The sequence below is a fragment of the Eleutherodactylus coqui genome, chromosome 4 (genome assembly GCF_035609145.1).
Source record: "Eleutherodactylus coqui strain aEleCoq1 chromosome 4, aEleCoq1.hap1, whole genome shotgun sequence".
Lineage (NCBI taxonomy): Eukaryota > Metazoa > Chordata > Amphibia > Anura > Eleutherodactylidae > Eleutherodactylus > Eleutherodactylus coqui.
Genome location: NC_089840.1, coordinates 72,471,492 through 72,543,580, shown reverse-complemented (window position 1 = coordinate 72,543,580; position 72,089 = coordinate 72,471,492). Strand labels below are relative to the sequence as shown.

At 45.6% G+C, this 72,089-nt stretch overlaps 1 protein-coding gene across 1 annotated transcript; it reads left to right on the top strand.

Moving 5' to 3' along the window:
* The first annotated feature begins 40,905 nt into the window (after positions 1-40,905).
* On the top strand, positions 40,906-56,342 carry IFT22 (intraflagellar transport 22). The gene is made up of 5 exons (XM_066598608.1): positions 40,906-41,075; positions 42,573-42,655; positions 43,086-43,172; positions 50,553-50,755; positions 55,883-56,342. Exons 1-5 carry the CDS (start codon positions 41,037-41,039, stop codon positions 56,029-56,031), a joined length of 561 nt encoding a protein of 186 aa, XP_066454705.1. The 5' UTR covers positions 40,906-41,036; the 3' UTR covers positions 56,032-56,342.
* The last annotated feature ends 15,747 nt before the right edge of the window (positions 56,343-72,089 follow it).

Genomic DNA, 72,089 nt, shown 5'->3' with positions numbered 1-72,089 from the left:
TGCAATATACCCATCGCAAAAGACAACAGCAAATTAAAATATGAATTCATTGCTGTGGCATCATCATAATAGTGCAGTCTCTAACTACTGGACACATAGAAAGTAGAGTACAAATGATATATATGCACATTTGAGACATTGTCTCAGTGGAGCTCAGCCCATAATAACTACACATAACTACAAAAGAGCAGTATGGTAGACTATAGGCCATGAGTTCCCATGTACCTGCATTATGAATTTATCTCAGTGGTGCTTCAGCCTCTATTTACTCCAAAACATTAATGTGAGATCATCAGAATAACACTCAGCCTGTAAATAAGCACATCAGTTATCATGACATCACCACAATAGAGCACAGCCAAGAAATAATAAAGACAATATTGTAACACCATGGTGATGGGCACAGACTATGCATATATACATTTATGATTTCATCTCATGGAGCTCAGCCTACAACCACACACTATTGTAGCATCATTATCAGTATAGCCTGTAAATGCTCCACACTTTAAACACAATCCATAAATACACACATTTTCTCCATGGAGCTCATCTGATATATTGCCCCCAAGCCTATAAATACTCCCGCAAACTCAGCTTCACTATTATCACAATAGAGTACACATAATGAATTCACACACAAATACACACATTACTGTGACCTCAAAATAGAGCAAAGCCTATAAATAAGTACATGTATAAGGCAGGGGTGTCAAACTCATTTTCACCGAGGGCCACATCAGGCTTATGGTGACCTTCAAAGGGCCGATTGTAAGACAGTGTAGTAAGGGCTCGTTCACACAAGTGTATTTGCATAGGTAATATACAGTAAATAAAAGCCATTGATTTCAATGAGTTCATTCTCATACATGTATATTTTCACACCAATTACGCACAGCAATAGGGCATTGAAGTGAATGGGCCATGCAAATATTCACTGCATATTTGCACACCATTTCAGTGGGCCCATCTGCGTTTTTTTTTGGGTGCCCAAATATGCAGGCATAAGCGATTTTCGATTGCGCAAATACGCAGCTTATTTGTGCGACCGAAATACAATTATGCCCGTGTGAACGAGCCCTAATAGTGACCCTGATAGTGGTTGCAGTAGTAATAGTGACCCCCTATAGTGGTCGCAGTAGTAATAGGGACCTCTATAATGGCCCCAGTAATAATATTGGCCCCCACAGTGGCCAAAGTAGTAATAGCGACCCCGACAGTGGCCAAATTAGTAATAGCAACCCTGACAGTGGCCAAATTAGTAATAGCGACCCCCACAGTAGCCACATTAGTAATAGCGACCCCCATAGTGGCCCCAGTAGTAATGGCCACTCCCACAGTGACCCCACTAGTAATAGCGACCCCCACAGTGGCCCAGTCGTAATAGCGACCCCCACAATGGCCCCAGTCATAATAGCAACCTCCACAGTGGCCTCAGTAGTAATAACGACCCCCACAGTGGCCCCAGTAGTAATAACGACCCCCACAGTGGCCCCATTAGTAATAACGACCCCCACAGTAATAATATTAACCCCCTCAATAGTAATAACCCCACAGTAAAATTATCCCCCTCTGCAATAATATTATCCCCCTCTGCAATAATACTATCCCCCCATAGTAATATAAACCTCCCTCAGTAAGAATAATATCCCTGTCAGTAATATTAACCCCCCACAGTCATATTAACCCCCCCAGTAATAACCCCTCCTCAGTAATATAAACCCCCCTCAGTAATAATAGTTCCCCCCCCAACCCATATACTTACCTCCTCCTTGCTGTCAGCGCCATAAAAATATGGAGGGGGGATCTAGTATGCATAACATAAGCATAAAGTTGATTGCATATTTCTCTGTTTATTATAAAATTCAATAAAAATTATTGAACAGAAATGATTAGAAACAAATAATAAGAAAACTATATTTATAACATTCCAATAAATACGTCATAAAAGGCACTATACATAAGAAAACCACATTATATAGATACCGGTACATGAATAAATATAAAAGTCCATGGATAAAATGGTAAAAAGTATCCTAGAAATATCAAGCTTTTTCAAGACACCAGAGAGCAGAAATAAAAAGCTCCAGTAAACCTTGATGCATTCCATATCACATATAATGAAAGACTCCAGATAAGTGGATGAAACCCGTTAGAATAGCAGATAAAACTCACAAGTTAAAAAAAATATCAAAATCATATACCATATTCACTCCAGACTTAGTATAAGGGATATCACATTCTTTAAAAAAAACATGATATGAAAAGCAATGTGAATAATAATATACCAGACATTGGTGAGCAGTATATATAGCATTAGCTAGAGGAATGCATCTAAAATCAACCTTTGTACTAATTGTATGATTCACACTATAGCCGGTCTCACACAAATGGATTGGAATTGTGGATTCTATGATCGACGACCGCGCGTATGATACACGGTAATATGCAAGAATTCAAATACATGGACTTTCGCAGTTTCACTTACACTTGCGGGCAGGAATTGTGCAGCCTCTTAGCGAAAGAAAAATCACAGCATGCTCTATTTTGCCACAGAGTCTGTGTGTATGAGCTCTATTGATCTCTATGGATGTTTTTGGAATGCAGTGCATACGCAATGGACGCAGATTCATACGCACATTGCTAGGAGACCTGATAACAAATGGTATAAAGAAAGCAGGAATTTGTGCGCAGACAATGCAGGACAGAGTCTGGGGAGCAACATAACCACGCAGACTGCTGTTTGCAACCTTCGCTAATTCTTCTGGGCTCTTCCTCCAGAAAAAAAGTGTTTTTCTTGTGAAAGCGGTTTATACTACTTTCAAAAAAGGAAGTATACACCAGCCAAGCCAAGAGAGAAGTATCCCGTTCTACAGGCATGGTTCACGGAACAGCTGTTACCATGAGAGTACAAGGGAATGTTGCCTGGGTGGTTGCCTGAGCAATAGAAGGATGTTTCCATGTGGAGTGGCCCACAGTTAACAGGGCCCCTTGATAAGTATGAATGCATTTGTCTTGTGCCTATGTGTTGTCAGTGTCTTCTATGTTGCACTGAATGGTTTACTGTCTGGATTATGTCTGAAAAAGTATCTTGTTGTGTGTCATGTGACTATGTATATATATGTCTATGCAGGGGAGTCTAAGTTAGTCTTTTTGCCAAAGTTGGAGAGATTGGAGACTTTTAGTGATTAGGAGAAATTGTTCCTTGTCTTACAAGGGATCCCAGGATGGTAGAGGCTGAGCGATTGCCTTGTGTGTGCCGTGGAACCAATTCACCTTGGCCTTCCTGCTATTGACCTGGAGGACTGGAGAATGAGAGGAGCCGCCATGCAATGCTAACTGTCCTTCCCTGAGTGTTGACCGTAGAGAGCTGGAGAGAGAGGAGAGTGGCTAGGAACAGAACCCCAGAGATAACTTGGACTGTGGACTCATCTGTCATCCTGTGATTCCTTCCTGTTACACCACTAATTTGTCTGCATTAGTGTCCTGATGGCTTGTATAAATTGTTTGGACTGTTAACCGTTGGTACAAGTAAACAAGCTAAACCAACCGTTCCTGGTTCTACTCTAAAAACATAATCCCAGTGTGTGGACTCCTTATTGACAACATCTGGATTCACCGCAGACGATAGAATGGTGGCGCCATGTGTGACAAAAGGACCTTTAAGGTTAACTGCTACTTGGGTTACGCTGTGAATTTCTCCAGCAGTAACTTGGATGGGTCCCCTGCTATCCCCAGGGGAGGAGATGGTAGAGGCCCGTGACAAGGCCTCAATCTACCCCGCTAGCTCCTCGGCTGTGGACCTGCTTCTCGGACACTGTACAGGGTGTTGGGCAACTTTTTGTTGTCACTCCCATTCACAATTCACTTTGCGGTCATACGTATGTCTTCCGCTGCGGATATACCCTCGCGGAATCTGTCCAGCTCGTGTGAGCCCAGCCTATATCAGACTTGTTGTCTGTTTGTTTTGGTGTATAGATAAGAACTTATCAACTAGTGGGGACAGAGCCTAATACACTTGTGCTCCAATTTTGAGAAGCAAGAGAGAACTTGCCACTGGGAAGGAGACGGATTAAATGGAAGCATTTGAGCAGGATTTTCTGACAGGCATCAGCAAGTTGGATGACGGCGCATGCATGCTGCCCACCTAAGGAGTTAGCTTATCGAGGAGAAGCAGCGCATGCACAATGGATGAGGACCAAATGTGCCAAGCTGTCAACAGCAGCACATGCATGTATAAGACTGCTCTCACAGATGTACACAGCAAAGCGGCGCGTTTTCAAACGCGACGCTTTGCCGCGATTTTACTTTCACTTTTGGCCACAACTCGCTGCGACCAATAGCGTATTTTAGCGCACCCCATCATTGTAATGGGTGATAAGGTGCGCTAAATGGACAAATATAGAACAGCCTCCACTTGAAAATCTCGCTGCTGGAAAGCATTGTCCAGCGCCGTGATTGAGCGCATATTTGTGAGGCCCCATGGATTTCAATTAGGAGCATTGTACCACAAAATAATGCTACGTTCAAAACACCAAATTAATTGCGGCAAAAAGTACCTGAGTGAGAGAGGCCTTAGGCTATATGCAGTGTAGTGGGATAGATATTGACTGCGAGTATAATTCAATGGACTTAGAACTGGCTGTTGAAACAGATAGAGACCGGAATGGAGAGCCATGTTTTCAGTTGGGGAACTAATAGCAATGGGAAAAATAATTAAATTATTGTACTTACCAATTAATAATTGAAAAAGGCTAGTGATTAAAAATGTGTACATAAAATGCATTAGATATGAAGAAATGAGGTGAGAGGAACAAAAAGTATTAGTACTGCTTGATCTGTGCTTATTCATTCTGCTACGTAAACTTTGAGTAGTCCTACCTACATATTGCAGGTGGCCAAGGCATTCACTTAAATAAAATATGCAATCTAACAGACAATTCATAAACTATTTTATATGACGTTTTTCACCTGTGCAGCTGCTCCTAAAACCGGTTTCTCTTATTTTCTTTCTTTTATTGGTAAAGCATTTGCACTTGTTGTTGAATCGTAAACCTCCTGTAACGGTAGAAGGTAACTAGTTCTGAGGGTTTGGTTTTTCCTAATCTGCTAGGAGCTAATGTGTTCTTTAGGCCGGCTGTCCACGGGCGTTGCGAAGTCCCATGGCAGATCTCCGCCGCGGGAGCCACCGCCTGGGAGAAGGAGCTGCACGCGAATCTCCACCGGTAAGCCTAATCTAATAGATAGGCTTACCGCGGAGAATCGGGGCAATTCACAGCATGCTGTGAATTGCCCACCGCGAGTGGAGAATCGCAATGATTCTCCGCTTGTGGACACGGGGCCGGTGCTTTCCATAGCAATGCTATGGAAAGCTTCAGCCTGCGTGATTCGCCAGCAAATTCACGGTCGTGGACAGGGGGCCTTAAGGTGCGAGCTCTCTTGAATGCGATTCTCGGTTTTGGAGGGATCCTTTTTTTTTTTTGCTAAATATGCATCCTTTAATAATAGAATAATACAGTACTTCTCATGTGTATCTGTGATGATCTTAAGAGATGGAAAAAAGTTGCGCCATTGCCCAGCGCTTTTGCATGTAGTCTTTGACTCCATGCCAACCATTGTTTTTATGGGTAGGCAGCACCCCGACAATCTGAGTCTACTTGCAGTATTTCCCTATGGTCAAAGGATAACGCATCTTTATGTAACTCATTCCAGAAAAGTCTGTAGGGGAGCTCCATCATCTTTCTCTTCTGCATTTCATTCACCGGTTTGTAGGAGGGCACCAGGCGGATGTAGGTTGGGGAGATTGCCTCCCTTAGGTTCCACTGGCCAAATAATGTTCTTCCTCCATGCAGCAGTGTGTTGGGGGGGGGAGGGGGGGGGGTACATAAATAATTTTGTTTCCTCCCATCTGATGTTCCAAGTTGTCAGTCCATCAGTGACCCTGGAAAACAATAGATTAGTTCTACTGTATTTATGTCATGAGCTTGGTTTTGGGCTATATTTTATATTATGAGTTTGGTTCTGGTATTGTATCTATGCACTGAGGCTGGTTTGTGCTGTATTTAGCTTTTGAGTTTGGTTGTGGCATCGTATCTATGTATTGATGTTTGTGTTGTAAATATGTCATGAGTGGTTCTGGGTCTGTCATCGCCTTTCCCTTCGTTACCTTCTGCATTTGATCAATGGAAGTGCTATTCTTATGAGCTGCAGTATTGGCACAAGCACAACACATCTGTCTGGCAGACATAGCATGGCAGGCTTGTAGAAGAATAGCACTTTATCAGGACTGATGGATAATTACTGTATAGTACTGAAACAGGAGGTAGAAGAGGTGGTACACTAGTTCACAAGGCATAGAATGTAGCAGCTGAGGACAGTTAGATGAACAGTCTGTATTTATGGCACAGAGCTCCCTTATGTAAGCTAACCCCTGCCTTGCCACACTTCCTACAATGTCCATAACTAGAGATGGGCATCACTTGACAACAGGCAGTGGACAGCAAATTAGAAGGGAGGGAGCCCCCTAGTGGCCAGCACTTAGGAGCAATTTTTCGGGCAGAAAACGTCAGTTTAAGTAAATAAAGTAAATTGCAATTTTCCTAAAATGACAGTGACCATTTAATGATTTACCATTAATAGCATGTACTGTATAGAATCAGAGGCTAGAAGAAATATAGTACTGTCCTGACCACCTTTGCAGCAATCAATATTGTAGTAATATGTCGAATCACATTCAGATAGGCACAAATGGAGCATTTCAGTCTCTCTACGTTATTTCCAAAGGTGGCTATGAAAAATGCAAAACTCTGTACATAAATAAGGATAGTGACCACTTAGTGCCAAGGACCGAAGATCAAAAAAATTATAGAAGACAGGAAAGATCCCAGGACAACTGTGCTTACAGAAATGATAGAAGTAATAGATGTAAGCGAGTCGGAATGCGAGAATGGAAGAAACAAATGCAGAGGCAGATGACTCTCCGCACCGCCAGAAGAATGGAGCCGGTCATGTGTACTTTCTTCCGGCGGTGCGGAGATTTGTCCGCACCTGCAGTGCGGCCGTCTTCTTCGTGCTGTAACACGGGTGCATCGGCGCCCAGATAAGCCCGTGTGACTGAGCCCTGATAAGCATCAGACAGGGCATTGCACTGGAGGGAAGTGAGTGGAATACACATAAGAGACCTTCAGAATGTGACAGATGAGGGGACAAGCATGAGAGAAAAATGTGTTTTTCCTGGAGTGGCCCTTCAACAGGCGAATGGTAAGCTGGTGGTAAGCTTGTGATGTAGCAAACAGCTGTTGACTGGAGGAGACCACACCAGGAGCGACTGTCCAAGCAGGGCTGATGCTAAGCCAATGATGTGGTATGCTTTTGGCATTGCACGCAGGCGTTGGGCCGCAGGCATGGCCCAACTTGCTTAACAATCGGTCCACAGGGAAAGCTTGATTCATTTCCAAATGGGAGAAAGTGCCTTATTTGTGTGAGTTTTCTCAATGTGTTGCTTGTAAATAAAGAAGTGGTTGGTGCCACTAAAATTTGTTTGCCAAAGCATTTGTCTTGTGGTTTTCTTGTGATGTGGTGGTGGGCAGATAGAGTAAAGGAACGATGAGCGCAGCAGGTTTCCCCCTTATGGATTTGACAACTCTTGGAGACTATGATGATATTTAGCAGAAACCATGGCTGGATTCCATTCAAAATCACAGAAAGGGCTAAGATATGTGGAAGAATGTGATGGATACATTAGTATATTGCACAGATACATGCAGGCACATCACAAATAATAATTTCCAGACATGTTTTAGTATCCTTTTTATGTGCCTATCCACAATATTTTTTTTACCTTTTTCATAACTTTTCATAGATATATGACAGATGCAGCAAAGTTTCAGTGGACTGAGTTACAGAGCCGCTAAGAAAAAAACACTTTAGAGTGCAAATATTGATTCAATTTCACCATGCCCAAAAAGTATAATCCATAAACAATATGGAGATGGCTCTGTGGAAGCTCTGGAAGACATTCATCACATTCATAAGTCTGCCTTCTCACATTTGCTCAGAGAAAGTAAAACTGGAAACATACATTAGAATATGGGGATTAAAGGGAACCTGTCACCAGTTTGGATCTGGTGAAAGCAATGGCATCTAGGGAAAGCTAAAATAAAGAGTCTTTTATTACAGCTCATAGTGTCGTCATATCTTGTACAGTTTAGGTATAATCCTTCCTGCGCTCTATGTAAATGAACCGTTAAATGGGCACAGACTATGTTTGATGGCTGTAGTGCCCTCCAAACCCCAGCAAGTCTCTGCATGATTGATGGGTGACTTGGATGAGGTTTCCTATGTCATCCACAGACCTGTCCAAATCTTGTCCATGCACCATAAAACCATGAATGAGAACATGAGCAGAAGAGTCATTCAAATCTGCCCAAAATAGGGCAAGATAATATATTTTAAGCACTGGTCCATAGTTGCACGAGATTTTGAGAAATCTATGGATGACATAGGAGATCTAATCCACATGACCTGTCAATCATACAGAGAATGATCAGGGATTGGAGGAAGCAGAGACAGTCTGGGCATGCTCACCAGACCACTCAGAGCATGGGAAGGATTAAATCTAAAGGTACAAGGTATACTTCGGGCATATCTGCATTGCAACTAAACGCGGGATAGTGCAAACCATTGTTTTCCTCATAGCAATGTATGGACGTGAAATCTGGACTGTGAAAAAAGCTGATGGAAGGAGGATTGATGCGTTTGAGCTGTGGTGCAGGCGAAAGCTGCTGCGTATACCCTGGACAGCGAGAGGAACAAATAGAGAAGTCCTGAATCATTTAAGACCCATATATCACTGGAGGGCAAGTTGACTTGGCTCAGGCTCACAGAGGACAAGATGACCAGACTCAGGCTCACGTATTTTGGTCATGTAATGCGAGCAGAGTTGCTAGAAAAATCCATAATGCTTGAACAGATCAATGGCAAAAAAAGACATGGCCACCAAAAACACGATGGCTGATACTGTCAGAGCTGATACTGGCATGGATATTACACAACTGAAAGAAGCAGAGCAAAACCAAAAAACATGGAGGGAGCTCGTCTTTAGGGACACCAAGGGTTGTATGCGACTAAACGGCTAACAACAACAGCTGCAGTATGGGCTGTAATAAAAGAATCCAGTGACAGGTTTCCTTTAAACTGAGTCCTGGATTTAACTTGTAGGGTGTAAAGTAAAATATTTATTTCTCGTTTACAATTGCCTTATTTCTCACTGGCAGGAGACCTACAGTCAATTTGAGACACAATCTACCATAATAATTTTAAAAATGACTTATTGGTTTTCAGGGGATGGGGGAGGGGAGAAGGGCTTGAAATATAAGCCCTCCCCTGAAAATAAGCCCTAGTTGTCATGTTTGTTCTGGACTGCCAACACGAACAGGGTATTGGGGGGGGGCCAAGATGGACGCGAGAAAGCGCTGGTACAGGTGGCTAGATGCAGAACGGACAGAGAGCACCTCTGTGGTGGAAGTTTAAGGTTGAAGGTGAAGGTTTGTATACCTCAACACTGCAACAAAAATGCAAAATAAACTAAGGGAAATCCTTTCCCTGCAAACCCCTACCCCGGGAGGGAGCCCTGCCTAATTGGCGGACCGATCGCTTCCAACGGGTGTGGACCCACACTCGTACCTAGGCCACTACCAATCCCTACCTGGGAGCCCTAAACTCATGGGGTACAGTGCATGGAAATAAACAGAACAAGTACAGACAAACAATAAACACAAACAGGGAACAAACTAAAACACCAGAGCCAGACACACAGCAGCTCTGAGCAGGCTGACTGCTCAGGGATCACTGGAAATTAATGGCAACTCCCAGGCAGTAAACACTGGATCTTATAGGGAGGAGGGAGAAGCCAATTGGCTGACAGAAATGTCAATCACCAGCCACACCTCTCAGACACTAGCAAGACTAATTAATCTAGACTAGAAAACCCTGGAGCTGTTAACCCTGGCTACTCTGGAGAGAACCTACAGAAACTAGGTGTGCTGGCAAATAATTAACTATGTGCTGACTGAGACGTGACACTACCTACCCTCAAATAAAGGGGCCTCTGGACCCTTAGAGCAAAAAAAAAAAAAAAATTATATATATATATATGTCAACTAGAGATGAGCGAGCACCAAAATGCTCGGGTGCTCGTTACTCGGGACGAAATTTTCGCGATGCTCGAGGGTTCGTTTCGAATAACGAACCCCATTGAAGTCAATGGGCGACTCGAGCATTTTTGTATATCGCCGATGCTCGCTAAGGTTTCCATTTGTGAAAATCGGGGCAATTCAAGAAAGTGATGGGAAAGACACAGCAACGGATAGGGCAGGCGAGGGGCTACATGTTGGGCTGCATCTCAAGTTCCCAGGTCCCACTATTAAGCCACAATAGCGGCAAGAGTGGGCCCCCCCCCTCCCAACAACTTTTACTTCTGAAAAGCCCTCATTAGCAATGCATACCTTAGCTAAGCACCACACTACCTCCAACAAAGCACAATCACTGCCTGCATGACACTCCGCTGCCACTTCTCCTGGGTTACATGCTGCCCAACCCCCCCCCCCCCCCGCACGACGCAGTGTCCACAGCGCACACCAAAGTGTCCCTGCGCAGCCTTCAGCTGCACTCATGCCACACCACCCTCATGTCTATTTATAAGTGTGTCTGCCAGAGGAACCGCAGGCACACACTGCAGAGGGTTCGCACGGCTAGGCAGCGACCCTCTTTAAAAGGGGCGGGGCGATAGCCCACAATGCTGTACAGAAGCAATGAGAAATATAATCCTGTGCCACCGCCATCAGGAGCTGCACACATGGGCATAGCAATGGGGAACCTATGTGCCACACACTATTCATTCTGTCAAGGTGTCTGCATGCCCCAGTCAGACCGCGTTTTTTTTATAACTAGTCACAGGCAGGTACAACTCCGCAATGGGAATTCCGTGTGCACGCACAGCATGGGTGGCTCCCTGGAACCCACCGGCTGTACATAAATGTATTCCATTGCAGTGCCCATCACAGCTGAGGTAACGTCCGATTAAATGCAGGTGGGCTTCGGCCCACACTGCATGCCCCAGTCAGACTGGGGTTCTTTAGAAGTGTACACATGGAGTTACAACTCCGTGTGGACCGACAGCATGGGTGGGTGCCAGGAAGCCACCGGCGGTACATAAATATATCCCATTGCAGTGCCCATCACAGCTGATGTAACGTCAGCTTTAATGCAGGTGGGCAAAAAATTAATTGGATTACACTGTAGGCGAGGGCCCACAAAAATTGGTGTACCAACAGTACTAATGTACCTCAGAAAAATTGCCCATGCCCAACCAAGAGGGCAGGTGAAACCCAATAATCGCTTTGGTTAATGTGGCTTAATTTGTAACTAGGCCTGGAGGCAGCCCAGTTAAAATAAAAATTGGTTCAGGTGAAAGTTTCAACGCTTTAATAAGCATTGAAACGTATAAAAATTGTTTACAAAAATTATATGACTGAGCCTTGTGGGCCTAAGAAAAATTGCCCGTTCGGCGTGATTACGTGAGGTTTCAGGAGGAGGAGCAGGAGGAGGAGGATGAATAGAATACACAGATTGATGAAGCAAAAAGGTCCCCGTTTTTGATGGTGGTGATAGAGAACGATGCTTCCATCCGCGGGTGCAGCCAACGTATTGCTTAGGTATCGCTGCTGTCCGCTGGTGGAGAAGAGAAGTCTGGGGAAATCCAGGCTTTGTTCATCTTGATGAGTGTAAGCCTGTCGGCACTGTCGGTTGACAGGCGGGTACGCTTATCCGTGATGATTCCCCCAGCCGCACTAAACACCCTCTCTGACAAGACGCTAGCCGCAGGACAAGCAAGCACCTCCAGGGCATACAGCGCGAGTTCAGGCCACGTGTCCAGCTTTGACACCCAGTAGTTGTAGGGGGCAGAGGCGTCACCGAGGACACTCCCTCACCATCCTTTTACAGTGCTCCCGGCAACTCAGCCTTGACTGGGGAGCGGTGACACAGTCTTGCTGGGGAGCCATAAAGCTGGCAAAGGCCTTGGAGAATGTTCCCCTGCCTGCGCTGTACATGCTGCCTGATTTCTGCGCCTCCCCTGCTACCTGGCCCTCGGAACTGCACCTTCTGCCACTAGCGCTGTCGGATGGGAATGTTACCATCAGTTTGTCCGCCAGGGTCCTGTGGTATAGCATCACTCTCGAACCCCTTTCCTCTTCGGGTATGAGAGTGGAAAGGTTCTCCTTATACCGTGGGTCGAGCAGTGTGTACACCCAGTAATCCGTAGTGGCCAGAATGCGTGTAACGCGAGGGTCACGAGAAAGGCATCCTAACATGAAGTCAGCCATGTGTGCCAGGGTACCTGTACGCAACACATGGCTGTCCTCACTAGGAAGATCACTTTCAGGATCCTCCTCCTCCTCCTCCGGCCATACACGCTGAAAGGATGACAGGCAAGCAGCATGGGTACCCTCAGCAGTGGGCCAAGCTGTCTCTTCCCCCTCCTCCTCATGCTCCTCCCCCTCCTCCTCAATGCGCTGAGATATAGACATGAGGGTGCTCTGACTATCCAGCGACATACTGTCTTCCCCCGCCTCCGTTTCAAAGCGCAAAGCGTCTGCCTTTATGCTTTTCAGGGAACTTCTCAAGAGGCATAGCAGAGGAATGGTGACGCTAATGATTGCAGCATCCCCGCTCACCACCTGGGTAGACTTCTCAAAGTTTCCAAGGACCTGGCAGATGTCTGCCAACCAGGCCCACTCTTCTGTAAAGAATTGAGGAGGCTGACTCCCACTACGCCGCCCATGTTGGAGTTGGTATTTCACTATAGCTCTACGCTGCTCATAGAGTCTGGCGAACATGTGGAGCGTAGAGTTCCACCGTGTGGGCACGTCGCACAGCAGTCAGTGCACTGGCAGATGAAACCGATGTTGCAGGGTCCGCAGGGTGGCAGCGTCCGCCTTGGACTTGCGGAAATGTGCGCTGACCCGGAGCACCTTTCCGAGCAGGTATGACAAGTGTGGGTAGCTTTTCAGAAAGCACTGAACCACCAAATTAAAGACATGGGCCAGGCATGGCACGTGCGTGAGGCTGCCGAGCTGCAGAGCCGCCACCAGGTTACGGCCGTTGTCACACACGACCATGCCCGGTTGGAGGCTCAGCGGCAAAAGCCAGCGGTCGGTCTGCTCTGTCAGACCCTGCAGCAGTTCGTGGGCCGTGGGCCTCCTATCTCCTAAGCTGAGTAGTTTCAGCACGGCCTGCTGACGCTTGGCCACCGCTGTGCTGCCACGCCGCGCGACACCGACTGCTGGCGACGTGCTGCTGCTGACACATCTTGATTGCGAGACAGAGGTTGCATAGGAGGAGGAGGGTGGTTTAGTGGAGGAAGCATACACCTCCGCAGATACCAGCACCGAGCTGGGGCCCGCAATTCTGGGGGTGGGTAGGACGTGAGCGGTCCCAGGCTCTGACTCTATCCCAGCCTCCACTAAATTCACCCAATGTGCCGTCAGGGAGATATAGTGGCCCTGCCCGCCTGTGCTTGTCCACGTGTCTGTTGTTAAGTGGACCTTGGCAGTACCCGCGTTGGTGAGGGCGCGTACAATGTTGCGGGAGACGTGGTCGTGCAGGGCTGGGACGGCACATCGGGAAAAGTAGTGGCGACTGGGAACCGAGTAGCGCGGGGCCGCCGCCGCCATCATGCTTTTGAAAGCCTCCGTTTCCACAAGCCTATACGGCAGCATCTCCAGGCTGATCAATTTGGCTATGTGCACGTTTAACGCTTGAGCGTGCGGGTGCGTGGCGGCGTACTTGCGCTTGCGCTCAAACAGTTGCGCTAGCGACGTCTGGACGCTGTGCTGAGAGACATTGCTGGATGGGGCCGAGGAGAGCGGAGGTGAGGGTGTGGGTGCATGCCGGTAGGCACTCGTGCCTGTGTCCTCAGAGGGGGGTTGGATCTCAGTGGCAGGTTGGGGCACAGGGGGAGAGGCAGTGGTGCAAACCGGAGGCGGTGAACGGCACCTTGTGGGGTGCTTAGCCATCATATGCCTGCGCATGCTGGTGGTGGTGGCTCCCCAGCTGATCTTGGCGCGACAAAGGTTGCACACCACTGTTCGTCGGTCGTCAGGCGTCTCTGTGAAAAACTGCCACACCTTAGAGCACCTTGGCCTCTGCAGGGTGGCATGGCGCGAGGGGGCGCTTTGGGAAACAGTTGGTGGATTATTCGGTCTGGCCCTGCCTCTACCCCTGGCCACCGCACTGGCTCGGCCTGTGCCCACACCCTGACTTGGGCCTCCGCGTCCTCGCCCGCGTCCACGTTCTCTAGGCCTACCCCTACCCCTCAGAATTCTGTATTACCAGTAGTGCAGAAACAGAACGCTGTAATTAAATGTGCCGCTTATTGGCCTGTGGTTGGAGGCTGACTTCGCTTACGGAACGCACAGCAGAGGCAGGAAAGAATTTTGCGCAAGCCTGCTGTAACACTTAGCTGGCTGCGTATGAATTAGGACAACTACCCCCAGCAGAGACCCAGTACACTGAGGACGGTCACAGGCAGCCCAAATAGATTTTTTTTCCCAAATGTTTTTCGAAAGGCCCACTGCCCATATACACTAAATATGTCTTCTGTCCCTCCCTCACCACTACTGGCCCTGGACAATGTAAAATTACTGCAAGACGCAATGCTCTGCACGGCCGATATACAAAAAAAAAAAAAAAGTGCAACACTGCAAAAAGCAGCCTCCACACTACTGCACACGGTTAGATGTGGCCCTAAGAAGGACCGTTGGGGTTCTTGAAGCCTAAAATAACTCCTAACGCTCTCCCTATAGCAGCTCCGGCACCAGCAGCACTGTCCTTGATCTCTGTCAGAATGCATCTGTGGCGAGCCGCGGGAGGGGCCGATTTATATACTCGGGTTATGAGGGTTAAAATTCTAAGTGCAACACCAATCGGGCCCACCCCACTTGCCCCGTTGCCGGCCGTAAGAAGAGACACCACACACAGGAGTCTGGTCTAGCTCCTCACACGGGAGAAAAAAACTGCGCACTTTATTACAGATTACATGAGATCTTATACCCTCTGCCCTCTCACCACCAAGGGGTGATGGGCTTATAACCATATATGGGCAGTCCGGTTTTCTGGCCTGAGACCGTGAAAATCATATAACAGTCATGTACATTTGAACATCTTGATATGGGCTTCTGGGAAAACAGCCAAGTACATGCGTCCTTGCGTCTGGTTCGGTGGTTTTCTCTGAATTTCTAGGACATCTCTTGCAAAGCCTTGGCATATCTGATGTAAGGCGACGTTTAAGTTTTTTCTCATTTGGAATTGAATAAAACTTGCATATAGGTATAAAAGCATAAAAAACACATATGGCAATATATATATATATATATATATATATACCCTCACAAACCCCCCCTAAAAAAACTTAATATGGAGATCAAGCATCAGACTTTGCACTCTTCCTCGGTCGTCTCTCCCTTGCGTCAGAGTTTCTCCACTGCCCGTAAGTCCCTACTCCTAAAAGGGAGGGATCCCTACCTCACCTCAGAAGGAGGCCATGGATTCCCTGGGCTTATTTCCGGGCCTCCATACCCTCTATCTGTACAAGTTAACACCCCACAGGGTGTGCCCTCGCCGGAACCTAAGGTCTTCTGCACTTTCCCTAGGCAAATGGGAAGTCCACTGACAGTCCATCTTATGAGACTGAGGCAGACACAGTACTAGTCCATCTCTCCAGTCTTCTGGTAACGTATCTGGTTGGCATTATCGGAACTGGCTCTTCATCTTTTTTCAAACAAGGGAAATTTTGGTCACATTAAAGGGATAATACACAAACAGGAAATTACATACCCCACCTCTTTCTGCTAAAATCATATCCACGGCCACTCTATTTTGGAACGCCATGGATGCAGTGGGCCCTAACTGGTCAATTAACCCTTGCAAAAGCATCCCTGGTGTAGTTTACAAACCTCTGCTGATTGTAAAAGATATAATTCATCCAATCTACATTATTATTAACAGTGACAATAGCAAATAAGGACTCAAAACCTGCTTTAACCTGATCTCTAGAATTGAATTAATCTGGCACCCCCCTTGGCACTCCTATTGCATCTACGTATATGTGTGGATCAAAGTTACCACCTGGAGCGTCAACTTCTCTCTTAGCAGGATGCGGTGTTGGATTCTCATCCTCAGTGTAGTCTTCATATTGCACACTTCATTGTATTAATTTGTTCTGAAACAGGGGGCTAGTGTACAGTAGTCAAAGGTGTGTGTTAGAGGAATTGTACCACATTATAGCATTTAAAGGATATGCAGGATCATTAGTTTTTTCAGTGCGAAGTGTGGATCCAAGTGGGTTTTCCCTCAAGCTTGACTGCAGTTGGGGCGGTGAACAACATCTGGTAAGGACCTTTAAACCGGGTTTCTCACTCAACTTTTTCCACATAGACCCTGTCACCTGGTTTTAGATAGTGACACTCATCTGTCGGACCTGGGATAAAAGCAGAGACTGCAGAATGCATTACTAACAGTTCCTTGGAGAGGCTCATGACAAAATTAACAAGAAAATCATTCCCCAAACTCATCTACTGTGGTATGTATCCTCCTAAGGAAAAAAGAAACTAATAGAAAGACACTCAATTCAAAATTTACCCGTTTCCTCTATTGTCTTTTTTATCTACTTTCCCCCTACTCCGCGGACGGTAGGGTGTATGAAAAGCCTGGAATATACCCAAAACAGACATGATGTGTTGCATTATTTCACCTGTGAAGTGTGTACCTTTGTTTGACTCAATCACTTCCGGTACCCCATATCTGCGGATTACTCATTCATGAGCTTCTGTGCGGTTACCTGCTTATTTACTTTGGTAACAGGGTAGGTCTCCAACCTGAAAAACATTAACAACAACAAGCACATATTCATGCTTCCCAACAAGTAGGAGCTGAGTGTAGCCAATTTGCAATCCCTGAAATGGGTAGAGTGGTCTAGGCAAGTGTGATGTGGCAAATTTACTTCTGCCCTGTTGCTTTACGGCAAAGATCATGCAAAACTGGACAAATGATGCAGCAGCTACAGAAAACCAAGGAGCCACCCGTCCTTGTTCAAGCGTCGTCATCATTGTTGCTTTGAGAGGTGCGTCTTTCCGTGCGTCAGCTGGGCCATCATGGGGCACAGGGACTATGGTAAGCAAGTTCTGTTGACTGTTCACCATACGCCGTCCCTTTTTAGTCCATTTGTAGTTTTAGTCAAAGTCCAAAGTTATAATCAAAGTCCAATGTTTTTTATCAAAGTCCAAGTGTAGTCAAAGTCCAAAATTATTGTCAAATTCTTCTTTTCTTTCTTCCACGGCTTGAGGGCCGCTGCTTTTGCTGTGTGGTCTGTGATGGCGTTGCCTCTTGCTTCTCCGGTGTAGGAATTGGTGTGAGCTTTCCACTTTGTCAGGTAGAAGTAGGGTCTCCATGAGACTGCACCGCTGCATCATTCTTAATTGGCTGTCCTGCTGAGGTAAAAAACTGTCTGGCCTTCCATGTTGGGCCTTAATCATGAGCTATGCCAAATGCATACCGGGAGTCAGTGTAAATGTTTGCCGTCTTACCTTCCTCCACTCTACACGCCTCCGTGAGTGCTTTTAATTCTGCTTCTTGTACTGCGACATGCGGAGACATTCTGCTTTTACCGTGTCATGTTGTGTTACGACTGCATATCCAGTGTGGAGTCGTCAATCACCCTGGTACCATCTATAAAAAACAACTCAAAATATGCATTATTAACAAGGGCTTTCAGTAACTTTTTAAAACTTAAATTTTCTTGTTGCATCAATGCTGGACAATCAGGCTGGTATTCTATTTGAAAAAGATCAGAACCTTGTTGCAAAAAATTTAAAAATGGCTGATTTGCAATACCTAAAATGGCTGACTTGCCATACCTAAATCACCTATGCCTTCTCCTCCCCCCCTTTAAACCAGGGTACTCAATTGGAACAATAGTAGCCGGGTTTAAGTTATTATAACATTGTAAAAAGATTTGATGGATGCAGATAAGGCCTGTAAAATGTTAACACCAATAGCAGAAACATGAGTTACATCGGGGAAGAATAATCTACAAAACATCTACTAATATTTGAAATGTGAGATCCCTTTAAGTGAATTCATTATTAGTCTGTTCCTGCCTGCAATTTCTTATCAAAATCTGAGACAGGAGAAAAAACAAAACAAAACAAAAAACTAGCTGCTCAAAATTCTCCCCCCTCCCTTGTGCAGGAGGGATGAAACATTATTACGTACTATTACATCATATAGCTCCACCCCTTCGATATTGGCACATTGCGTCCGTCTTCTCAGCTTAATTTCAGCTTAACCGTCCACATCTCAACCAAGCAAAGTCCCATGCATGGGGAGGACCTCCATCCCTAGTCAATATCCACATCACACATTCCACCACAGCTCAAACACGGGTCACCAACTCCCATCCATCCATGCTCTCAAGTCTGCTCCATCACCCCCCTTTAAAGGTGTACCAGTCCATACAGATGCACGGACAAAAAAAGTTTGGCAAACATACATACATCAGTTGAAAAACATTGAGGTGAGTGCTTTTAATTTTATAAAGTACATAATTCTATTGAGATGAGATTGTGAATGAGCGCTATCTTTGACAAATTATGTGAAAAAGTTTGCTGAGTGACTGAAATATTCTATATTTCTTATCTACTGAAGCTATTATATGCTGTATTAAACGCTGAAGTGTTTTAGAATCTGTGACCCTGAATTTGTAGTGAATTCTGAAAGCCCCCACTTTTTCAAAACAAATCTCTTATCTCTCCGCGACTATGAAACACAGACTGAAATAAGTTTTAGCTTAAACTATTGAAAAAACATTTGAAATCATAATTAACACATATGCTGGGACCTTGCAACATTCATTTTCAACCCCTGTATAAGTAAGAATATATATTAGAAATTACTATATTTCCCTGCCTACTAAGACAGTATAACTAATTAAATTCATTTCAATTCATTGCAAGCAAGCCAAGATATTAACCAAGGATGTTATTGTATTTTCTCTCTCGCTGTTATCTTCCTGACCTTGGAAGGCTACACAGAGACTCGCAGCTATATGTCAACAACCTCTTCTCCCCTAAGAGCAAGCTGTTAACTATTTGCACATACAGTATATATATATATATACACACACACATATACCCACCTAGTATGGATTATACATATTATCTATTATCTATCTTGTATTATACACTTTTTTTCCTTTCTTTGCCAACAAATCACGTGCATTGTACTTCTCTCCCCTACCTAACTGCCAATATAACCTTCAATAGACACTCTCCTGACGCCCTCTTGATCACTTACTGTACTTTTCAACATTTCACTTACGGACACTTTCTTAAACAAATAATGTGTACATACTTAACTTACTCTGACTGTCTCTCTCTCTCTCTAGCAAACCTTGGTCTTCCAAGGCACCTCTCGGTCCTAAAGACCTCCTCCCAGACACCATTTTGTAATCTACCGTGCGGGTCGGTGTCACACATTTTCATTAGATTTTTCTTACATTCTACAAATTCATCCACACGGCGGCAGCCCTTGAGGGGCTCTATCTTCTTTAATAAGATCTTACGCATATTAGAACAACAATAATAATAATAACACGCTCCATAGAGTGAATCCTTCTGACCCGAATTGTCAGCCCCTTATATATGGCAATACAACTGAAGGCATCTTCTTCTTATGGAACCAGTCCCAAAGAGTACATCCCTCTCCTCAGCTAAACCATTAACTACTAAACTAACCGAAAACGGAGGGTTCCTTCGTCAATGGGACCTGTCTTACAGAGTGCTTCCCTCTCCTCTAAACCATTAACGACTAAATAAACTCGAACGGAGGGTTCCTTCATCTGTGAGACCAAATGAAAAGTAAGAGGAAAAAAATTCTGCAGATACAACAAACAATCTCCACTATCGCTAAAACACTACGGACTTCAAAGTACAAATAAACTACAGACTAGTTTCTGGGTGAGCCATTGGTGCGCATATCACGGTCAGTGGTCCATGACGGCAAACCCGGAGCCCACACGAGTTACCGTGTAGAACTCTTAACCCAACCCGTCCGGTCACAAACCACAGATAGTCAGTCCTGCTGCAAGACTCCCAGCGTAAAACACAACATAAATATATGTTTGTCTTACCTGGAGTTCTTGTGAGTTGATCAGGCTCGGTTTGCAGTAGGACGGTTTCTCAGTAGCGTGGATCCGGGTGAATTGCGCTGTAAGCTCCGATTTTACCGCCCCAGTTGGTTGCGCCATTTATGAGGGTTAAAATTCTAAGTGCAACACCAATCGGGCCCACCCCACTTGCCCCGTTGCCGGCCGTAAGAAGAGACACCACACACAGGAGTCTGGTCTAGCTCCTCACACGGGAGAAAAAAACTGCGCACTTTATTACAGATTACATGAGATCTTATACCCTCTGCCCTCTCACCACCAAGGGGTGATGGGCTTATAACCATATATGGGCAGTCCGGTTTTCTGGCCTGAGACCGTGAAAATCATATAACAGTCATGTACATTTGAACATCTTGATATGGGCTTCTGGGAAAACAGCCAAGTACATGCGTCCTTGCGTCTGGTTCGGTGGTTTTCTCTGAATTTCTAGGACATCTCTTGCAAAGCCTTGGCATATCTGATGTAAGGCGACGTTTAAGTTTTTTCTCATTTGGAATTGAATAAAACTTGCATATAGGTATAAAAGCATAAAAAACACATATGGCAATATATATATATATATATATATATATATATACCCTCACAGGGTGACACCTGATCTCGCCAGCCACTCACTGCAGGGGGGTGGTATAGGGCTTGAACGTCGCAGCGGGAAGTTGTAATGCCTTCCCTGTCTTTCTATTGGCCAGAAAAGCGCGCTAACGTCTCAGAGATGAAAGTGAAAGTAACTCGAACATCGCGTGGTACTCGTCACGAGTAACAAGCATCTCGAACACGCTAATACTCAAAAGAGTATCAAGCTCGGACGAGTACGTTCACTCATCTCTAATGTCAACTCCTCCAATGGACGAAAACATCTTACAGGACTTATCCATACGGGCCTGAAATAAACACATAACTGTCACAATAATGAGCAAGAACATACTTGAACAGAACTATTGCGCCTTACACAATTGGCTTCAGTTGCAATAGTCTCTAATGAATGAGTGTACTAAGCCAGAAGGGAACCAAAAAATATGTATATCATGCCAGGTGTTGTGCAAAAAGTAAGAAAAAAAATCATTACTTTTCCCGGAACCGGGATGAGGGGCTAATAGTCCCTAACATGGGGTATTTGCAGGAATACATCTGGTTAGACAATGGGTTCCCCACCCATAAATCTTATTAAAAACCCAGTTTACAAGCGGGTTATGAATCTTAAGCCAGGGTAATCCAAAAATTATATCAGAAGGCAGGCCCTCATATACAAAGATATAGTTTCTACATGAAACTGCCCAACCCTTAAACGTATGTCCAGAACAATGTGTCTCAAACGTAATGCGGACGAGTCTACAGTGGTAACTGAAATTGGTTTAGGGAGAGTCTCTATCTTCAGACCCGCTTTTAGGGCAAACTGAGAATTTATCACAATAATGTTTGACCCGCTATCCAAACACTAGCAGATATGATGTTATTATCTGAAATTACCTCAGCAGAGTCGTTTTGCCTGGACTTAGCCAGCCAAACAACTTGTGGATCCCGCTGAATAAATGGTTGCTTATTCCTGGATCTCCCTGGACAACTGCGAATAAAGTGCCCATTTCACCCACAATAAAAACACAAACCTTTCTGTAGACAAATATCCCTACGTGCTTTATTGATAGAAACTGCCCCTATCTCCATAGGTTCATCCGCAACCTCTTCAGAGAGCATAGACGATGAGGAAGGAGATTTAAACATTGTTTCCCGCAGACGGCGATCAATCCTAATCGCCAAAGCCATGGCATCCTCCAACATGCTACCATAGGTGTAGCATACTGAACCATTGCATTCTTCACCCTGCATGACAGACCAAAACAAAACTGGCTTCTCAAAGCTGGATTCTTCCACTGGGTTTCATTTGCCCAGTGCCAAAATTCCTCATAGTAGTCCTCAACAGGGCGATTGCCTTGTAGTATCATGCGGGTTTTACTTTCAGCGAGGGTCACATGATCCGGATCATAGAGCAAGCCTAGAGCTGAGAAAAAACTGTCAACTAAAGACAGAGCAGGTGAGACAGAAAGGGAAAATGCCCAGGCCTAAGGGTCTCCCTGTAACCGGGAAATGACTATCCCCACACGCTAGGTCTCATTCCCTGAGGAAACTGGCCTTAAACGAAAGTATAATTTGCAAGCTTCACGAAAATAAAATCGCTACATTTACCAAAAAAACGGTCTAGTAGCTCAAGCCTTGGTTCAGATTGTGCAGACAAGTCAGATGCTGCAGGCAAAGACTTAATGGCAGACAGCTGCTGCATAATGTCTGCCATTTGCTGCGATAATGCTAGCACTTGCTGAACCAGAGCTCACGTTGGATCCTGTACAGACATGGCACTAACCTGACTAGTAAGTGCTTGAACTGCATCCATACTGTGTCTAGCACAATGTATATGGTTCGATTAATATGTCACGTTCGTCCTGGACTGCCAACATGAACAGGGTACGGGGGGCAGCCAAGACGGACTCGGGAAAGCACTGGTACAGGTGGCTAAATGCAGAACAGACAGGGAGCATCTCTGCAGGAAGGTGAAGGTCTGTATATCTCGACAGTGCAACGAAAATGCAAAATAAACTAAGGGAAATTCTTTCCCGGCAAACCCCTTCCCCGGGAGGGAGCCCTGCCTAATCGGCGGGCCGATCACTTCCAACAGGTGCGGACCCACACTCGTACCTAGGCCACTACCAATCCCCACCAGAGAGCTCTGAACACATGGGGTACAGTGCACGGAAAGAAATAGAACAAGTACAGACAAACAATAAACAAACAGGGAACAAACCAAAGCACCAGAGCCAGACACACTCAGGCTGACTGCTCAGGGATCACTGGAAATTAATCAGCAACTCCTAGGCAGCAAGAGCTGGATCTTATAGGGAAAAGGAAGAAGCTGATTGGCTGACAGAAATGTCAATCACCAGCCACACCTCTCAGACACTAGCAGGACTAATTAACCTAGACTAGAAAGCACTGGAGCTGTTAACCCTGGCTAGTCTGGATAGAACCTACAGAAACTAGGTGTGCTGGAAAATAATTAACTATGTGCTGACTGAAACGTGACACTAGCTAAGCTACATGTAAAAAAAAGAAAAAACAATACTCACATAGCAGCTGGCGTTCAGGTCCCTCTGCAGGCTGCTGTGTCCTCCTTCACGCTGACAGAGCAGTTCTTCCTGGAAGCGTGGCTAGAATACCCTGCCTCCAGCAAGCTAATGCTCTGATTGGTTAATCAAGCGCCACGTCAGCCAATGAGAGCCGGTGCTCGATTAACCAATCACAGCCATTCAATGATGTTATTATTAGACACTCCCCGAAAATAAGTCACTGTGTCTCTTTTGAGGCAAAAATTAATATAAGAAAGTGTCTTATTTTCAGGGAAACACGGTATTGGTTGGGTTGTTGTCATTTTAAAGTCAGAGTATTCAGATCTCATCTGGAATACTTTGTCCAGTTCTGGGCTCCCCAATTTAAAAAAAGACATAGACAAACTAGAGCAGGTTCAGAGAAGAGTTACCTGGATGTTGAGCGGTCTGCAAACCATGTCCTATGAGGAACGGTTAAAGGATCTGGGAATGCTTAGCTTACAAAAAAGACGGCTGAGAGGAGACTTAATAACTGTCTACAAATATCTGAAGGGCTGTCACAGTGCAGAGGGATCAGCCCTATTCTCACTTGCACAGGGAAAGGCTAGAATCAATGAGAGGAAACTGAAAGGGAGGAGACACAGATTAGATATTAGAGAAAACTTTCTAAAAGTGAGGGTGATGAATGAGTGGAACAGGGTGCCATGGAAGGTTGTGAATTCTCTTTCATAGAAGTCTTCAAACAAAGGCTGGACAGACATCTGTCTAGGATGATTTAGTAAATCCTGCACTGAGCAGGGGGTTGGACCCGATGACCCTGGAGGTCCCTTCCAACTCTACCATTCTATGATTCTAGATAGCTGCTAAAAAGGGTGGTTCCTTTGCTGGCAAACCCCATTCAAAAAGTATTAAGGTGTCCATATACATCAGAGGTAAATTGGAAGAAACCGCAAATTTCTGTGGGACTGGCCGATGATCTAATGTAAATGGCAGTGACTTCAGAGGATTCTGGCAGGATTCCTCTCCTCATTTAAAAAAGCATGCATACTTAGCAGTTCATGTGTAAGGTACTGCAGCCAATAGATTCGGGACTTTCCTGAATTTCCAGATCAATGTCAGCCTGACGGACATAAAGCCCAAGAGTTGCCACTGCTGAACAAACAATGCTTTATCAACTGTAAAACAGGAAAATGCTAACTTGTGACCCAGTAAACTGAGATATCTCAGTCTCTCATTATGGTTGTTAAGCAGAGTTCTAGCTCGGCTTACCAGGATCAGCAATAAACAATAATTGTTTCACTAAACAGTTTGTATGTCGGTTAGTGTGGGATACTTGCAATAACTCCAAGCCCAGATGATTGGGGATGACTGTCTTCCTGCCCTGCTGGTGCAAGTTTAGTGTCATTGGAGAGAAGGAAATGAAGGAACCACTTGGAAGGGACTTCACTATTCAACACTGCTTTCCCAGTGGAGGAAAACTGCCCATAAGACAATTACTACAGCCCTGTAGCATAAACCAGGAGAGACTCCCTTCTTCCTCTATCCACATAGCAGCTCTTTGCATACTCTGCAATCTTCTCAATGGTTGCATTTCTTTCTCCCAGAGGGAACCATCTTTAAGACTGTATCTGCGACACTACAGTACATCAGGAGAGGCTCCTGCTTCAACCTTTGTCCTGCGCCAAACACCTCTCCGAACTACTTCCTGCTCAGCTCTGTTCCTCCGTACCCACCCCCTCTTAAAGCCACAGTTCTGTTTGCCGAAAAAAACAACACATTATCATTAAACCAAGATAAAGCGTACCCCCTTCCACTTAGGCCCCCTGCACACTGCAGAGCTGGATTCTGAATGCGCGTGTACTTGGTTAGTTTCATTTTCTTCTGTACTGCACATGGTCCACACGGCTCACCATTGGACATGCGCAGTACAGATTTTTTTTTTTCTTGAAGCTACTGTTTTTCCAGCTAAGCGATGACGTGGAATGCACGATCTTTCTGCAATGTCATTGCAGAAGGGCCGCGGACCGAACGGCTTTCATTGACTTCAATCCATGGGCAGGAGCCCTTACATGTATGTTAGGGAGTTGGCAGGAATAACTGTCAGTTGATCTAAAGAATATGGGTATAAGTGGCTTATTCATTTACTATGCACCCAGTCTCACTGACTTTATCCCATGGCGAGTCGTCTATAAGTTATAGGGCTACTAAGCTGATGTTGAGCGATTAGGCCTCTATCAATTACAATTTTACGGCATGCCTAATTAACTAATGTTGGAGTCATCAGATTTAGTTACGCTACATATAAAAATAATAAAGTTTAATATTCTTTCAGTGAACTCTCCATTCTCAAGTTAGCTTTAGATTTACAGCTACAGAATTGGACTTCAACACAGTATATTGCAGTCTAATATTGCACACAGCACATATATGACATTGAAACGTTGTACAAATAGAAAACACATCAACAGATCTTCTTCTAGCAAATGCTTCTCGGAGTTCAGCGTCGTGGGTCAAAAACACTTAAAGCCCAAGTCTACAGTCTTACTTATGGAAACAATTTCTATTCAGGCATTCTGCTGAATAAAGCATTTTCCTCACTGGTCCCACGGGTGCTCTTAGTGAAGGAATGCAATGTTTATAATCCTATTTAACATAGCATGGTAAATATTATCTACTTATGACTTTATTGTTCTGCCCTTTTTATGTACTAATGCCTTAAAAAAGTTGCGTTGCCATCTTGTTGTCAAACATTTTCATGAAACACAGCCAGTTGATTTACGACTCTACAGTTTCAGATTGTTTTAGTACTTTGGAACATATTTATCACCTGACTCATGTTGCACATATGCTATACACCATCTAGGGGCTCTGGGCGCACCCCCACATATGATTCTGATTATTAACCCTACGTAAAGCAACACACTAGACTTTAATGTGGCTGCGTCTGTGGCTTCAAACACCAGGAACTCATGATGGTGCTTACTCTGGTTTCTCATGCCTTGTACTACTGCATCCTATGATATATCAGGAATTGCATGTCATCAAAGATGTCAAACTATAAGGCAATGATCCATGTGGGGTTGTACTGCAAAATGGTATTTTAATGAAAAAAATGCTGGCTTTTATCATAGGTGGCGGGGGTATCATTGAACCCGACAAGGGGGCAGTAAACATAAGAAACTCTTAACGTGACAGAGTGTTATAAATTACTTACATTATATGTAGGGGCATCCATAGAACTCATGGGGCCGCATGGCAAAACTCAGAATTCTCCCAACTCTCAAACAAAAAGGCAGTTAGTACATGTTCTTTTATCATTTTGCACAATTGCCTGGTGTTTGACCTCTTCCAGAGACGTGCACCATACATATACGGCACACGTCGGGTGTCTGTCTAAGAAGCAGGCCTGGGAGCCAAACCCACTACATACACAGCGGGTGATAATAAAATGATAAAAGGGCTGCAGCAGGAAGTGGTAAAAAAAAAAAAGTTGAAAAATCCTCTTAAAGAGGTATTCCTATCTCAAACAGAGCTGAGATGGGAATACCAGAGTCTCTGCAGTGGCCACTTGTACCAAACTACAGAAACAACATAGCTTACTGTGCTACACTATTTCCATGCCTCCTGTTTACTCCTATAGGAGTTATGGAAATAGCATAAAACAACCAGTTTCCACAATCTCGGACACCAGTCGCAAAGGCATATTGGCATTGACCCCTTCAGTACCTAAACTACAAGAAAAGCTCACATTAACCCATTAAATACTTTATACTACTAGAGCTGCATATATTAAAGGGAATGTCCAGCTTTAAACTAGGGTAAGCTATCAATAGTAGAAAAGCAGGGGTCCCTGGCCAGGGTTCACTCTGATCAGTTGTTCACCAGGCTAATGTTCTCATGCATATAGCTAATTTCTGCAGGAAACAGACAACTTTGTTCCCACTGCAGTGGCTTGGCATGATATTACAGGCAAAGTTTCCATTAAAATGAATGGGAACTTTGCCTGTAATACTAAGCCAAGCCACTGCAGTGGGAACAAAGTTGTCTGTTTCCTGCAGAAATTAGCTATATGCATGAGCACATTAGCCTGGTGAACAACTGATCAGAGTGAACCCTGGCCAGGGACCCCTGCTTTTCTACTATTGATAGCTTACCCTAGTTTAAAGCTGGACATTCCCTTTAATATATGATATTACAGGCAAAGTTTCCATTAAAATGAATGGGAACTTTGCCTGTAATACTAAGCCAAGCCACTGCAGTGGGAAAGGAACTGTCCATTTCCTGCAGAAATCAGCTTAGTGCACCAGCGCATTGGCTCAATGAACAGCTGATTGGTGGGGTTCCCATGCAGCAGACCCCCACTGCTGTACTATTGATGGCTTACCCTGAGGATAGGCCATCAATAGTTTAAAGCTGGAAAACCCCTTTAACTCCTTCACTATCCTCGATCGAAGGGATATCAGATGGGAAAAGATCTGTGTGAAGCCCTGACTGAAAAATTGTGCACATTTTTTATCTAGCCAGTAGTTTTTAATTGAAAATGTGGTAATTAGTGAATAGCAAAGAAAAAAAAACCCTTTCTGATGAATATGTAAATCCAGCAACAAATTCACATAAATCAGTTGGGGACATGATGTCATCAAATGTACTCTTCAGGTTCTCTGTCATGCCATTTCTGCTCCGTGTGACTATACCCTAAATAAGTGCATATTTTTAAATCAGCCCCTTCATATGCCTTATTATATGGTCAAGGAAACACAAGACAGCACGCCAAAGCCAGGAATCCAAAGTTTAAGAGAAATATTATTTTATTCCAGACAGCTTCACAATATAGGCAACGTGTTTCTCCATTGCCCGCGGGTGTCAGCTGTAATAAACAGCTGATGCCCGCACTGTATGGAGGGAGATAGCGGCGCTATCTCCCTCCATACACGTCCTGCAACAGCAGGACGTAAAAACACTATTGTGCCGTCACTAAGGGGTTAATCATAATGACAAAAAGCAAGTCTTTATATATCACTATTGACTGCATCAGAAGAAATTGTAGATGTTTCAAGCTTCAGAGTTTGACCATTTGAGATATATGCCCCCACAGTCGTAAAAGCTCTCCAAGCCGCACTTCTAACCTTTCCCCCCTGCGACATCAGGGAGAGGCCGGCTGCGTGTATGTACATATTCCAGTTCAATATTCTGGCCATATGTCTCTTGGAGGAGAGCTATGGCTGCCATATTTATATCATTATCATTATCATTATCTATATAGAAGATTAGTTCAGCAGGTATGTGATTCTACATGTTCCTGAAATTACACAACAATGGGAGTTAATGCATTGGATTCAATCTCGTCACCCAATTCTGGAGATATGACTAGTTTCGGGGTAAACCTCTCAGATGAAACATAATTCCAATTATTAATTTTCCTTTGTCTGATTGCAGTTGTTGAATCTCCGAGTCACTCAGGCTGTCAGCTGTGTATTGATATGAATGGGGGGAACAATGGGAAGACTTAACTCACCTAAGTGACTGTCAGTCACTTAGTTAGGGAGAGACAAAGTACCACAGCAATGCTAATGCTACATCCTGCTAAAGCAACCTGTTCAATGGCATAAAAAAATCCCAAAAAACAATGGTGGAGAATAGCTGTCCCATCCACATCTGAAGAATGGACAAAAGCTAAGCAATACATATGTATCTAAAAATGGGTAATATTGCATCTCATTGGCCACTGCATTTTTTAAAATTAAGTGGCAGCATAATTTTTTTTGTTTAATATGTTTTTATTTAAATTTTACATATTAATTATATAAACAGAGTAGACATTAAAGAAAGAAAAAAAAAAAAAGGAGTGGCATCTATTTTATGGCTGGTCTTGCAGGACCGCCGCTTGCGATTAAGATTTTTGAGGACAGATGTCACTACAGCTGCATAAACTGTAACTTCGTTTGAAAGTCCTTCTCATAGAGTCCTGAGGGAGTCTTTCATGAACTGTTAATGTATGGCACTTGGCCCTCGTAACCAACGCTTTCGTATAACATATTAGGCTCGCATATGTATACGTTACTGGCCAACTTTGAGGTAAACAAATTAACATAAGAAGTAACTAAGGGAGATTAGAATATAGGGACAAGAGAGAAGGAGAAATTCCAGTAGAGAAGGAGGTAGTATAGGGGCAGGTGAAGGGGGCCCATCGAGGATCGTTCTGTTATTAGTTTATCTGGTTAAGACTGAGGCTGGAGACTTGCTCCGAATGCCCCCTATGGCCTATCCCATCACCACCCCACCGCTAGTTGGAATTGTGGTGAGTCACGGTACATATTCTATTGCACCCAGGCTCGATCAGTCAGTCTGGGGACCTCCGCTCCTTCGTCGCCCAGTTCCTCCATGTACATTACATGGTTTAGTGCTTAAATGAATTCTAGGACTGATGGAGCCGAATAACTGCGCCAGTGGCGTGGTATGACCACCCTGGCTGCCGTAAGGAAGTGTCGTAATAGCCCCTTTTTGATGGCAGCGTATGGGCCTCGGATAATTGACAGTAGGGCTAGTTGGGGGGTGACCTCCTCTGCGCAGCGCGATGCACCCTTATATAGCTCAAAAACTTTCTTCCAGAAAGGCTGGATGAGTGAGCAATCCCACCATATGTGCAGCATGGTACCCCACTCGGACCCGCACCTCCAGCAATCGTCTGGGATTGAGGGAAATATGTGATGGAGTACATCTGGGCAACTGTACCACCTGGAGAGGAGTTTAAAATTTTTTTCTTGTGCAGCGCAGGCCAGGGGTAGCTTGTGTGCGAATGTGAAGGCCTTTTCCCAATCAGAGTCCTGCAGCTCCACTGAAAGCTCCCTCTCCCATTCCCCGACATAGCCTGGCAAGCCCCGCATAAGCCCGTCCAGGATGATTCTATAAATTCGAGAGAGGAGCCGGGTCGGAGGCTCGGCTTTTAAGATCAGTTCCTCAATGGGCTCAGGGGGTCCCCCAAAATTACATGACCCCAGCTGGGTTCTCCAAAATGAGGATAGCTGAAGGTACTCCATCCATAGCAATCTCTGCTCGGGTCTGGACCTTTGTAACTCATTGAAGGATGGGAGTCCCCCAGCGCCCAGAATCTGACACCATCGGATGTCCTCCGTCTCCCTGTAGCCCAGAAAATTCCTTCTATCCCAGCTTGGTGGGAATGCCGGGTTACACTGAAGGACTACTACCTCCCCTTTATTCGTCGATCTGTCCCATACTTCTAAACAGTTCAGTTTAACGGGGTGTGGGGAAGGTCTATTGGTCTATCCTCCTTCTTGATCCAAGGCAGTAGTCTCATGTGGGGCCAGATTAGTGTTGCCTCCAATCCCACCCATTGTTTTGAGGCTAAGTGGTGTTGCCAGTCTACCAGCCTAGTAAGGACTGTCGCTGAGTAGTACAATTTAAGATCTGGAAGGCCTACCCCTCCCCTGGATTTTAGGCGTGTCATGGTTCGATAGCTTATGCGGCTGTTTCTCCCTCCCCATACAAATCTACGGAATAGTTGATGGATCTGTTTGAAGTACTGTACTGGTATCTTAATTGGTAAGGCCTGAAAGAGGTAGAGGAACTTTGGGGTCATGTCCATTTTTAGGACATTTATCCGCCTAAACCAGCTTAACTGTTTAGTGGCATATCCCTTCAATTCTTTAGTTACTTTTTCTAGTAGGGGAACATAATTAAGATGATATAATGATGTCGGGTCCACTGCTATGTGCACCCCCAGGTATTGTATGGAGGTTGAGCGCCATTTAAAGTTGAACTGGTCAGCTAGATGGGCTACTTCGCTAGGGGAGAGCGAGATATTCAAGGCCTCAGACTTATGCAAGTTTACCTTGAAGTTGCTCATGTAGCCGAAGTGGGCGAATTCCTGTAGGATTGCTGGGAATGTGATACGGGGCTGAGATATAAATAGTAGAAGGTCATCCGCGTAAAGAACTGTCTTACAGGACTGGTCCCCAACCTGCACACCCCTCACATCTGGGTTACTTCGCAATGCCACAGCCAGGTGTTCCATGACGATGGCGTACAAAAGGGGGGATAAGGGGCATCCCTGTCTCGTCCCGTTCCTGATAGGTACCGGGTCGGACAGGAGGCCATTCACTCGGATCCACGCCGATGGGTTCCCATACAGCGCCATAGTTCAGCTCCGAAAGCGTGGACCTATACCCAAGTGCGTCAATGAAGCATCCAGGAATTCCCAGCTTACGCGATCGAAGGCCTTTTTCGGCGTCAATTGAGAGGAGACCAAATGGCTGTGGCAAGCGCTGGGCCTGGGATATCAGGAGGAGAGTTTTACTGGTGTTATCTATAGCCTCCCGTCCCTTTATGAAGCCTACTTGGTCGTTGTGGATATGGGATGGGAGGATGGGAGCCAATCTGTTCGCCAGTATCTTAGAGAACAGCTTAACATCAATATTAAGAAGTGATATGGGGCAGTAGCTAGAGCATAGACCGGCATCCTTGCCAGGTTTGGGGAGCACCGTGATGTGGGCCATGAGCGACTGTGGAGGGAACGGGGCCGAAGGTGAGATTTGGTTAAATGTCTCTTTTAAGATTGGGGTGAGAATCTCTCGGAATTGTTTGAAAAAACGGGGAGTAAACCCGTCCGGGCCCGAGCCCGAGGCCCGAGCCTTCCCCGCCAGTGAGGACTTAATGGCTTCATTGACTTCCTCCACTGAGAATTCAGAGTCCAGGAACTCTTTGGCCTCTCCTGGGATACCCGGGAGGGCCGTCCTCTGTATATAAGCCTCTATCTTAGCTCTCTGGGCGGCGGGAGTCATATCAGCCAGTTGACCCAGTATGTTATAAAGGTCGTGGTAATAGGCCCTGAAGGCCTCTGTTATTTCCCTAGGGTTGTGCTTCTTTTGACCTGTACCATCCGCTACGTGAGGGACAAATGCTGAGCTAGCTTTATTATGGAGGAAACGTGCTAGCAAGTGCCCGCATTTGTTAGCGTGTTCGTAGGAGTATCGCTTCAAGTTGTCCCTAAGGCATAGCTATTTCTGGTCTAGGAGGTGTCGCAGTTCTTCCCCAGCGTTCAGTAATTCGTTTTGCGTAGATAAGTTTCTTGATTGATGGAAGGCCTTCTCCAAGTTTGCTATTTTTCCTAACAGGGAGCTAATTTTGGCCGCTTTTTCCGTTTCAGACGCGCCCCGTGTTTGATAATCACCCCCCTCAAAACGCATTTAAGCGCCTCCCATTGGACCGGTTTAGGAGTTGGGTCTGCAGAGTGGTCAGCCAGAAAGTTCTCAATGGTGCTTCGTACCTCTGCACAGCACACAGTGCCCTTCAAGAGATTATCGTTCAATCTCCACGACCACGGTCTCTCCAAGGCCCCTGGGACTGTTAGGGTGAGGAGGACTGGTGCGTGATCTGACCAGATTGCTGATCCAATAGATGCCTCCGGGTTCCAGGTCAGAGCATGGTGACTTGTGACTATAAGATCAATGCAGCTGTGGGATTGGTGAGCAGGAGAGAAATACGAGTAGTCTCGTTCTGTGGGGTGGGTCACCCGCCAAACATCCTCTAACTGGAGCCGTCTAAGGGCATTATGAAACATACGAAGCTGCGTAGCTGAGACTGATGCCCGCACTGCTCAGCAGTCCCGTTCCGGGTATAGTGGGAAGTTAAAGTCGCCCCCCAGTACTATCACCCCCTCAGCAAAACCTGTCAGTCTATTCAGTATAGCTCTACCCGCTTGTGCAGGACTCTGATTGGGGAGGTACCACGCCGCAAGGGGGAAGAGTTTACCCCACATTCGGACCTTCGGAAAGACAAATCACCCCTCCGGGTCTAGCTCTGAGTCTAGGACCTCGTGCGGGACCGCTCTGTGTATCGCAATTGACACTCCTCTCGATTTATTGGTGGGGTTCGTGCTGTGGTACCATGCTATAAAACGCCAATCTCTCATGGTCGGGACGTGTCCTGTGCGGAAGTGTGTCTCCTGCAGAAATAAAACATGTGATTTCAGTTTGTGCAATTGGTACAGTATCTGGCTTCTTTTTTGCGAGGGCCACGAGAAAAGGATGGGCCCAATAGAGGGAAATCAGCCACCCGAGACTCGGTTAGAGGAGCGTTAGGAGACTAAGAGAGAAAAAAAGGAAAAGGGGGAAATAGGCACAAGACGGGAAGGGGGAAACACATAACTAGCAACTCACACGGTAATGTACAGTTATCTCCGAGTTATGGAATCAGCGGTCCTACTAAGGGACCGTCTGATTATCAGATGGGATCCAATTCCCCCCCCCCCCCCCTCAGGTGGGGATGACGCCTGGGTCCCTGACAAAAATGAGATAAAGAGAGAAAAAACTAAAACGCAGTGGAGGAGGATAAAAAAGAAAAAGTTAGTAATCGCCCGTCAGACGACCTAATGTCTGTCTTGGGCCCCCCGGTCTGGAACGTGCTTTCCAACGGCGGTCAGACCACCCCGGAAGGCACTCCGAGCCCACAGCGCAACGACAACAATCAATATGCAACGAATTGGAGAACCATTAGTTAAGAATTTTCAGTAACATTATGCTGGCAGCCTATGAAACCTGTATAGCAAGGGCATTGATAGAGACCTTTTAGCCTGGATCAGCCACGTGGGGGGTCTGGTGGCGAGCGTGCGCCATCGCGTCCCTCTCGGCGTCTTCTCCTCCCTCTAGTTCCCCTGTATGGCTGTTGAGGTCGTTCATTCTTGGCCAGCGAAGGTAGGATTGGCCAACCCAGGATGTCTGGGGTCGGTATATTACGTATCTCGCAGAAAGCCGGTAGCTCTTCTGGGTGTCTTAATTCTCTCATGGTTCCTCTGTATCAGACCTGGAGGCGAAAGGGGAACCCCCAGCTATAAGCGATCTCTCTGCGCCGAAGTTCTTCCAACAAGGGACAGAGAGCCCTCTGTTTTGCCAGTGTAAATCTAGATAAGTCCAGCAAAATTTGGAGTCGTGTTCCCTCGTATAGTATGTCTCGTCGTTCACGGGCACCTCTCATTATGGCTTCCTTCAGCTGGAATTTGTGTACTCTGCACACAATGTCGTGTGGTCTGTCAGGATCTCTTGGTCGTGGCCCCAAAGCCCTGTGACATCTGTCCATTTTTAGAGGTGTATCAGGAGTGGCTTTCCGTAGGTCGTTAAAGATGCTTCATACAGTCGTTTCGATTCTTGAAGGCTCAATGTCCTCAGGGAGACCCCTGATTGGGATATTGTTCCTACGACCCCTGTTCTCGATGTCATCTAGGGAGTCCATTAGGAAATGTAGCTGGTGGGATACCATGGCTAGGGTATATTCGTGGCTCTTTGCTCTGTCTGCTAGGGATGCTACATCGCCTTCGGTCGTTGATACCCTCTCTCCCAGATGACGAACCTCTTGGCACACCGAGCAGATCTCAGATTTGTATGCTGATTCTAGTCGTAAGACATATGCCTCCATATCTTCTCTGGTAGGAATGGATTGCAGCTGAGTGTGCAGCTCACGAAACTCAGCTATCGTATAGTCATGGCTGCCTTGCCGAGGAGGGAATGTGTTGGGAGTGTATGAGCTACCCGCTATATCTTCTCCTTTCTGTAGCACCTCAATGTTTCTGCCTCTAATCGTGGCTTTATTTATTGGGAACTTATTTGCATTTGTTGCCTGTGTCTCCCGTGTGAAATTGAACTCATCTTCGGGCGAGGAAGGTATGGCTTGTGAGTGCTCCAGTCCCATGTTCAAGGTTGGGGACAGTGCCCTTGTACTGTGAGCTAGGGCATGATCCCCGTCTCCAGCTACCATAGCTTGGTGGGGTAATGGTGATAGTCCACTTGTGCCCTCGATGGCTTGTGCTACCACCGTGGGGTGGGGGCAGATTGATAAGTGTCCACTGCCCCTTTGTGTGCCTTTCATATTACCGCTTAAACCTCCGGCTGGGGTGAGGGGAGACTCTTTAGATGCTGAGTCAGGGCTACAGAGCTGAGGGTCCAGCAAATGAGGACGGGGTGGTGAGGGGCAGGGGCCGCCATTTTGTGTGCTAGTGAGTACTAGCGGGAGCAATTCAGGTGTGCTGGGGGGGACCTGCATCTCTTTCTGTTGTTGGGGTGAGTCCCTTGGAAGCCGAGTAAGGAGGCTTTGAGGCAGCTGTGGTCCCCTCCCTGTCCCCTGCATCCTACCTCCGTTTTCACCTTCCCCACCGCCGGTGAGTTGCGCCGCTCCCCCTACTGTGATGACCGCGCCGCACCATGTGGAGTCCCTGGTGGTGGGGTCGGATGCCCTGCCGCCGGTCTCCTGGGTCCGTTCTCCGCTCTCTCCCCTGCTGCGGTCTTCAGTGGGAGCCACAGTGAGAGGTTTAGCTGGGTCCTTGTTCGCTGCTGGCTGCTGTGGGGTAGCGCTCTGTTCGCGTAGCTCCTCCCGGCTGCCGCCGGCGCCATTTTGACGCTTCCCGCTCCGCTGCCCGCCGAAGATAAATGCGTCCAAACTGCGTCCCGTGGAGGTCCTGAATAGAGTTGAAGGACGCCTCTGGGGTCTGCCCTTCTTGCTGCTGCCCATCTTTGTCTCCGAGTGCTGTAAGTAGTCACGCTGCGGGCTGTTGGCGTCCCCTGTCTTGGCAGCATACTTTTGATGCAAAACTGCGCAGATGATTGTAATGGTCATGAAGTTTTGCAGGTGAAACAATTGTTTTCTGATGGCTACAATACTCAAACGTTGACACGTTTTCTTTTATGTTACAACTAGAGATGAGCGAGCGTACTCGGATAAGCACTACTCGCTCGAGTAATTGGCTTTATCCGAGTATCGCTGTGCTCGGGGCTAAAGATTCGGGTGCCGCTGCGGCTGACAGGTGAGTCGCAGCGGGGAGCAGGGGAGAGCGGGCGGGAGAGAAGGAGAGAAAGATCTTACCTCCGTTCCTCCCCGCTCTCCCCTGCAGCTCCCTGCTCCGTGCCGGCACCCGAATCTTTAGCACCGAGCACAGCGATACTCAGATAAAGCCAATTACTCGAGCGAGTAGTGCTTATCCGAGTACGCTCGCCCATCTCTAGTTACAACCTGATTGTAGAAAAAAGTGGAGTCTTTACCTTGAAGAACCACTTTTTTTTCTACTGCAGCCATTGAGGGTACTTCTAATGCACCACTTATTTATGGCCGTGTTTCAGGATAAGATAGGAGCACTGTGCGTGCTACAGTCCCAGTGCCGGAAGCTGTTACTAACCACATAAGCATTGATCGGGGACCAATAATATAGGTCTCCAATCCTTTAACCCCATAGATACTGTGGTCATACTGTATGTACTGAGGCACAGAAGGAGGGGCTACCTCTGTCAGATCATCAGTCACCTGCAGTGTGGTAACTGGGGGAAAGGTGATGCTTTGCTATGGCAGCCAAAGATCTAACAAGACCCTCTGCCATGAGTATTTGCCTATGGCCTTATAGTATCCCTGTCAGTGTAACACTTGTACATGCCTTTAAATGTACTGGAATTGGCTGCAGAACACAGCCTTGTTTTTCACCATGTGGGAAAAATCTACACATCTAACGTGGATTTTGAAAATGACTTAAAGAGGTTATCTGGGGAATATGCATTTTTTTCCCCAAAAACTTGAACTAGTAAATTACAGAATACACACTCACCTTCCCCAGTGCCTGGTCCCCGCTGATTTACATTTCCAGGTGCAGGGAGTCAGCGATAACATCCCCGACAAAAGTGCCATGTGACCACTGCAGTCAATCACCGGCTACCTTGAGCCATTGAATAGCTGCAGTGCTCACCTGACCAAGTGTTGTGTCGTCATACCTCTCCAGGAAGTTTTCAGTGGGAACCACAAGCCAGCGAAGCAGCAGCGTAGGAGCAGGAAAGGTAAGGATGCATTCTGTTATTTTACTACAGCAGGTTGAGAAGTTTTGGGAAAAAGGTTGCTCCTGAATAACCACCTTACTTCCACAGCAAATCTGTCAAAATCTGGTGCACATTTCCGCTGCAGAATATCTTGGTACGTGTGAAAGCACATATCACCTCCGCCAGGTAATCTCTGCCTTAAATTCAAAAAAATCACTGCCAAAAAGACCATGAATAAGGCTGGGTTCCCACGAGACGGAAATCCCGCGGAAATCTTGCGGTTTGGCAGCACTGAAAAACCGCTAGATTTCCGTGGGATAAGCGCTGCTTCAAAACCCACGGCAGTTTGCCACGGGTTTTGGAGCGGTTCGGCCGACGGCCCTTCCATTGCGGCTTTCTCTCCCCATAGAGAGGAGTGAGGCCACAACGAAAAAGAAAAAAGAATTGACATGCAGCAGCTGTCAATTCCGCGCCGCAGCGCCTCTTTGCCACGACGGATTGGCCGCCCCGAGTGGAAGAGATTTTTGCAAGATCTCGTCCACATGGCTGGCTAATCCCGGGATTAGGAGCCACGGGCGGATTTGCCGCACAGAAATTCTGCACGGAATTTCCACAGCAAATCCGTCCCGTGTGAACCCAGCCTTAAACTTAACTTTTATTGATTAAGTATCAAACAACTTCCTATGGCGGGAAAAAGCATATAAATATATGCCAGACACTGGGGCAAGTATGTGATAAACAGAAGATACGTCCCTACAATGAACACTGGCCACTGCTGGAAAAATAGCATGGGGTACCAAAACTAAAATGCCTCTGATACACCTTATTTCTCTCCTAAACTTGGGGTGTTTGTCCTGATGAGAGCAGGCCTGTAAATTCTAGGTTATACCCTGTTCTCAATCAAAGAAGATAATCCACATATATAACCTACATCAGGGATAATGGAAAGATAATGTTTGACATCAATATATCTAAATAGATGTAACCCTGCATAGAGTGGCTCCACCAGGTTAGGATAACATATTTAAAAAAACAATGCCACAAAAGTGACACAAGACCAGCCCGCGATTCTTGCATAAGTAGGGAATATGAGAGGTCTGAAGGAGGTCAAGACAGGTGTCCCCTTCTCAATCATTTTTTATTTTTGGTTTTTCTCATAAAAATTCAGAAATTGATTGTAAGAATGTTTCCATCCAGTAGGTGGTGCTGTTGAGGTAGTATTTTTATCTTATGTGTGCATTAGAGATAAGAAGAGACATCATAAAACTGTTGTATTCCTCAGCTCAGTGGACTGATTTAGTGTTTATCTCTCTGCTCAGACTATCTTAAGCCTCAAATTCTTGTGTGAACATTTATTTAGACCAAGAGGTGTGCCCCCCCCCCCTCTCTGCATCTGTATGTTATAATTATGTGCCATCAAAACTAATTCATTAGCCTGATGAAGGGGGTGAGATATCCCCGAAAACTTGCTGTAACATCATGTATTTTTGTTAGCCATTAAAAGGTATCATATCTACAAGATTGCTTGGTTTCCTCTGGTTACTGAGAACAATCACACAAGACCAGATGTGACATGAAGATACCAAAACTATCCACATATATCCTCGTGGCAAAATTGCGATCGCCCCTGTGAAACTAGCCTAAAGCCTGTGTCACACAGAAACATAATTGTGCAGCGCTTTGCGCACAATACACAGTGAATAGAACCCGTTGATTTCAATGGGTTTGTTCACATAAGCGAATTTTGTGTGCACAGTGGCGCAGGAAAATAGCGCATACTGAACTAACTTAATTGCCCATTTCAATGAATGAAAGCATGGTCATGTCATCTTTTTTTTTGCGCAGGCGCATTATTTGTATGCTCAAAAAGAACAGCAGAACATGTAGATGCAAATACGAAATGTGTGTTCCATACATGCATGCGTAAATGCATTTATGCCTCCGTGACATCGGCCTAACTTTGGTCTTACATATGAACAACTGCCACATGCAACAATCCCTATCACCTGTCTATTAAGTCATGGTTGGGCTGCACCGAAAACTGCCAGAATTCCATGGGAGAGCAGCAGCTTTAAAATCCACGGCATTTCGCCACGGGTTTTGGAGCGGTTCGGCCACCGGCATTCCGCTGCGGCTTTCTCTCCTCATACAGAGGAGCAATGCCACAGTGGAAAAAAATAAAAGAATTGACATGCTGCGGCTGTCAATTCCGCACCGCAGTGCCAGATCCGCCCGGTGTTGCTGCGACGGATTGGCTGCCCTGTGTGGATGAGAGTTGTCAAAAATCTCGTCCACATGGCTGGCTAAACCAGGGATTAGCGGCTGCAGGCGGATTTGCTGCAGCGAAATTACGCACGGAAATTCCGCCCCGTGGGAACCTAGCCTATTTTTCCAGCAGTGGCCAGTAGTTGGTTGCAGCGACGTATCTTCTGTTTATCACATACTAGCAGCAGCGTCTGGCATACAGTTAGATTATTTTCCCGCGTTATGAGGTTAGTTGATATTTTGATATTTTAAATCGAATCAATAAACGTTAAGCTTTATTCACGGTCCGTCTAAGGCCTGCTTCACGCAAAATTAAGCATCTTTGCGTGCGCTTTAGCGCAGCGTTTTTGCGGAAGGCACTGGCTTTTTTGCTCGGGCATCAGCGTATTTTACTGCACTTTTTGCACCCGCAAGGCATGTTCATTTGCGCACCGCAAATAAGGACGCAACGATTGAAATGGCTAATGAATTCCAGATGTGTCCTCTTTCCTGCAGAATTATGCATTGTTTAACGCATCTCCTTGCGTTTTGTGCACACATTTGTGCACCCCCACTAACTTCTATGGAGACCTTTGGTCCGCAAATACACAGAACATTAGAACATGTTCTACTTTTTTTGCACCACCGAAATGCACGCACAAAATATGGAAATGTGAGTGGACCCTTGGAATCAATAGGTTCTATTCTCTGCGTATTACATGAGCACCCCCCCCCCACACACACGCACACGCACACACACACACACACACACGAACAAAATTTTTTTATATTGTGTTCCCCTAAAAAAAATATACATTTGGCACTGACTCAATGGTTACAACCCATAGGCGAAAGGTCGGCTTCACATCTGCGTTGGAACCTTGGATGCAGATCCGGCTCAAAATACCGGAAGAAAAGGCGCTGTTAAAAGCCAGGCAACAGAACAGAAACCGTACGGACACCATTATAGTCAGCGGGGTCCACTTGGTGCTGTTGGTTCCGTTCAGAGATGGAGCCGTTCAGCCGTGGGGATTCCTGCTTCCTGCCTGGCGCAGGACAGCGGAACCCCGAGCGCAGATGTGAAACCACCCAATAATAATTGGCAAAAAATAAATAAATGCAAAATTGCTGGTTTTTGGGGGGGTTTTTGCATTAAACCCTCCCAAATAAAATTTTTTAAAAATGAATAAATTCTATGCCCTCCGAAGTGGCGCCACTGAAAACTGCAACTCTCCCTGCAAATAAAACATGCCCTTGCAAAAATTTTTTGCGATGGTGAAAAAAAAAAACAGAAAAAGGTGTTTAGCCCCAAACCCTTCTAGAATAACTGCTGAGTATTTATAAAACTGTGAGATACAGAGCCCCATCCCTGGAAGACGGCGGCACAAAACACTGTGACAATGCCGAATGTGCCAGCGAGAATCACAGCACACATTTACACCGCACCGTCTCCCTGGCAACGGCGGCAGCCTATGGTGTACAAGCGCCTTGCCATGGCAACGGCAGACACGATTGGAGTATAGTAGGCCGCAGGAGCGGCAATCAGTGCGGGACGAGGTTTCCATCACTCCCTTTATGTGGTGACAGGGGACTATATTCTCGGGCGGTGGAAGAATGCTGAAGGCGAAGGTGCTGGTTGTCGGCCCCAGTGAGGTGAGGGCCGCTCTTGTATCGTTACAGTAACCCTCTCACTGCTGGAAAGGGAGCAAGGTAGTTAGCAGTCTAAGGGTTAATTAAAGTGGCCACTGAGTCCTGTAGAAGCTTATATGTCATTGTTACATTTACTGCAAGTTATAAGGTGTAGAAAGGGAGAAAAAACCTGGGATAAGCAGAGAAATAGGACTAAGGCCGAATGCACCCAGCCGGGTCGGATCGCTGTGCCCGGCTGGCGACCCCGCGTCCGCAGTCCTCTTTTCCGTATTGCGGATGTGCCGGCCGGCCCACATGCACTGTACAGAAAGTACCGCACTGTCGTTAGGCGATGACGTTGATTTCGCTGCCCGCCTGCTGGGACAGCTCGTTCACACAAGGGACCTAATCGCGCAAAAACTTTTGTGTGCAAACAAATTGCGTCTAACTGCGCACAAAATAGCGTGAACGGACAATTTTCCTCAATTGTGGCCGAGCCTCATTAGTATGAAAATCGTCATTCACAGGGTCTAGAGCTGCGTGTTGCAGAAAAAATGCGCTGCCATCACACTTGCGATAAAATCACGTGACGCGAGAGTTAGTGAAAACGCAGTATTATGAAACCAATGATTTTCAATGGTTTCTCTCACATTTGCGATGTTTTCGTTCGCGCGATGTTGCAAGAAAAAAATAAATAAATTGCAGCATCTCCTGTCTTTCTGTGTTTTGCTCTTTTGTTATCCCCCACATTTCCCTATGGAACCTCCTTTTTATTGCATCGCAAAGGACGAACTTGCAATTTTCGTGTGTCTCTATGAGTTTTTAACATTTTAACATAACTTTTGCGCAAAAAAAAAATTGCACAAGAATATCGCGCGCGGCAGCAATGTTTTTACGAGAAAAAGCAGGGAAAAGGTGCGACTTTCTTGCTGCAAAATCGCGATCGCCAGTGTGAAGGAGCCCTGAGGGGGATATTTTTATTTCGTCCGTCCAGCACAAAACCTTCTCCACACTACATGCATACAATAGGAGCGTACGGACACTCCTGCGCTTTGCACACCAAAGTTAGGGCTTATTCACACATCTGTATATCAGCCGGATTTTCACACCCGGCCGATATACGGTGTCCCTTTCTGCAGGGGTAGGAGGAGGGCTGGGCCAGGAGCAATGCACTGAGCTCCTGCCCCCTCTCCACCCTCTCTCTCCGCCCCTTGCCACTGTTTGCAATGGGAGGGTCAGGACGGGCGCGGAGCTAAGTCCCGCCTCCGCCCCGCCCCCTCCTGTTGCAAATAGTGGTGAGAGGCGGAGAAGGGACAAGGGGGAGCTTAGTGCACTCCCCCCCCCCTTCCATAGGAAACCATTGGTTCTATTAGTCACATTTTTTTTTTTTGCGCGGCTAACTTAGCTAAGTTATAGCACTTGGAGGGGGACAATGAAAAAAAAAGGCGCCAAAAAAAATAAAAATTGGAAAAGTTTTGCCTTCTGCATGCATTCTGTAAGTTCAATGTTTATTTTTTACAGTCTGGAAAGACAACTTTGGCAAACTTTTTAGCTGATGCCACAGAAAATATTGGTGGCGAATACAGTCCGACCCAAGGAGTAAGGTAATGTGGTCGATGGGTCCTGTAGGATATTTCTCCTGAAACGCTGTTTTTCTTAAGTTGTGCTTTTGCTGCGTTTTAGTAATACTTTTCTCATTGTAACAGATCTGGATGACTGGAGCGGCCGGAACAATGGATGCCTATGTTCTATCTGTTTTATTGTCCGGGGTTTATAGCCTGCATATGTTCAGCATTCTCCCAGGAATCCAGTGGGGCCTAGCCTCATATAATACTTGTATATTACGCAGACACGTTGTAATCGTGGTCGACAGATGTGCTGTTCTATAAACTCGTTGTAAAGTGTAAACTCCACTGACTGAAGGATAATGGACTTTTTACTAGGAGAATGATATTCAAATGTTGTTTCTTGCTAAATGTTTGCTTTGATACATTTCCAATACAGCGTACAGAGTTTTTTTCTTCTTTTATGCAGGATACTGGAGTTCGAATGTCCAAATGTGAATGGAAACAAAGGACCTGGATGTGAAGTTGAACTTTGGGACTGTGGAGGAGATCACAAGTAAATGTTTAGATCTACTGGTTTATTAATGGGAAGGTGTCACTGTGCCCTCACCAAAAGGTCTAAAGGTACCTTTACACGGCCGGTTATCACATGAATAATCGCTGGAAACAGTGCTTTTTGGCGATGTTCCTGTTTACACACACCCAGCAATAGGGCACTGAGCAAGAAATTGCGCAGTAGTCACTAGTTGTTTCCGTTCAGCTCACTGAAATGAAGCAACTTCTCGTTCAGTGTAAACAGGAGTCATTCAATCTTTGAACGACTGCTTGTTTGCAGTGAATGGATGTAAGTGACCGGAAGAGATCTCCAGTACGCTTCGCCTCCATTCACTGAACGACTATCGCTCCTGTGTGAAAGATCATAGGAGCGATAGTCATTGAGACAGCTGTCGGAGATATGCGCCCAATAGTTGTCCTTTGTAAGGCCGGCTGCACACGACAGCCCACAGCGGAATCCGACCCTGTGCCCGGCCGGTGAGCCCACGTACCTGTCTTTTCTTGAATTCATCTGTATTGCGGATGGTCCGGCTGGCGTGCCTTTGGACATGCGCAGAACAGATTTTCCGGCACCGTCGCGGGTTGAATTAACATTGCGGAAGGGCCACGGGTCGAACGGCTTCCATTGACTTCTATGGAAGGCGTCCGTACAGACACCACACAAAAATAGAGCATGCTGCGATTGTTTTTTTTGTCCTCCGCGAGCGAAAAATCGCAATTGATTTCCGCTCATGTGCAGGAAAAAGCGCTTTTCCATTGTATACCATGGACAGAATTTGCTGTGGAATCTGGTGGCGGAATCCCGCTCCAGATTGCACAATGCAAATATGCCCGTGTGCAGCCAGCCTTAACGTATCTTAATCCCTTAGTGACCAAGCCTGTTTGCGCCTTAATGACCAGGCCAAATTTTGCAAATCTGACATGTGTCACTTTAACATGGAAAAACACCAGAAAGGTTTTGCATATCCAAGCGATTCTGACATTGTTTTTTCGCCACATGTTGTGCTTCATTTAGGCGGAAAAAATAGACCGATAGAAATTGTGTTTATTTATTAAAAGCGCCAAAATTGGGAAAATTTTGAAAAAATCGTCATTTTTTCACATTTCCAACTGCAATATCTTAAATATGTGCAAACATAATATAGAAATTTTTGCTAAGATTTATATTTCCACCCGTTTACTTTATTTTGGGCGCACATTGGAAAAACTTTCGTTTTTTTTTAACTATTTAGGAGACGTACAAATTTAACATTACTTTTTAGCATTTTGAGGAACACTTTGTTTTCCTATACCAAGCCGAGATTGGAAAGGCTCATGAGTGTCAGAATAATAGATACCCCCCCAAATGACCTCATTTTAAAAACTACACCCCTTAATGTATTCACTGAGGGGTGTCATGAGTATTTTGACCCCACAGTTTTTTTTCAGGAATTAATTCAATTTAGAGGAGAAAAAGTAAAATTTCATATTTTTGCAAATCTGTCATTTTAAAGACATATTTTTTTCCTATAGTTTACATGAAAATCAGGATTTACACCCCAAAATGGATACCCCTATTTCTCCCGTGTTCAGAAATATACCCATTGTGGCCCTATTGTTATATCTGAGTCCACAACGGGGCCCAAAATGAAAGGAGTAGTCAGTGTCTTTCAAAACAGAAATTTTGCTTGAAGTCCTTTTAGGCCCCATAGCACACATGTAGAGTTCTTGAGCGCCCAAAACCATAGAAAACCCCCACAAATGACCCCATTTTGAAAACTAGACCCCTTAAGGAATTTATCTAGGGGTGTACTGCATATTTTGACCCCACAGTTTTTGAATGAATTCAAACCAAGCAAAAGGAAAAAATTGTGATTTTCGTTTTTTCGGCAATTCTGTCATTTTAAAAACAGCTTTTTTTGTACAGCACACATATGAAGGAAGACTTGCACCCAAAAATGGATACCCCTGTTTGTCCCGTGTTCAGAGACATACCCATTGTGGCCCTAATCTTATGTCTGGATACACAACGGAGCCCAAAATGAAAGGAGCGACCGGTGGCTTTCGGAACACAAATTTTGCTTGAAGTCCTTTTAGGCCCCATTGCCCACTTGTAGAGTTCTTGAGCGCCCAAAACCATAGAGAACCCCCCACAAATGACCCCATTTTGAAAACTAGACTCCTTAACGAATTTATCTAGGGGTGTACTGCGCATTTTGACCCCACAGTTTTTGAATAAATTCAAGCAAAGCAAAAGGAAAAAATTTGGATTTTTGTTTTTTTGGCAATTTTGTCATTTTAAAAACAGCTTTTTTTGTACAGCACACATATGAAGGAAGACTTGCACCCAAAAATGGATACCCCTGTTTGTCCCGTGTTCAGAGACATACCCATTGTGGCCCTAATCTTATGTCTGGATACACAACGGAGCCCAAAATGAAAGGAGCGACCGGTGGCTTTCGGAACACAAATTTTGCTTGAAGTCCTTTTAGGCCCCATTGCCCACTTGTAGAGTTCTTGAGCGCCCAAAACCATAGAGAACCCCCCACAAATGACCCCATTTTGAAAACTAGACTCCTTAACGAATTTATCTAGGGGTGTACTGCGCATTTTGACCCCACAGTTTTTGAATAAATTCAAGCAAAGCAAAAGGAAAAAATTTGGATTTTTGTTTTTTTGGCAATTTTGTCATTTTAAAAACAGCTTTTTTTGTACAGCACACATATGAAGGAAGACTTACACCCCAAAATGGATACCCCTGTTTGTGCTGTTTTCAGAAATATACCCATTGTGGCCCTAATCTTATGTCCGCATGCACAACGGGGCCCAAAATAAAAGGAGTAATCGGTGGCTTTCAGAACATAGATTTTGCTTGAAGTCCTTTTAGGCCCCATTGCCCACTTGTAGAGTTCTTGAGCGCCCAAAACCATATAGAACCCCCACAAATGACCCCATTTTGAAAACTAGACCCCTTAACGAATTTATCTAGGGATGTACTGCATATTTTGACCCCACAGTTTTTGAATAAATTCAAGCAAAGCAAAAGGAAAAAAATAGGATTTTCATTTTTTGGGCTATTGTGTCAATTTAAAAACAGTTTTTTTTGTACAGCACACATATAAATGAAGGCTTTCACCCCAAAATGGATACCCCTGTTTGTCCCGTGTTCAGAAACATACCCATTGTGGCCCTAATAGACTTACAGGACCCATGGCTAGGCCTACAATGAAAGGAATACTCGTTGGATTTCAGGGTACCACTGAATAAATTTCAGGCCCCATTGCCCACTTATCGAGCCATTGAGCGGCCAAAACTATAAAGAACCCCCTCAAATGACCCCATTTTGAAAACTAGACCCCTTAACGAATTCATCTAGGGGTGTACTGCGTATTTTGACCCCACAGTATTTGAATGAATCTAAGCAAAGCAGAAGGAAAAAGTTACGATTTTCAATTTTTTTGGCAATTTTTTCAATTTAAAAACAGTTTTTTTGTACAGTGCACATAGGAATGAAGACGTTCACCCCAAAATGGATACCCCCGTTTGTCCCGAGTTCAGAAACATACCCATTGTGGCCCTAATCTACTTACAGGACGCATGGCAAGGCCTATAAAGGACGGAACACCTGTTGGATTTTAGGGCACAACTGAATAAATTCCAGGCCCCATTGCTTATTTGTACAGAATAAAGATTGACTCCCTAAAAATTCCCCCCCTCCCCCTCCACGCCCTTTTTGGCGTTCGCAAATCTTAGATAAAAGTAAAAATGTGAACTGTGTAGTATTTCCGAAGACAGGAGTAATTACGGAGGCTGGTTGGAATGGGCCCATGGGGCAATAAAACCGGGTATCCCCCCCCCCCCTCTCATGCTTTTTGGGGGTATTTCATGACCTCAGTGGCGGGTATGGGGTGTAAAAAGTGGCGTTCCGTGAGTCTCCGTAAGCTTGATGAGGTGCGGCGGTCTCACACAGAAGGCGCTCAACAAGGTGCTCCTGGAACTGCAGGAAAGCGAGCGTTCCCGGGGCTTCTTGTAAAATACGTATCACAGGTAGCGGTCTGAATAACGCCGGGCTCACGCGGGTGCAGGCGGAATCCGCTTGCGGAGGCCCACAGCGGATCCCATCTGTGAGCCCGGCTGTGACCCTGCGTACGGCTGCGTAATGTACTGCGCATAACTGCCTACTCACACAGGCGGTCATGCACAGTACACCTTTGTTTGTATTTCCCGCACCATCGCTTAGCGATGACGCGGGTACCCGCAGCCCGTATACAACGTAGTTGCGTATGGGCTGCGGGTATATCCGCGACCATGGAGCACAATGGGCTCTATGTTGCCGATTCCGCAGTAAAATAGAACCTGCTGCGTTCTCTTTTCTGCGAGTGGATTACGCAATTCTGACCCGCTAATGTGAGCGGAATTGTGTAATCCAATGCGATTGATCTGCGTATTACCACGGATCAGAAGCATGCAGAATCCGTAATTCCTATCCGGTCATGTGAGACCGGCCTATGGTAGATCGCTACCTTTTTATCACGTGACCGGGGACCGCTCAACGAGGCCACCCGTCACTGCTCCAGGCTCTCGGCGACCGTTGGTCGCTGGGAGCAAGGAGATTTTAAGTTTCCTGGGCTCCCTGACTCCTGCGCATGTGTCCGGCTTTTTGCCGGCAATCGCATGTGCAGAATCCTGGAAAGTCCACGGAAGAAGATCGCGTCGGGATTCAAATACGCAGGCCTCCGGTAAAAAGATTCATCTCCTCTCACCGATCGCATCAGTGAGGGGAGATGAAACTTCAAATTTTTTTTTTTACTTTTACGTGATCGCCATTATTGGATAATGGCGAACACGTGACCAGGAACCGCTCACCGCGGACCCCCATTAAATCTCCATGCTCTTGGCTACGTTTTGTAGCCAGGAGCAGGGAGAATTTAAATTATCCTGGCAATCCACAGCTTTTGCGCATGCGCCCGCCATTTTGGCGACGGGCGCGTGTGCAGAAGCTGTGGTAAGGTCCGCGGATAAATCTGGGGGCCTTAGGTACGTACTTTCATCCTCCCTCACGGATATGATCCATGAGGGGAGATGAAACGTACGCTTTTTAAACTTTTAAAAACTTTTTTTTACTTTTTTTTTTTTTACTTTTTTACACTTTTTTTTCACTTTACATGATCACTGTCATCCATTGGATGACAGTGATCATGTCCCCGGTATAATCTCTCTGCTCCTAGCTACACATGGCAGCCAGAAGCAGAGGGATTTTAAATTCCCCGGGGCTCGAGCCCGTCTGTGCACGCGCCCGATGTCAATCATCGGGCGCGCATGCGCAGACGGGGATTCGGGTCCCGGGACATCGGGACACCGCTGAGGACTGGGGGTGAGTATTTTCACCTCCCCTCATGGATCCGATCCATGAGGGGAGGTGAAACTGACTTTTTTAAAACTTTTTTTTAACTTTTTCGCGATCGCCGCTAACCATTGGATAACGGCGATCGCGGTACCGGGGACCGCTCACCGCAGTCCCCGCTGACATCTCCTGCCTCCCGGCTACCTACAGGAGCCGGGAGCCAGGAGATTTTAAATCTCCCGCGCCGCCGGGCCGTCTGCGCATGCGGCTGACGTAATGCCGCCTGGCGCGCATGCGCAGAAGACCGGCTTCGGGCCCCGGAGCGGCAGGAGAGCGGGGAGCAGCGTGCAGGACCTGGGTGAGTAATTTCAGCTGCTCCGATGGATCCGATCCATCAGAGCAGCTGAATCTTTAACTTTTATGTACTTTTATTTACTTTTTTTGCGATCGGCGCTATCCATTGCATAGCGCCGATCGCAATGCCGGGGGGGGGCTCCGAACAGCCCGGGATGACAGCTCCATGCTGTCAGCTACCTGCGGACACCGACAGCATGGAGCTGTCACGTCCACAGCCCGAGGGGCACTATTCTCTGCAGGAAGCATGTTTTTACGTCCTCAGAGAATAGAGCCCACTTCGGGAGGACGTAAAAACACTATGGGCTGGTCGTTAAGGGGTTAAGACACATGTGGCATTATCAGACACCAGAAGGCCCTGCAAGGGTCATGACCAATACTGATTTCCCTTTGTTGAAGCTTCCTTAGGGCTTTGAACTAGATGCCCTTTCAGAAGGAAGTGTTACGGGGTTTGCTGGGTGGCTGAGCAGCATGATGGCTGCAAAAAGTCTGAGGAGAGTCCCAGAATGGCACTGCCTTCTATGATTGACATTTGTGTTTTAGATTTTGCTGTAATGGGGTGTTCAATACTATAAAATTTTGCACATTAGAAAAATTTGTGTCCTGAAACCGCCACTTTTCCAAAAAGTGGGTGGGGCTTTCATAGCCTACCCGGACCAACAGATTTATGTATAAGTTACACCAGGTCAGACCTGACTTACATTTCTGTGAAGGCGCACAGAGGTGCTGGGATGCACCTAATACGTAGAGGTATGGGGTACCAGGTTCAAATCCCCATCAAGCTTAGATTCTAACCTAGGACTCCAGGACTGCAGCGCTAAACCAACACACCTGTCTTTCTGCTCAAGAAGAAAGCTGATATATTTTGGTGATTGTTTTTTTTTTTTTGCGAGTTTATCGACTGACTGATCACGGCGTGCAGCACAATATGTAACATTACAGGTGTCCTTCATTTAGAACAACCACTTTCTATATACTGTACAAAGGTTTAGGTTTGAGACCCCACTCTGAGCCAATAGAAAGAGCAGCTATCATTTGGGCAGTTTCAACCCAATCATGTATTACATGGTCACCTATCCATTTGAAATAGGAGAAATAAGTGGCTACCTGCAACTTTCTCCGCTGATCAAGATTGCCAGCAGTTCATCGACTGTATGGGAAAGGTTGACATAATTTTTTTTGTACCCCCCTAAAGTGACCCTTCAGTTTTGGGACAAAATTCTGTCCTGGGATAGAAGGGGGAGCTATATTACCTGCAATTGTTTTTCTCTGCTGCTCCCCCAATCCGTTGACTCATGTCCTTATATTTGGGGGCCCAAGATGACTGCAGCAATTTTCTAAGTACTTAATGCACACGGCGCACTGCAGTCTGATTGGCTAGTGCTGCTCATGTAATCAGCATTGGACAATCAGAGAGCAGTTGTATTGCATTGTGGTCTGGCACTAGCAATGCAATGTAAGTATTAAGTAGTCGTTGACCATCTTGGATGGTTGAAAACGGGACCAGAAGCCAGTCAATTGGAGGAACGGAAGATAAGAACAACTGCAGGCAATATACACCCCCCTCCTCCTCTAGTTGCGGGTCAGAGCAGGTTGGTTATTCTTGCGAGTGCATTCATTTATGTGTTCCTGCTTGCTACATAGTGCTGTCTGTTAATAACCATCTTCAGGCTTTGCTTCTTACCATTTTCTCTCTCCTGATAGGTTTGAAAGTTGCTGGCCTGCTTTAATGAAAGATTCCCACGGGATCATGATTGTATTTAATTCAGATATTCCAAGTCACCTGAAGGAGATTGAAATGTGGCACAATAACTTTATCCACCAGCAACGATTACAAGATAACCAGTGTCTCCTGATCGCACATCTCAAGCCGGGATCAGGGGAACAAGCTGAGAAACCAGAGCTATGTAAGTGTCCCATTAAGGGTCTAGCTGAGAATCCTCAAATAATGCTGAAAGGGCTTTTTTTCTACACTTGGAGGGTTTTGAATTGTGTTTCATGATGAAAATCTACAATGTTTACAGTAGCTGTAGAAATCCACAGCCTAAATGGGCCATTAGTGCAGATTCTAAATCCACAGCATGGCATTGTATGCTACAGATTTTTATCATGGATTTCAGATCTGAGGCAAATCTGCACCAAAATCTACTACAAATCCACAAAACACATGCAGATTTTCCACTGCAGAAAATATATCCCATGTGGATTTACCTTTACCGCATGTTCACATGGGGTGTAAATGCTGCAGATGGATGAATAGTGAAGAGCTAGATCTTTTTGAGTGGCTATTTATTAACCCTTTCCAATCCACTGTCTGACATCTAAAGACATTCTGATTGAAGGCTGTACAGCTCCGATGTCGGAAGACGTCCAGCAGGGTATTCTTACTGCAGATTACTGGCTGCTCTGTTGTTGGGGGCTTCTCCAGCATGTCCAATACCACAGTACTGGATCTAGCCAGCAGGTGGCGCCATTGTATAATGGCAGAAAGAGAAAACCCCCTAGGAAAACCCTGAATCCAAAATTGGATCGCAAAGGGTTAAGGCAATAAATCTTTAAAAAGGCCCCGTTAGGATATGTTTACATGTGTATATCCTGCGAATTTGCATATGGAAATTCCACAGTGTACAGTGATCCCTCGTCTATCGCTGGGGGTTACATTCCAAAGACCTCCGCGATACATGAAAATTGGCAAAAAAGCGACGTTACATGTACACTAATGAATCTGTCAGGTGAACTGCCAAACAATCGCAAAAGTGAACAAACAGACCGATGCTATGATTAGTGAGCCAATCAGCACCCAGGATACAGAATACATTCCATCAGCCAATAGTGCGCTGTGCACAATCTTGCGTTGGCAAGCGCTAGTGGCGTACTGTATTTCCTGTATGTTCCTCAAAATTCTGCAATAAAGCAAAAACTAAGCGAAAACAATTATATATGGTCTATCTAAAATCCGCGATGCACTGAAGCTGCTATCATTGAACCACGATATAGCGGGGGATCACTGTATTACAGTACCAGCAAAGCAGATGAGATTTGGAAATATTTCATCTACAAGCTGCATAAAAAAATCTGTTGCATAAATTGACTTGCAGTGCGGCAGTCCTATCTGATGCTTGTCAATCTATGCTGCAGATCTTCACCGCAAATTTCAGCCTTTACATGCACAGGGTACATTCTGCTGTATGTAGCACATGCCGATTTAATTGCGAATTCTGCCTCAGAATTGCAGCAATTACCCTGCGGTAAATACATCCTGTGTGCATGCACCCCTGACCCCTTGACTCTAAAGGGCATACATGTACGTCCACCAGCATCAGAGTTTTTATGGAGCGGCAGGTACCAGCTATCTTTTACAGCTAACAGCCACAATCAGCGCCCGCGCCAATTGCAGCTGATAGCTCCTTAAATGCTGCTGTCAATTCTAATGGTGACATTTATTAAATGCCCCCATGTTCATAAACCTGCACAGTGCACTAGAAAGGCTCAGCATTGCTGTCCTTCTCTAACATTAGATGGCAGTATAACATTAGAAAGTTTACCACATACAGCAAAAATAGCGCGGTACTTCATAAGCCGGACATCTTATTAAACACTTAGAAACCTTTAACAGCTTCATAGGACGGCTGTACAACTGGTGCCTCTGCACCTACACAATAATTTATATTTGTTTGTTTTTATCTGTCTCATGTCAACAATCTATGAAATAGTCTGGTGACAAACGCATATTCTCGACGCATTTTTGCGTTCTTAATACAGATGTGTGCTCCAGTCTGACTGCACTTCTCCGGGCGTAAACTCTTAGGACCATGGAAATCGTATTATGGAGCAAAAATATTTTGAAACACTATTCTAAGAAGTCGTGAAAATGCCTGAAAAAGAAAACAAATTCAATGTAAAGCATGCTGCGTTTCTTATATTTTCTACAACAGAAAAATACAGCATTTTGATGCACAATGCTATGGGTGAGACCACCCTAGAAGAAATTTTCACCCTGAACAACTTTTGGTACCTCGGAAAGTGCTGGAAGCCCCAACAGTGTCCTGATCAAACAGATCACAGCACTAATTTTGATGAAGGGGCAGCTTGTTTCTAGTGTCAGAGAGCAGAGTAAATTTAAACACCCCTGCACTGCTTTTAGGCTTCTTCCACGTGGGTTTTTTTTGTGCATTTTTTAATGCTTGTAAAACAAAAAAAGTGTCTGCTGGGGCCTATTTTTCTGCCTTGGAAAATCCACACATTTAGACACAACGATTATCACTCAAAATTTGCTCAAAAGCCATCTTTTGAAACATAATCACGCCCATCGTGCACTTTTTGTGCACTATTCGCTTATCGCTGACTTCAAGCCTGCTTGAAAATCATTGCGTGGTCTTATCAGACCACATGATGAGTTCTCCGTAGTATAGTGGTGATAGTATTCTTTCAGCTGCAATCCCGCTCGAGAACAATAGAGCTGAATGCAGATAACAGACCTCTAGCTGTTACCTGCATACAGTGAAAAGCTTAATTTGCATGCTAATAAGCTACTAAGTAGCTACTTAGTAGTTTATGCAAAGAGATCACTCAAAACTGTCCAAGTTATCTTTTGAACAAATTTTGAGCAGTCCTCTTTCCATGTAAATGGGCCTTAAATCCTTCGTATGTAAGCACCCTTAGGCCATCTTCACATGGCCGGATATGCAGTGGAATGTCTGCTGCAGCACTAACAGTACAAACCTTGTAGAGGAGATTTCAGAAATCTCCTTCACATGCTGCTAACAATTTCTACAACACATACGCAGCTTTTTTGAAAAACAATGTGGATTGTAAATCCACAATCTGTCTATTTATGCTGTGGAATTCAAGCCTTTCAATAGAAGGGTTAAATTTCGCAGCATATCTTCAGTTAAAAATATAGCCAAATCTGCACCATTTAGGTGTGGATTGGCCACTGTGGATTCCCAGCATAATCGCTGTGGGTTTTCTGTTGCAGAAAGCCTTCAGTGATTATGGCACATGTGAAGGTGGCCTTAGGGTGTGTGCACACATAGCAGATTTGGTGCAGATTTTCCGCTGCAGAAAAAGCGCCTTCATTCAATTGAAGGTGTGAAATCTGCTGAGGATCCGCACAAAATCTGCTACATGTGAACGTACCCTTAGGCTGGGGTCACACGGGACAGAAATCCAGCAGAAATCTTGCGGAATGACTGCACTGAAAAACCGTGAGTTTTCCGCGGGATAAATGCAGCTTCAAAACCGCTTTTGGAGCAGTTTCATTGCCGGCATGCCACTGCGGCTTTCTCCCCCCATAGAGAGAAGAGAGGCCGCTGCAGAAATGACGAAAGAATTGATATGCTGCAGAATTGAATTCCGCGCCGCATGTCAGTTTTTGTGCGGCTTGGCCACAGCGTGTGGACGAGATTTTTTCTAAATCTTGTCCACTTTGCTGGCTAATACTGGTATTAGGAGCCACAGGCAAAATTGCCATACGGACTTTCCGCAGAGAAATTTCGCGGCAATTCCGCCACGTATGAACCCAGCCTTAGGATGTGTTCTCCCTAAGGAGATTTGCTGCAAATCAACAATAAATGTACAAAAAATGTATGGTGGAGTTTTTGTTGCCAGTTTTGCTGTACAATTGTTGCAGATTTGTTGCATATTTTTTCCTATGCGTTGCAAAAAGTGAAATCTGGGGTGAAAATCCACAGCATAAATTGACATGCTGTGGATTTAATGTTAATTTCCTAGAGATTTTTTTTCTACAGCATGTTACTCTAAACTCTGCGAATGTAAAACCACTTAGGGATTGTTCACACTTAGGGTGGATTCAGACGACCGTATATCAGCTCGGTTTTCACGCCGAGGCGATATACGGTGTCCTCATCTGCGGGGGCAGGGAGGATGGAAGAGCCAGGAGCAAGAACTGAGCTCCCGCCCCCTCTCCGCCTCCTCTCCACCCCCTCTCCGCCCCTCTGCACTACTTGCAATGAAAGGAAGCAGGACGGGGGGCGGTGCTAAGTGCCGAGAATTAGCCCCACCCCTGTCCCACCTCTCCTCATTGCAAATAGTGCAGAGGGGTGGAGAGGGGGCGGGGAGCTCAGAGCTCTGCTCTTGGCTCTTCCAGGCTCCCCCCCCCCCCCCGCAGAGAGAGACAACGTATATCGGCTGGGCGTGAAAACCGAGCCGATATACGGTCGTGTGAATCCAGCCTTAGTGTAATTGCTGCTGATTTTCCACAAATTATATGGCAAAATCCACAGCATTTCCACATCTAAAACCCAGCCAAAATCCACACCATTGGTACCCTTGGGCTAGTTTGACATGGGTGTTCATGACTTTGCCGCGATTTTGTTCCCGCGATTATTGAGTGTCAGCAATATTTTTTTTTTTTTTAAGAATAGGCTTGCATCGCTGCCGCCTGCAATTAAATTGTGCGGGTTTTTTTTTTGGTTTTTTTTTAATCGCAAGAGTCAATAGGACTTTCTAATGTTAAAATTGCATTGCAACACGTGTTTGTTGTGATGCAATAAAAAGAAGCCTCCAAAGGGAAACATGGAGGATTAAAAATTGCACATCGCAGAATGATAGATCATGCAGCGATTTTTTTTTTTTGATCGCATCACAGATGGGAAGGAAACCATAGAGAATCATTGGTTTCAAAATCTGCCTTTTTACTGACTATCACAGCATCAGGCGAAGATCGACCAATTTTCCCACCCCGAGTGAAACCAGCATTATATAGTAAATTTTAGACTGGCAGTCAAACCTGGAGCTACAAGGTGAATCAGCCCTTAATTTCATAACTGCACTAAATTGTCCAAATCGTGCATAATCCATTTTTATTTAACTCAAGGGGGCACTTTATGTAGTTTAATACAGGAAACACCTGTGCTTAATCCATGGCATATGCCACATAGCTCCGCTTCTCCTGTCTCTACTGAGTACATTTGTAAACCATTGATCTCTTTTGACCTTTTTGTCATTTATTCTTTGTTCTTCAGAAGTACAGGAAAATTCTCATTTTGTTTCTGTTTTGCTTTTTCTTATAGCGCCACCGTTGGCTAAATTAACATTAGTACATTCCAACCTAGAAGAAGATCCTGAGGACGTAAGAATGGAGTTTGTAAAATATCTCCGAGGTGTCATCAGCTCATTGTCAGAGAGCAGAGACCGTGAAGAAATGTCTATCATCACGTAACATTTTATTATAACACAAGACGCTTACGTCTGTTACTGACGAGTTTACTTATTTCACACCCAGATTTGCATATGAAAAAGACAAGAGGCTTTATGAAGCAACATAATTAGTCTCGTATTTCCCATGGTCTTTAGTTCTATACCAAATTCCCAACCATCCCTAAAATCGTAGTCCTATTGCTATATCTGTGTAATAACTTAATGCCAGTGAATATTTATAAATATTACATATTTTAGAAATCTAAATATATTATAGTCCTCTATATTTCTCTGTCCCTATGAAAAATAAAGTCAATAACTTTTTTCTATTGCTGAGGTTTTGTCTTATTTTACATAGATAGAAAAAAGAAATAAAGCCCATTTACTCGAAGCGATGATCGCTCAAAAATCGCTAAAAAGCAATCGTTTGAGCAATAATAGTTGCGTCTAAATGCACGGCCTAGTTAATCGTTAAGTTCAGGCCAAACTAAAAATCGTCTTTCAGCCTTATCAGTAGTTCTTCATAGTAGTGCTGATAGCATTGTTTACCATCGGAGAACAAAGAAGCTGAAAGCAGATAAGAGCCCTCCGGCTATTAACTGCATTCAGCGAAGGCTTTATTTGCACGCTAAATAGCTATTAAGTAGCTGAGTAGCTACTTAATAGTTTATGCAAAATGATTGCTCAAAGCTGTCACTCAAACTGTCATTTGAGCGATCTTTGAGCGCTCATCGCTCCATGTCAGTGGGCCTATAGTCCATGAAGTTCAAGCTTTTTAGGTCAACTAGTTTATATATCTGATGTTGCCTGGGTTTCTACTCAGGAGGATCTATTTTAAATGTCTTGTCTTGTCAGCAGCTATATATTTGGTGCATTTGTGCAATAATAACATCTGGATGTTTATTGTAGTCCTTATGAGGATCCTATTGAAAACCTTCCAGCAACAAATTGAAATGCCTTGTCACCCTTGATGCACTGGCTCTGTCTTTCTCCATTTGAATTCAGGCCAGATGCAGTTCCTGGGTCTCTGCAGCCCTTGATGTCCTGGCTCTTACCTGCTCATTCCTAAGCCGTTGGTCACATTGTTTACTTGTCTCGCTCTCTCACAGTAATTTTACTTTTCTTTCGGGTTGCATGTATCCAATAGGTTTCCTTTTTTTTTGGAGGCATTCTGGATCCACTACATGTCTAAATTATTCACCACACTGAATCACAAAGCCTTTTTTTTACCATAGATTATGCAATAGGCCTCATTTATTGAAACTGTGTAAAGCACTGTTGTACATAGTAACCAATCATCATTCCTTAAGCTGCTCTAGTAAAATGAAAGCTGTGCTGTGATTAGTTGCTATAGAAAACAAACAGTTGAACCCCAACTCCCAAGTATAAACCCTTAACAACCACCGATACGCCTTGTGATGGCCTCTGGAGCTGGGCCTTATTCCACACAGACATCAAAAGATGGCCTCAATGTGGAATAGAGCAACGGGCCCAGGGGTTGTCACAGCTCCATGCTATCACCTACTGGATTTAGGTGGAAGTTGGAGCACATACTGACCCAGTCATCTGACCACAAATATCTAACAGATATTAGCGACCGAATAAAAATTGCATGGCAGAGCATGATCGGATTGCTTTTGGTGGCTAAAATGGCTTACCTGCAGCCTGCCGCTGTCCCCCTGCTGCCACCTTCATTTCCGGCGTCCCGTCTCCATTAGAGATGAGTGAGCGTACTCGCTAAGGCAAACTACTCGAGCGAGTAGTGCCTTATACGAGTACCTGCCCGCTCGTCTCTAAAGATTCGGGTGCTGGCGGGGGAGAGCGGGGAGGAACGGGGGGGGGGGGGGGGAGATCTCTCTCTCACTCTCTCCTCCCCGCTCCTCCCTGCTCACTCCCGCAACTCCCCACTCTCCCCCGCCGGCACCCGAATCTTTAGAGATGAGCGGGCAGGTATTCGCATAAGGCACTACTCGCTCGAGTAGTTTGCCTTAGCGAGTATGCTCGCTCATCTCTGGTCTCCATGCATCAGATAGGTAACCAATGCATCAGATGGGTAGCGTATATTGGCTGGCCATGAAAACGCGACCGATATATACTCATGTGAAAGAGTCCTAATATCACTGTTTCTACTTAACTGTGTGGTTGGTCTATTAGGAATTAAAAAGCTTTTTTGTATAAAAATCTTACTAGAAATATTACACGACATACCCCAAACCTTATGAAATATTCAGAATACTTTCTAGTTTTAAAGATAATTTTTTCATAGGGAATGATATTAACTATATATCTCTACATTGGGTCATAGTTGAAGGTCGTCCGTCCATCCATTTCATCAACACCACTTTGTGTGCCAAAAAAGCAATTTGGGGGCGTGGCTTGGATATGGAAGCGTGAGCACCCTCTGCCTTAAGCTCCCGCCGATTCCGACAAAAAACCCTGCTTAAATGAGCATACAGCAGCCTAAAGCCCCTACCTCCACAGCGATGGGACGCAGGAGAGCCTCTAGCCGCTCGGCGGCACCTCCAGAAACCGGACCGGCAGGTATCCAGCGATTCCTCCGGGTCTCCAGCGCGGCAGACGCCGGTCCCAAAATGGCGCCGGACCGCATGTGCAGCTCCCCCTCATCCCCTACCAGCGGCAAACAGGCGGGCAGCACAGCAAGCCGCGCCGGGGATCGCCGACACTCCAACTCAGCGGAGGAAGAGGGAGAAGAAACAGCGCACAGCAGAGCACCAGTGCCGGCAGACAAGGTGATTCCACACCAACACGCAGGGTCCCTGGGAGGGGGGGAGAGCAGAGAGGAGAGCGATATGCCCTCCAGCCCAGACAGTGAGCCTGCACATAAGAAGAGCACGAGCGCTGTGAATGACAGAGCCTCTGCACCACAGACACCTTTATATGAAGGGGACAATATATCTGCTCACCACATACAGGGCCAGGACAGCAGACCCAGAGAGAGCCCAGACCCCAGCAAGCAACCCACTACACCTGCCTGGTTCTCCACTAATGTGAACATGCCTGAAAGCAGCTACTCTCAAGAGGGGAACCACAACAGCACACTAATGAGGGGACAGGCTGACAAGCATAAAAAGCTTCCCACACCACAAAGACAGAGGACCCCTGACGATTGGGGCCAGGGCCCATCAGAAACCAGCAGCCGCTACCAGGCTGGGGGCCAAAAAGAGAAGGCCAGCCACAATTCCTCACCTGACCATGACACTCCAGATGACCCAACACAGGAAGACGCATGGGATTGGAGGGAGCATTTAAGATCACTACCCACAAAAAGTGACTTCCACAGGCTAGAGAACTCCCATAAACAAGCCTTAACCCTAATACAACAAGAGCTGAAGCATGTTGGCCATAGGCTCCAAACAGTGGAGGAATCTCAGGATGAAGTGTTTACGTTGCTAGACGCTCACAGCCAAGTCATCAAAGCCCAGTCTCTACAACTGACAGACATCCTTACACACCTAGACGACTTGGAGAACAGGCATCGACGCAACAACATCCGTCAACGAGGCCTGTCTGAGGAAGTGATGCCCCCGCAACTGGAAAACCGGGCACGCAACATGTTTAGCTCTCTCCTGCAATGCGATCGATCCAATCCGGTAGAGATAGACCGCATCCACAGAAGCTTGGGGCCCAGACCAGAAGACCCAGGAAAGCCGCGAGACGTGATATGCCGGATCCATTTTTATAAGGACAAAGAGGCGATCATGAAAGAAGCCCGAGACAACAATCCAGCCCTGAGCCATAACGGGTCCCCCATAACAATCTTCCCGGATCTCGCTCGGCGCACATTACAACTCCAAAGAGCAGTGAGACCACTTCTAAATGCGCTACGAGAACGCAACATCCTATACAGATGGGGCTATCCTTTCCAATTGACAGCTACCAAGAATGGCAAAACAGCAACATTTAGAAGCCCAGCGGACTTGCCAAAATTCCTGGGAACTCTGGAACTCCCCATGGTGTCAATACCTGACTGGCCCACACTACCAACGCTACCAGTCACAGCGCCCAGGGAGACATGGCAAGAGGCTCATCCAGAAAAAAGAAGGGGCAGGGGTCGCCCCGGAACCACCCCTCCTACGTGATACAATAAGGACGTACACCACAGAGGCAGTCATTACGTTAAACCTGGGAGTTACCCTGCTCGTTGTGGTCCACACTCGGAAAGGCTAAGGAAGAAACAAGCTACTGAGTCCGACCAAGCCACGAGAAGGCTGTTTAATGTTTTGAACGTTGTCTTAACAAAAAGTTGCGGGTTCTACATAGATCCCCCATAAGGGGATCCCCATCTCTAAGTTTATACGGTGGAAGAAGCGGGAGGCCTGCGCTCGAGTCTCCACCCACCTCCCCTAGTAGGCTAGACGCCACTAAGTGCCGTCTAATCTCTGGTTCACACCAGACGAATACCCACACACGAGAATCTGGGACACTGACTGGCAGATTCCTACAAATCTGCCACACTTCCAACCCCCCTATGTTCACCCTCTTCTTCTCTCCCTCAACCCTCCCACCGGCGGCAGCCAAAACTAAAAATTTTCCAACATGACGAACACATCTTTCTGCACTTTCAACGCTAGAGGACTAAACTGCCCCTCTAAGAGAGGACAGATCCTTGCCCACATGCGCAAAAAACGGATCCTAATAGCCATGTTCCAAGAAACCCATTTCAAAACCGGCAATGTGCCGAAATGCAACAACAGATCTTATACCCAGTGGTACCACAGCACCCACCCCGATAAAAAAACATGTGGCGTCTCCATAACCATACACAAAAACCTCCCCTACAACCTCCTCGCTACCGAGGTTGACCAGGAGGGCAGGTATCTCTTCCTAAAAATAGAACTAGGAGCGAAAGTAATTACATTAGCTAATGTTTATTTCCCTAACTCAGGTCAAACAGCATTCGGGATCCGAGTCCTGGGAGAACTAGCTCGATTTGCCTCAGGAACCGCGATTATCCTCGGAGGGGACCTAAACGTATGCATGGACCCACGTCTTGACTCGTCGTCAGGTAAGTCTGGCGTCTCCCTGGCGGCTACACGTAGACTACGAAAACAGCTGACTGCCCTTAAACTCGTTGATCTCTGGAGGACTTTGCATCCGGAGATCAAGGACTTTAGCCACTACTCCTCCGCACATAACAGCTATAGTAGACTAGATTATTTATACGTCTCACATGCTCTCCTAGACCTAGCGCCCACAAGCTCGATTGGTAGGATTGTATGGTCGGACCACGCACCGGTATATGGGGCTCTAGAGAAGAGTGACATAGGAAACTTACAAAGCTACTGGCGCCTGAATGATAATCTTCTTGGAGATTCATGCTGCCTAAATGAAGTACGTCAGGTTATCAAAGATTTTATAGAAATACACAAGACAGACGAAACAGCCCCACCTATTAAATGGGAGGCCCTGAAATGTGTCATCCGGGGGATCTTTATTTCACACGGCACCAGACTTAAAAGAGAGAGAGCTGGTAAACTAACAGATCTTTTAACAAAGCTAGACATTGCAGAGCAAGCTAATAAAACTAAAGCAACACCACCCCTAGGCACAGAGATCTCACTGTTACGCCATCAAATCCTAGCCTTGATGGACCAGACCTCCCTATGCGCCAGAGATAAACTGAGAGGGGGATACTATGAATACGGGAATAAGTGCAGCGCCTGGCTGGCGAGAGCGCTTAACCCGCAGGAATCACATTCATACATTTTTGCGCTTACCTCTCCTGAGGGAAAGAAAGTCCATACAAGCACAGAAATAACTGAGTGTTTTCACAGATATTATAAGGACCTTTATAACATAGGAGAGGGCGGGAAGACCCACGAGAAACCCGGAGACGCGGGTATGGCTGCGTACTTGGATGAGTATGCCCCAGACCCCGTCCCCAGCGAGGAGTCGGAGAAACTAGAAGTCGACATAACGGAGCAGGAAATATTGGAGGGAATACAGAGTCTCAAAATCGGTAAAAGCCCAGGACCCGACGGGTTCACACCCAGATTTTATAAAACCTTTGGGGACCTGCTGGCTCCCTTAATCACCCAATCATTTAATGCAATCTCCAGGTCCTCCCCGTTCCCACCCCAAGCACTACAAACAACCATAACGGTGATACCGAAACCAGGCAAAGATCCACTTCAATGTGGAAGCTATCGGCCCATATCGCTCCTAAATGTGGATACAAAAATTTTCGCCAAAATAATTGCCACGCGACTACAACCCCTCGTGCCAGGGCTGATACATGGAGACCAGGTGGGGTTTGTCTCGGGCCGCGAGGCAAGGGACAACACCATACGAACGCTGTCACTGGTTGAAAGAGCCCAACGTGAGGGGACACCCCTATGCCTTCTCTCGATCGACGCAGAGAAGGCATTCGATAGGGTGGATTGGGGTTTTTTAGCGGCCACACTCCAAAAAATAGGCCTTGGACCCAGGCTACGTAGCTGGATCATGGCCCTATACGACAGTCCTACGGCACGGATTCGGATCAATGGCAGACTCCCAGACCCGGTAGCTATACGCAATGGCACGAGACAGGGCTGCCCCCTATCACCCACCCTCTACGTGCTAGTCATGGAATCCCTCGCAAACGCGATAAGACAAAACACAGGCATAAGAGGATATCAAACCCCAAATTCCGAACACAAAATTGCATCATTTGCGGACGATTTGCTTATATACCTGACCGACCCCAAAAATAGTATACCAATCATACTACAAGAGTTCAAAAAATACAGCCAGTTTAGCAATTTTAAAATAAACATACACAAGTCGGAAATTCTAAACATAACCATACCTGCCTCAGAAACCACCAGACTAAAATCTACCTTCCCGCTGAGATGGAAAGAGGACCATATTAAATACCTTGGAGTCCATATCCCCTCCAAATTAGACAATCTATTTAACCTCAACCACGGAGCCCCCTGCGCATCGCTGGAGAGGGACCTGGGGAGGTGGAGATCACTAAACCTGTCATGGTTTGGCAGGATCAACACGATTAAAATGAACGTCCTCCCCAGGTTCCTCTACCTGTTTCAGACTCTGCCGATCCAGGTCCCAAAAAGCTTTTTCACAAGACTGAGAAGAGCACTGACGAGGTTTGTTTGGAGTAACTCCAGAGCTGGGTTAAGCTACAAAATCCTAATACAAAAAAAGACAATGGGGGGAATGGGACTCCCTGATCTCACAAAATATCATAAAGCAGCAATAAGTAAGTGTGTGCTTGATATAATGCTACGGAGAGCTTCAAAACGCTGGGTGGAACTTGAACAGGACTCAACCCTATTTAAAGCACAGGGAGTGTTCTGGCTGAAAGGGAAGCTAGGAAGAAGAGGGATCACAGTATCACCATTCCTGGATACAATATTAAAACAATGGGATAGCTTCGCAGCTAGATCAGGGCTGGTATCAATACCCGGCCCCTGGACACCGATAGTGGGTAATCCAGACTTCCCGCTGGGAACACGGGGTTTGCCACTCCTGGAAAGGTTGGAGATGCCGGTTCCTAGACTCCGAGACGTAACGAAAGAGGGTAGGATCAAATCAATAGAAGAGATAGGAGGAGAAGGAGCCCTGGTAGCCGGTGCGTGGTTCCAACACATGCAACTAAACCATTTCATCCAAACGCAAGGTCAGGCTTCAGAGTTAACGCAGCAACCCACACCATTTGAAGAGTTATGTGCGGCGTCTCCTGACAGGAGAGGTGAAATCTCCGTGGTCTACGACATGCTGATAACCGGGGAGGCGCGAGACACTGAGATGAGATTCAAAAAAGGCTGGGAAAGGGATCTGGGACGACACCTGGAGGAAAATGACTGGGCCAAATCGATAACCATGACTCATAAAATGTCGATCTCCGGTAAATACCAAGAGCTAAACTATAAAATTCTATCTAGGTGGTACCGAACCCCGGAACGCCTGGCTAAAATGTATCCCAACATCAGTAGTAGCTGTTGGAGATGTTCGGACAGCCTAGGGTCGATGATCCACATATGGTGTGCGTGCCCAAGGGTCTCCCCGTTATGGAAGGAGATAAACGCCCTATACAACTCTCTCACCCGGGGAAAAATATCCCTCACCCCGGAGATCGCCCTTCTTTCCATTCTACCAGGCTCTATAAAATCAAACAAGAAGGGAGTACTCAGATTCTTCCTGTTGGCTGTAAGACAGGTGATACCCCAGTTATGGAACTCCACAGAACCCCCTACACGCCTGATGTGGGTAAAAGCCATGGACGATATTATGCACATGGAAGAACTGAGGGCGAGAGACGACTCCAAATACTCCAAACACTACGCCACATGGGCGACTTGGATAAGCTTCCGCTCATCCCCCAAATTCAGCCCATGGGTAACGAACGGTGTGTTCCAACCTTAAACATTAACAATAAATGCTAACATGACAGATGACATCTGCACCTGGAAGGCCGCCGCCGGCTGGTCATGCCCCTGCCCACTCTGACCCACATAGGGCCGCAAACGAACCCCTCCCTCTACCTCCCCGATAACCCCCTCTGTACCCATCTTTTTCTCTCACCCAATGTTGTTCTCACCTTATTTTTTTCCCTTTCATTATTTGCAAGGTTGGCGCTGGAGCTGGAAGCCCGACGCCAAGTATATAGCTGGAGTTGGGAGGTTCACCCTCCCCACCCAGAAACCTAAGCCCATTAAATTCTAGGTTATTTGGTTACATTATATTAATAAATGTTAAGTAAGAAGGCACACATATCTGACTTGGATACACCTAAGGAAGAACCTAGATAAATAATTAAAGGAGAAAATACAGATGTTGAGGGACTTCCGACAATACTGTATTGCGCCAATGATAGTTTTTATTAATATTTTCTTTTCTTTCTTTCTCTTTTTCTGTTTGTTTGTTGTCTAATGAGAAATTCCAATGCAAATATGACTGACTGTATACCTTACTGATTTTCAATAAAATATATATTGAAAAAGAAAAAAAAAAATTATTAAAAAAGCAATTTGCATAATAAGATCCGTACATGGTGTTGTCATTGTTCGGTGTCGAAGTCCCAATAAATAAATCTCTGGGACGCTCGGTACCAGAATCCCCACAACCTTACTAAGCCAATCAGTCACTTTGCACCAAAAGGCTTGAATCACAGTCATTCCCCACATCAAATGAGTAAAATCAGCATCAGGTGCAAAACATCTATGATGTTGGGTCTTGGTCCGACTACCATCAGGTACAAAACATCTATAACGTTGGGAATTGGTCAGACTACCATCAGGTACAAACCATCTATGATGTTGGGATTTGGTCCGACTACCATCAGATACAAAACATCTATAACGTTGGGAATTGGTCCAACTACCATCAGGTACAAAACATCCATGATGTTGGGATTTGGTCTGACTACCATGAGATACAAAACATCTATAACATTGGGAATTGGTCCGACTAACATCAAGTACAAAACATCTATGACGTTGGGATTTGGTCCGACTACCATGAGGTACAAAGCATCTATAACTTTGGGAATTGGTCCGACTACCATCAGGTACAAAACATCCATGATGTTGGAATTTGGTATGACTACGGTACCATCAGATACAGTCTTTTGGGAGTAATGTGGCATTGATGCAAAATGTACAATTGAATGAGTTTACGTACCGCTTGAGATACTGATAAATGAGATTTAATAGCATTAAACAAATCTCCGTTAGTAAGCGATGGAATAAGGGATCTCCATTTATCCTCTACTTATAGGTGTATTGCTGAGAGCTTAGACTGAATCAGTTGAGTATTCAGAGAGGAAATCAACCCTTTAGGCCCTTATGTACATAGTATCCCAATCAAAGGCTGACATGGTTGGACAAGGCTTAGGAAACTGGGAACCTACTGCGTGACATCTCTGAAGAAACCTATAGAAGATTGATCAAGGTATATCATGTTTGTCGTAGCTGCTCAAAACATATAATCCGATTTACAAATAGATGTGATTAATAATGTTATTCCATGCTCTATCCAATATCTAGAATCAGGAAGATGTAAGAGTCCTCTATTATCCCACAAAGTAGTCTCAGAAGGGAGGTCCCAATACCCTGTCACACCCTTGGCTAAAGCCCATATTCGGATAGCTAATCTATGACTTGGTAATAAATATTTAGAATATATTCTGTAATTTTCCAGAACTGTCCACAAGGAAATGGAGGAGTAGTATGTCGCGTGGTGTTCAGTGTTCGGTAAGAGCCTGTCCGATACCCAATACTTTCAATATCGCATTTGGCCTGCTATATAATATAATTTGAAATCGGGCATGTCTAGTCTAACTGTAAAAAAAAACCTTCCTATATGGATGCCCTCCACATGTAATGAATGTCCCCTGGCTCCTTTCTAGAGTCCTTGGAAAGCTTAAATCTTGTACCAGTTCTTTTGTACTGACCACACACATATTTATACATGTAAATGAGATCCCATCTAAAGCTCCATTTGGACGGGACGAATGTTGGGCAAACGATGCCCGACACTCATCCCCGCACATACTCGCTCCCGTGCTCCTGCACAGGAACTAGTATCGCTGGCTCACAGCAGGGAGACTGGAGGAGATTTCTCTCCTCACTCTTCCCCGCCCCTCTCCATTGACATAACATAGCGTCAGTTCAATACTGAACAGCTGCTATTAACACTGAGCGATCAGCTGATCGTCCATCGTTTATACAGCATAAACGACAGACGATGAGCTGATCACTCAGTGTAAATAGCAGCCGTTCAGTACTGAACAGCCACTATGTTAAGTCAAGGGAGAGGGGCAGGGGAGAGTGAGGAGAGAAATCTCCTGCAGCCTCCCCACCCCACTGCTGGCCGCTCTGTGAGCGAGCCAGAGATACTAGCTCCCACGCAACAGCACAGGAGCGAGGACACACACAGACAAGTGTCAGGCATCGTTTGCTCGACATTCGTCCCGTCTAAATGGAGCTTAAGACATCTTTTTTCCAAGTTCAACAAGCCTGTATTTTCTAGCCATCATTAGAAGGCTAGTGACTAGAGATGAGCGAACGTACTCGGATAGGCACTACTCGTCCGAGTAATGTGCCTTATCCGAGTACCGCTGTACTCGTGCTCAAAGGTTCGGGGCGCTCCGCTGCTGACAGGTGAGTCGGAGCGGGGCAGAGCGGCCGGGAGAGAAGGAGAGAAAGATCTCCCCTCCGTTCCTCCCCGCTCTCCCCTGCAGCTCCCCGCTCCGCAGCGCGTCCCGAACCTTTGAGCACGAGTACAGCGGTACTCGGATAAGGCACATTACTCGGACGAGTAGTGCCTATCCGAGTACGTTCGCTCATCTCTACTAGTGACACACCAGAATATTTCAGCCAATTTTTTTGTGCCCTTCATATGAAGGTGTGACTCAGTCTGACGATGGGTCTCCTGACCTGAACTCTGACCATCATAGATTCCTATGTTCGGGTCAGGAAACCTGCAGTCAAACCAGGACATATCCATATTATGGATGCAGAAACTCAGCAAAATACGCTGTATGTCACTGGACTAAGAAAGACCTAAAATTGATTCACCGCTACTGCATCCATCCTGGTTTCTGCTAACCAACACCTATGACTGCTGCAGCCAATCACTGGCCACAGCAGTGACCTTCTATAGCCAATGATTGGCTGCAGCAGCAACCAGGAATTCTGAGATAATGGGAAAACCCCTTTAGTAACCCGCCTTTTAAAACCTTTCAAGCTCTCCTATATCCTTGTTAGAATATGGAGCCCAAAACTGAGTCCCATACTCGAGTTGTGGTCTTGTAAGAGATTTATAGAGAAGGAACATTACATTGAGATCACAAAGTTTTTATATTTTTATACACCCCAAAATCTTATTTGCTTTTGCAGCTGCTGCTTGACATTGAGTATTGCTGCGTAGTTGTAACCTGAAAACACAAGTCCTTCTCTTGCTTTGTTGTCCCCAGTTCTATGCTGTTTAATGTACATATAGTAAAACCAGTATTGAGACTAAAGTGTATCACTTTTCACTTATCCAGATCTTTCCATAATATTTTACAGTTCTGCTGAGTTTTAAAAATCCTACAAAGTTTTGTATTATCAGCAAAAATTGACACCTTACTTACAATCCCATCCACAAGGTCATTAATGAAGAGATTACCCCTTTCAGGACCAGAGATATATAACTTTCATTTTCTTCCCGCTTTCAAAAGAATGATAACTTATTTTCTTTCAATTTAGCCATATGAGGACTTTTTTGCAGGGCGATTTATAATTGTACCAATTAATGTACCTTCAGGGAGGCATACCGCATTTCCTAAACAAACCCCTCTGTACTCCGCCTGATAACATGCTCCCTGACCTACTGACTGCAATCACTGCTAGCCACCATCAACTGCCCCTGCAGTCATACTGATGCTGCCATCACACGGCTAAATGTCTGACCATTGTCTGTGTGTATAGCATCCCTCACTCTCCACCTCACCATACCGTGCACATCTCCACCCCTTTACCTTCTGTATCATCCCATTACTTGTAGTATGTAAGCCCGTTGGAGCAGGACCCTCACCCCTATTGTTTCCATCAACTGATTACTATGTAACTGTGGTTCTGTAATGTTTGTACTTCTGTCTTTCTGTATCCCCCTGTCTATGTAAGCGCTGCGGAATATGTTGGCGCTATACAAATAAAGTTTATTATTATTACCAAATAGAATTTAAAAAAAAAAAGCTTTTCAATACACTAAGTGGGGCAAATTGAAAAAAAGCTATTGTGCCATTTTAAGTAGGCTTTGTTTTGAAGGCATTCGTAGTATGATACCATATTTACATACATTTTCTATGGTAAGATGATATGCTGAACCCAAGCATCCAGAAGACGATACACTGTTCAGCATGCATGGTCTCCGGCGCAGATGACCCTGTGTGCCTACCTAAAAGTAGAGTCCCCTACCACTAGTATCTGTCTGAGCTTCGCAGCACTGGGTTTCTCAATTTTACTACAGCAGTCATTGTCCTGGTTCTTAGGAGCAACACAAACTGCAGTGCTACTAAACCTGGACTATTAACCCTTTCCAATTACTCAACAAACATATAAAAATGAGCTGTCGTGACAATTTTCTTAGCAATTTTTTGAAAATTAACAATTTCCAATCCAGAGTCGGCCCTCATCCGACATTAAGATTTCCCAATGTCGGGTGAGGGCCAACACGTTTCTAACAGTATGCAGGACAGCGCTCCAATGTTGAAGGCTGCTGTGCATATGTATGCTGCGGTATACAGGACAGTCTCCGACATTGGAGCGCTGTTCTGCATACTGTTAGAAATGTGTCGGCCCTCGTCCAACATCGGAGCTATGCAGGGAAATCTAAATGTTGGATGACGGCTGACAATGGATTAAAAAGGGTTAATCCAGGGGAATTACTATATAGGGGATGCAGGGAATGCGGTTGCACCCTGGTCTAGGACCCTTAGGAGGCACATAAGGCCTCTCTTCTCCATATAGTAAGCCTAGTACTATGAATAAAGCATTATAGTTGGGGGCCCTGTTACAGATTTTGCCTTGGGGCCCAGGAGCTTCAAGTTGCACCCCTGGGTTAACCCTATTATCAGCCACACAGAAATATTTACTAGGGTGTGCCAGTTCAGGAGTCGCTATCGGTTTTCTATCACTGTCAAATTTGAGATATATTCAGTATAGTCACAGGTATAGCATATAAAGTGTATCTTTGTCTTTGACACCTTAAATTATATGTCAGAAGCTTATATCAGCTGGTGTCCATAATAATAATTATAATCAATTTTTATATAGCGCCAACATATTCCACAGCACTTTAGAAATCAAAAGGAACATGAGCAAGACATAACAGACAATATTAAACCAACAGACAGTATGAACAATAGAGGTGAGAATCCTGCATGCAAGAGCTTACAGACTATAAGGAAATAGGGGTAACAGAGGAGGTACAAGTGCTTGAATAGGGTACTGTACATAAAGCTATATGAGCTGGCTACCATATCTCTGTATATACAGGTGTGAACTGCATAATAGGGTATGGGGTGTGGGGGATATGGTGGAAAGAAGAGGGTCAGGTTTCCAATGGGGAGTAAAGAAGTGAGTTAAATAGAGAAAAGTTAAATTAGGCAATAAGCATAGGCGTAGCATCAGGGGTTGCTGGGGTCACCATGGCGACCCGGCCCCTGCGCTCAGGGTGCTCTGAAGCCGCCTTCCGCCATACCCATCTGCACATTCAGTGCATTAATGGCTGGCCGTTCTGTGAGCAGCAAGATTCCCATCACGCTGCAGGCAGAACGGCCAGCCTGAGTGCAAGACCAGCAGAGAAGGCGAGAGGAGGAGGAAGGAGGAAGTCACATGGGCTGGCACTGTGATCATGTGCTGCCCCCTGCTTCCTGCTGAACGTGAAGCTGCACGGTCTGCCTCACCTGCTGCTGTTACATTGAGAAGTCGTCCGGCCCCCGGGTAAGTGTATATATGTGTATGTGTGGGTGTATCTGTCTGTCTCCTCTATCTATCTATCTATCTATCTATCTATCTATCTATCTATCTATCTATCTATCTATCTATCTATCTATCTATCTATCTATCCCATATTAATCTATCTATCTCATATCTATCTATCTATCTATCTATCTCTCCCATATCTATCTATCTATCTATCTATCTATCTATCTATCTATCTATCTATCTATCTATCTATCTCTCCCATATCTATCTATCTCTCCCATATCTATCTATCTATCTATCTATCTATCTATCTATCTATCTATCTATCTATCTATCTATCTATCTATCTATCTATCTATCTATCTATCTATCTATCTATCTATCTATCTATCTATCTATCTATCTATCTATGTTTGGAAAGATTACACCAAGGGGCAGATCATGTTCGCAGCACAATCTAGATATGGGTACGAGGGAGTGTGGGGTGGAGGCCCAGGAAGGGGGGCCCGAGCTGAACTTTTGCACCCGGGCCCCTGAGCCCTTAGGTACGCCCCTGGCAATAAGATAGGCCTCCCTAAAAAGATAAGCCTGGCTACTGCCTTCAGGATAAATTGGAGAGATGAGAGTTGTGAAGGCAAAACCAATCAGTAGCGAGTTGCAGTAATCGAGCTGAGAATGTAATCAAGGCAACAATAAAAGTTTTTTATGTATCCACCGTGAGAAAAGGGCAGATTCTGGAGATGCTTTTGTGGTGAAGGTGACATAAACATGTAAATTATAGTATATAAACAGTGAAGGAAAGATTAGAGTCAAATAAGGCCCCAAGACAGTGAGCATGCTGTCCATGGGATATGGTGGTACCGCAGTGTCCATGAGCTGGCATTGGCTCCTGGCACCAAGAGTTATCTTTGTAGAAGCCTCCAAATAAAAACACTATATGGCCAAAAGTGTGACTCCTATTAATTAGTGAGTTGGAAGTTCTGAATCTGACTATGGCGGTTGAAAGCTGTCTACCAAAAATTGGGTAAAATTTGGTGATTGAGGGTTATGGTGCTGTTTTTCAGGGTTTGTACGAGGCCTACTTTCCAGTGAAGGGTAATGTTAATGCTATAGCATTCAAAGATATTTGTGGCAACAGTGTGGCTGAGGCATTTCCCTGCAAGATTGTACACAAAGTGAGGTCCGTAAAGATATAATTTGGCACATTTAGTGTGGAGGTATTCAAGTGGACTGCATGGAGCCCTGACCTGACAAATGCTCTTTTGGCTGAAGTTCTCACAGACTTTCCAGAACAGTGAAGTCCGCTATAGCTGCAGAAGAGGATCCATCCCTACACTACCAGCCATGGTTTTGGAATGGGATGTTTAGCTAAGCACCACACTACCTGCAACCAAGCACAATCACTGCCTGCGGGTCACACTGCTGCCTTTTCTTCTGGCTTACATGCTGCCCAACCCCCCGCACGACCCTGCGTCCACAGCACACACAAAAGTTTCCTTGCGCAGCCTTCAGCTGCCCTCGTGCCACACGCTCGCTTCATAGCTACACCACCCTCATGTCTATTCATAAGTGCGTACTGGATGAGGAAGAACCGGAGGTACACACTGCAGAGGGTTGACAGGGCCAGGCAGCGACCCTC

Coding starts and splice junctions, on each gene's coding strand:
- IFT22 (XM_066598608.1), top strand. CDS start 41,037: ATGCTGAAGGCGAAGGTGCTGGTTGTCGGCCCCAGTGAG. Junction 41,076..42,572: donor TGGTTGTCGGCCCCAGTGAG/GTGAGGGCCGCT, acceptor TATTTTTTACAG/TCTGGAAAGACAACTTTGGC. Junction 42,656..43,085: donor AGTCCGACCCAAGGAGTAAG/GTAATGTGGTCG, acceptor TCTTTTATGCAG/GATACTGGAGTTCGAATGTC.